Here is a 72,089-nt window from a genome sequence, read left to right as displayed (position 1 = left end):
TATTGTCATTGGGATGTCAGTGGCAGTTAGTCAGTTCCCACCCAGTGTCAGAATACCCGCCGCAATCCCGATATAAGTCGCTGGTTGCCGCCATTACTAAAATAATCACCATTATTAAAGTCATAAAAAGTATAAAAAAAATGAAAATTCCACTATATATACCTTCATTTGTAGACACTATAACTTTCTTGTAAACCAATTAATTTACATGTATTGGGATTTTTTTTAGCAAAGACATGTAGCAGAATACATTTTGGCCTAAATTTACGACAAAATTAGATTTTTTTACTGGATGTTTATAGAAAAAAGTCAGAAATATTTTTTTTTTTTATATTATCAGTCTTCTTTTTTGTTTATAGCGCAAAAAATAAAAAATACACAGATGATCAAATACCACCGAAAGAAAGCTCGATTTGTGGGGGAAAAAAAAGGAAACAAATTTAATTTATGTACAGTGTTGCATAACTGCACAATTGTCAGTTAAAGTAACGCAGCGCTGTTTCGCAAAAAATGGCCTGGTCAGGAAGGGGGGGGGGGGGTGTAAATCCTCTGGAGGGCAAGTGGTTAACAAGGAACATACATTTCACATTAATAATTATGCTACCAAAATGAGTATGTGCTGTAAATTGCCTCCAGCATTGTTCCGGTTTCTTCTTGCTGGAGGTTGCCATTTTGTTGAAGCCCAGAGCCCCTGAACAGCAGTAAATCCTTGGGCTGTCAACAAATTGGCTTCTACATTTTCAGCGCAGAACCTAAAAATAGAGAGCAAATGAGCATGTGCAGAGCAGGGTAAGACAGTGTATTACTGAGCATGGGCACTTATTTTTAATAATTTACATACCAGCAAAAGGAGCCAGCCTGAAGTGATCCATTTTGTGATTAAAGTTCCACTTTAATGAATTTGATGTGCTTACCACATAAGGCTAATGCTGTCCTATTACTTTTATGCTAAAGGTAAGTTATGAAAGTGAAGGAAAGTTATTTTGCTTTGGTTGCACACTGGTGCCCTACTAAAAAATCCCAGTCTTAGTAATAGCACATGTGGAGCACTGGGTGCCTGAGGTGGCCTAACACCAGGCCCCGGTCCTGGCAGCGATCAGGGTGGTGGACGGAACATGGTGCGGTGATTGTGGGCATCAGCGGTAGCCTACAGCACAGAGGTGGTGGAGGTTGTACACCCACCCAGGAAATGCATACCAAAACAGTGATTCAGGGCATTCTCTGAAAAAACAAAAGCATACTTGTTGCGATTTTGCATTTTCAAATAATCAGTGTGAATAGGCCCTCAGAACAACCTATCTCCTGTGTCTGCTTTAAAACGTGTGTCCTTCTCTTTTTACTATAGGAATCTTAAGTATTTGGATATATCAGACCTCCCCAAAGTTTCCCACAAGGGTTTAATCAAGATCCTTTTGGAGGAGGTGCTGCCGGCTTGTGAGATTGTAGGGGCGGACTTGTCGGAAGACTTGCAAGGAGGGGAGACTGCTACTCCATCTGAGGTCTAGTAATGCACAGGTGAGAAGGGAGCCTTCATGTCCAAAAAGTTTAAGTGGTTATACTGAGAGTGTTGTGGTGTCATTGCCTCCTAATATAGAAGCTGTGATATCACTAGAAAGCCTGAACCTTTGGTTGTGTTCACTTCATGTTTATTTTTGTGACTGATCTGTAACACCACATTTACTTGTGCATTTTGCAGTCAGATCAATGTGTGGATGTGAAAGTGTTTGTATGCTATGGCAAGTCTTGGACCTCTTGGCAGTATTTTTCTGTTGGAAGCAGCAGACAATGATAGAAGGGGCAGGAGGTGGAGGCATCTTCAGTTGTGGAGTTTCAACTGTTGGCGATACATTTAAGTTTCAACACCAGGAGCTTCACAATGAAAGTTGTGGAGCTTCCATTGTTGAGTGCTATGTCCTACTTTAAGCACCCTGTAAACCTTAACAGAATGTTAATCCTTACTGTAATCCCAACACTTATTTGCCTTGTAATCAAAACACTATCCTTCCCTATAATCCTAACACGACTAGAAGAGTCCAGTGTCTCTAACTACTTTGAAACAGATGGCGTATGATGGAGCCAGGAGACACACTTCCAGTGCACAGCCAGGAACGAATGTGGCTTAGTACACTATGGGTCTCCCTGAACAGACAGCAATATGAGTACATCCTGGTGCCAGCATCCACAGGTGCCAGGGACTGAGTGGAAGCAAGAGGGGGATGGAGCAGTACATGGACCTGGCCCTGGACACAGAGCGCCTGCATCCAGGGCCGATCACTCACAGGTGATCGCTGCATAGCTATCACATGCGAGCGCCCGTGATTTAGCAATGGTAGCTGTCAGGCTCTTATTTCTTTCATTGCGACTGCCTTCTGCAGCTAATTGCTTGGGTTCTTGCACGTACAGTGGGTATAGCAAAGAATCACATTTTGTTGCTTTGCAGCCTGAAATGAAGACTGAAGTTTTTATTTTAAAGGGGGGGGGGGGGGGTGATACTTTTCTATAAGCACTGTAAATGCTGTTGGGCCCAATCACGTGTGAATGTGACCTTAACTGACAGGCTCCTTGGTGAAACCTGTATGCAGGTACTGCATAGACAAATGTGTTTAGTGAATGCTTGCTAATGCATGCAGGTGTTGGACTTGCACTGGTTAAACCCTCCAGGCTAATAGGTCTTCTTTTGGTGTCGGCAGCTTTAACCAGTTCCCGACCACCCTATAGCAGAAATACTGCTACAGGGCGGCACGGGTGCACAAAATCAAGTATATATGTGATTTTGCATTTCCATGTAGGGGGCGTGTATGAGTCCTACCCACGCCGCCATTCGCGGCTGTCAATCACCAGGTCCTGGCCGGTGATTACCTGCTGATGCCCGGTGTTTACTGACAATCACCGATGCGGAGGAGGGCTGATTTGTTTACCAACAGTCCTCCCTGTGCACAGCCATCCAGAGCAGTGTGCTTACAGTGAAGCATCCCCGCCCCCTAGTAAAACACTCCCAGCACACGGTTAACTCTTTGATCGCCCCTCATGTTAACCCCTTCCTGCCCAGTGCCATTAGTACAGTGTCAGTGGGTTTTTTTTTCAGCACTGATCACTGTATTGGTGTCACTGGGAATGTCCGTGACACTAAGTCAGTTCCCCCCAGTGTTAGAATGCCTGCCGCAGTCCTGCTATAAGTCGCTAATCGCTGCCATTAGTACTAAGAAAAGAAAAAAAAATTCCAGTATCTATACCGCCATTTGTAAACGCTATAACTTTCACATAAACCAATTAATTTACACGTATTGGGATTTGGCATGGGTGCGCAAAATCACGTATATATACGTGATTCACGCTCCCGTGGTTTTTGCGCCCCTCCCAGATAGCGTCAGATTGCCCAAAAGCGCAGCGTTAGCTGGATCAGCCCCGACACCTGCCAGCACCTGCGTTTAGCCCCTGCGCTTACCCCCCCCCCTTCTCCTCCAGCAAGTGCAGTGTCAGTAGGTCACCGTTACTTGATACATTGCACACAAAACCGCAGTGTTCGCATAATCAGGCTTGGTCTCTGCTAGCACTTGCCGGTAAATTTTGATGACTCTCATATGCAGCAGAGTGCCAGTACTAGTGCCGCTCTACCTTTTGGTGAACTGCGAGCACCAACGGCCTAGTACATTCTGGTCTTTCACATACCAACACTGCGGTATCACTTGGTGACGTGGCAAGTCCCATAAGTGCAGTACAAGCTGGTGCGGTGGCGAGCACAAGTAGTGTCCCTCAGCCACCACGAACTTTCTCACACAGGCCCGTAGAGCCCCTAGTATCCTTCCGGATATGCTTGTAAATCCAGATTTGTAGCCCACGAATTCTGCAGCACCCGTACTTCCCCCATCCACTGCCCAACCCGGAATTCAGGTGGAAACAGCAAATTTAAATACTCACCTTGACTTTTTGGAGCGGTTTTTCACAGAAGATCTGTATGCATTGATTGTGGATCAAAGCAATTTATATGCACAACAGTTTAATACTGCCAACCCAAATTCAAACCTTGCCAGACCATTCGCATGGAAACCCAAGTTTAAAGTTTTTTGGGCCTAACCCTCAACATGGGTATTACTAAAAAAAATGAATTGCAGTTGTATTGGTCCACAAACCTGATTCATCATATGCCCGTGTTCTCTGCTGCCATGGCCCGGCATAGATATGAGAGTATAATGTGTTTTTTACAGTTAAACTACAAAACATTCTGTCATCCTCAGGGTGACCCTGAATTTTACCGCCTCCACAAAATTCTGCCCCTCGTAAATCACCTTAACCAAAAATTTGCAGATGTCTATACTCTCCAGCAAAAAATCTGCATTGATGAGTCCCTCATTAACTTTTCTGGCCGCCTTGCATTCAAACAATTTCTCCCCAGCAAGCGTGCCAGAGATGAGGTCAAGAAGTATAAGACATGTGAGAAGGCATTAGGCTATACATATAAGTTTCAGATTTACGAGGGAAAAGATAGTCACGTGGAGCCCCCTGGATGCCCAGTCTACATGGGGCGCAGTGGCAAGATAGTTTTGGACTTGGTGTCATTCTTTTTCCATATGAGGTACCACTTCTACTGTATGTGGACAATTTTTATTCAAGCATGCCACTTTTTAGACATTTGTACAATCTTGGAATTGGCTTATGTGGCACCATGCGACCTAATCGCCGGGGCTTCCCCCAACGGCTTGTAAATACCCGTCTTAGAAAGGAGGAAAAAGACTGCTTGAGAAATGAGGATGTCATTCAGCTGCAGCACCGACTTGCTTTTTCTGCCAGCAACAGGGTCTTGCTCTCAGAATATACATAAGTAGGTGTGTGCAGTGCTGTTGGATGAGATTTTTCATCCGCAGTTAAAAAAAAAAAAAAGAGCATATATGCCAAAGCATGGGTGCCTGGGGTGGCCAGTGGGTGGATGGCCCCTATTCTTTGGCAAATATATTTTATAATATTATTTGGCACATTTCATTTGTTCCCACCATTAGAAGTGGATGGATGCAGGGCGGTATATTCTAATGGTGGTCATGCCACACACTTTTTCTGGCAGATATTTCTTCTCTTTTATTCATTCAGCCCACAGGCTGCATACAAAAAAAGAACATAGCATATACACCCAACAAGGATCAGCGTCGTACTGGTACATCACTGGACTTTGAGAGGTATCATCTTGTTATTGTTTTTTTCAGCCGGCGATTGGCTTTCATGTAAAAGCAATCCTAGTGGCAGATTAGCTGCAGGATTGCTTTTACAAGCAGTGGGAGAAGATGTCCCCTCCCCCGCTGCCTTCCACGGCCTTTTTGGGCAGTCCCGTGCCATCGGGAGAACCAGAGAATGCAGCCGGTGTTTCTGCCAGCTGACCATAGAGCTGATTGGAGAGTGGAATGGTGCCAATCATCTCTATAGTCTAAGAAATCGGAAGCTACTAGCATTCCATCACTGTAGTTTCACAGGATATAAACAGCGCCTTTTGTAAATTGGGAAAGCATCTGATCACTCCGATCTTGGTGAGATTAGATAATGTAAGGGCAGAGGAGATATCTAGAGTCTGATAGACCCCAGATTTCTCAAAAAAGAATATATGACAATGCCCATTGAAGTTATAGGGGATATTTGCATTCCCTGTGATTGCATTAAAAGTGATAAAAAAAAACATAAAAGGGACAGTGTAAAAATAATTTAAAAAAATTCAAATAACTTTAAAAAAACACCCTCACCCCAACAGGCATTGACCCTGTGCCAGTATGTAAACAGCGGTTGAACCATGCATGTGAGGTATCGCCGCAAACAGATCAAGGGCAGTAATTCTAGCACTAGAACTCTTCTGTAAAACTAAAATGGTAGCTTGTAAAGGCTTTTAAAGCATTGCCTATGGATATTAAAAAAGTATGCAGTTTGTCGCCATAGCATGGGGCATGCGCAATTTTAAAGACTCATGTTTGGCATCTATTTACTCGGCATACCATCATCTTTTATATTTTACCAAATAATTGGCCAATATATTGTGTTTTGTGTTTGAAAAATTGCTGCGCATGTACTGTGTGACATAAAAAATTGCAGCACCCACCATTTTATTCACTAGGGTGTCTGCTTTAAAAAAATATATAATGTTTGGGGGTTCAAAGTAATTTCCTAGCAAAAAATACAGATTTTTTTTTTTATGTGAACAAAAGTGTCAGAAAAGGCTTGGTCTTCAGGTGGTTAGAAGACTGAGTGATGTGTGGCATAAACTTCTATTTCTGGGCATAAAATGCCCCCACCCCCCAAAAAGACCCCGTTTTGGAAAGTAGACACCCCAAATTATTTGCTGAGAGGCATATAGAGTCAATAGAAAAATTTATTTTTTTTACCAGAAGTTTTTGGAAAATGACAAAAAAAATTTGTTTTTACACAAAATTGCCTCTTAAATTATGTATTGCTCACACATGCCATGGGTATATGTGGAATCACTTCCCAAAATACATTATGCTGCTTTTCCCGGGTATGGGGATGCCACATGTGAGAATCTTTTTGGCAGTCTAGCCAAGTACAGGACCACAAATTCCAATAACCACCTTCAGACTTTTAAAAGCTTTATTTCCTCATTACACTTCCTGACTATCTATCACAGGTTTGGGGGCCCTGAAATGCCAGGATAGCACCAACCCCCCCATGACCCCTTTTTGGAAAGTAGACTCCCCAAGGAATTCGATAAGAAGCATGGTGAGTATTTTGCAGATCTCATTTGTTTCCACAAGTTTTAGGAAATTGAAGAAAGAAAACACAAAAAACATTTTTCTTTTTCTTTTTTTATATTTTAAAACCCTGTGAGAAGAAAATGAGATCTGCAAAATACTCAAAATGCCTTTTTAAATTCCTTGGGGTATCTACTTTCTAAAAAGGGGTCATTTGAGAGGGGGTTTGGTGCTATCCTGGCATTTCAGGGCCTCCAAAACTGTGATAGGTAGTGAGGAAGTGAAATGAGGCTTTCAAAGTGCTCATTGGGTTTCAGGTTCCTGTATGTGTCTAGGCTCCCAAAAAGTTTCACACGTGGTATCTCCATACTCGATAGAAGTAGCATAATGTATTTTGGGGTGTAATTCCACATGTACCCATGGCTTGTGTGACCAATATATCATTTAAGTGACAACTTTGTGTAAAAAAAACATGTTTTTGTCATTTTCCAAAAACTTGTGGAAAAAAAATAAATCTTCCATGGACTCAATATGCCTCTCAGCAGATAGCTTAGGGTGTCTACATTCCGAAAAGGGGTCATCTGAGGGGGTATTTGTACTATCCTGGTATTTTAGCACCTCAAGAAATGTGATGGGCAGTCAGAAAGTAAAAGCTATGTAAATTCCATTATCTATACCATAGTTTGTAGACGCTATAACTTTTACATAAAGCAATCAATATACACTTATTGGGATTTTTTACCAAAAACATGTAACAGAATACATTTTGGCCTAAATTTATGATGAAATTTGAGGGTTTTTTGGATATTTTTTACGACAGAAATTAGAAAATATTGTTTTTTGGTTTTTTTTCAAAATGTTTGATCTTTTTTTGTTTATAGCGCAAAAAATAGAAAGTGCACAGGTGATCAAATACCACCAAAAGAAAGCTCTATTTGTGTGAAAAAAAGGACATAAATTTAATTTATGTACTGTATTACATGACCGCGCAATCGTCCGGTAAACAGCACTGTATAGGCCTGGTCAGGAAGGGGGGTAAATCCTCAGGAGGGCAAGTGGTTAACCGCTTAAGGACTGCTCTATAGCAGATATACTGCTGCAGGGCGGCACCTATGCGCAGAATCATGTGTGTATATATATATATATATATATGTGATTTTGCATTTCCGGGTAGGATTGGGATTTTTTTTACCAAAGACGTAGCAGAGTACATTTTGGCCTAAATTTATGACTAACTTTGAGTTTACTATATATTTTTATAGTCGAAAGTAAAAAATATAGTTTTGCTTCAAAATGTTCAGTCTTTTTTTGTTTATAGCGCAAAAAATAAAAAGCAGACCGCGCAATTACCAGTTGAAATAGTGCAGTGCCTTATAGCAAAAAGAGGCCTGGTCAGGAAGGGGGGTAAATCAACAGGAGGGCAAGTGGTTAACCGCTTAGGGACCGCCCTACAGCAGATATACTACCAATGTAAACATCCCTTGTGACAGCAATAGGCAGTGACAGGTATTCTTTATGGAGAGATCTGGGGTCAGTAAGACCCAGATCCCTCTTCTGCCCTTAAAAGCATTTGATCACACCACGATCGGTGTGATCAAAAGCTTTCCATTTTTAAAATTGGCGCCGTGAAAACTGGAAGTGACGTATTGTCATCACTTTCTGTTTCCTGTCATAGAGGTGGACAAAGTGGTTGCTGTCTTTGTCTGCCTCTCAGAGGTGTAGCTAGAACCTTCAGTGCCCCATTGCAAAAAACCAAGAAGGACCCCTGAGACCCTTTCCACTGATCCCAATGCCCTTTATTATGGTCACACTGCAGGCCCCTTTCTTGTCATGTTGGGGCCCTCCTATGGTGGCGAAATGCCAGGGCTTGGTCGCAAGTGTGACCTTTGAGACCCTGGTAGTTCCACCACTTGGTTAATCATGTACGGTCACCAGGGATCTTCTGGCAATGAAAGTTTAATTGCTAGAAGATTCCTGGTGACTAGACGTGGTTAACCCTTTTATTGATGACAGATATGTGTTGGAAGCATATGATTAACTGTTTCAATGCTAAACCCTGGCTCTAAACCCTGCTGTTTGCCCACAGCAGGGCTAAATGTAAAAAATAACTTCTTGCCTGGCGCCCGGAACTGCATGTCCCAGGCGTCAGCTGATAGGAATTCAACAGCCCTGCTAAGGGACCATTCATATGTGATATTTATAATAGTGTTCCTCCAGAAATGAGCCTTGTTGCAGAGATTTCTGCATGATGTTTTTTTCCTGTAGAATACACCTCAACACTGGCTTTGTGTATTATTCATTGTGTAGCAGTGACGTACCGGTATGTTGCTGGACTTTCAATGGTTATACCAGGATGATGCCTGCAGTTGCAGACTTCATCCCAGTATTGTTTTTTAGAGCCAACAGTCAGCTTTCTTATAAAAGCAATCCAAGAGGCTAATTAGCTGCTGTATTGTTTTACAAGCAGCGGGTGGGGGCATGTCTCTAACTTTAGAGGGATGTTAAAACAAAATCTACTTTCTTAGTAAAGCTTGTACCTAAAGAAGTAATGTACAAGTTGTCCCTATCATATGTTATTGTATTTAGTTCTTGCTACAGTGGAGGACTCTTTCATGTTGTAGCACAATACATGAAGCCATATTGAATACAACACTAGGCCCTTTACACAAGGTTGTGTACTCCGTTATACTCTCCTGTAGTGTGTCTGTTCTATACAACAGTATACATTGCTTGCATGACTTCTCATCTAAATGTGATAACAGTTCAGGTTACTGCAGAGCATGGATGAGCTCAGGCATGTTTGGACACAAGTCAGAACCTGCCTGAGCTATGCACTTGGGATGCTGTCAAAGTGGAAAGCCAATCATAGGTGGGGAAGGCGTTCCCTCCCCTGCAGCCACACAAATACACACCCCTTGCACATGTGTGGGTGCAGAGCAGGGAATGCCTCTTATGATTGACTGTCTGCTTTGACAGCTTCCTAGCGGGTTAGAATAGACAGGTTTGAACTCCTGTCTAGACACATCTGAGCTCATCCCTACTGCAAAGAGGGCAGGACCTTCATGTGTTACTGCACATGTTCATGTATGGGGTTAAGGGCACTGTTACCATTATATGTGACTTTGTATGTTACAGTATTGTCTTTGAAAAAGTGAGTACCTGCTTTTTATATGCCCTGACAGAATATTACGCAGCAATTCTGTGTTTATTCTCATACTGCTTACAGGTACAGTCTCCAAAAGTACGTAGTGATCTAGAAAATTTAACTTGCATCAGTATCACAATACACCCTGTGGTGCTGGAGTGGAGTTGGATTTCTAACATCTGGCTGTGCACATGACATTTGTAAAATAGGCATGATCATTATTTACCCATCTTCTTTCTGCTTAGTAGTGCATTTCACTGCAGGTGTATGGGGAGCTTGGGTATACAGAGTACTTGCTTAGCTGCCATATCAGCATTCATATGTGGGGAAAACCATAGGCATGGGTATGTACAGTATGACACTGGGGGCAGAGATCGTCTACATAAATGCTGTGTGATTGTCTATAGTTATTGCTGTTATGCAGAATATTATGTAGGATGTGGGTTATCATTGTATCTGCTTGGGGACAGAGATGTTATATGCAAACAAACGAGTATACTATCTGATTGTCCCTACATATTACTCTAATGCAGTTTGGTATCATTAAAGTGATTGTAAACCTAAGATATATATATTTTTTTTAAAATAACAAACATGTTAGATTGTAAGCTCGAAAGAGCAGGGCCCTTGACCCCCTCGTGTTTTGTTTTGTTACTGTATTGTCTCATGTTCTGTCCCCCACTATAATGTACAGCGCTGAGCAAACCCTTTGGCGCTATATAAACTCGATGTAATGATAAATAATATTAATAATGTTATTCTTCCTGCTCTGTGTAATGGTTTTTCACAGAGCAGCCCCGATCCTCCCCTTCTCAGGTCTCCTTCTGGCACTCCTGGCTCCTCCCTCTGCTGAGTGCCCCCAGTGGCTTTCGCTTCTGTCTCTGAGCCAATGAGGAGGGAGAGAGCTGATGCGCTTGTGCACATTGCTAGATTGAGATTGAGTTTAGGTAAGTATGGTGGGGGCTGGGGGAGAGCCGATCAAAGAAGGTTTGTTACCGTAATACACTCTAGCTTTACAACCACTTTAACTATGTATTGTTAGATCTGAGCTGCAAATTATTGCTCTGTATGTCAATATATCCCAGTCAATTATCTGCTACACCAGGTGCTAATATCACAACCCCAAGTACTACCACACGGCTTAGTGAATGACAATCTAGCAATTTCCAAGATAACATTTATTTATAGCGATCATAGAGGTCATCTCTTCACCCTTTTGTGGACTGTTGGACAAAGCCATTAGCTGGGTACACATAATCTGAATATTGGCCGGTTCTCCGGGAACCGTCCGACATTCATACCAAGTGTACACTTGTTCTTCTGACAGAGGCTGGTATAAGGATCATCTTTTGTTGAAGGGACATGCTGGAAAACCAGCACCCAATCAGCACAGACTAGTATGTTCTGGTGGTGGGGGAGTCCTCCTGTGAGAACTCAAAGGCACGGCAGGAGAGATACACGGCAGGATGATCACTGTTATTGGTGTCACTGGGGATGTCAGTGACACCAAGTCAGTTCCCCCCAGTGTCAGAATGCCCACCGCAGTCCTGCTATAAGTCGCTGATCGCCGCCATTACTAGTAAAAAAAATAAAAAATTCCATTATAAAGCACCATTTGTAAATGCTATTACTTTCACGTAAACCAATTAATTTACACGTATTGGGATTTTTTTTTAGCAAACACGTAGCAGAATACATTTTGGCCTAAATTTATGACGAAATTTGATTTTTAAACTTTTTTTACTGGACATGTTTAATAGCAAAAAGTCAACAATATTGTTTTTTTTCTCAAAATCGTTGGTCTTTTTTTTTTTATAGCGCAAAAAATAAAAAACTGCACAGGCGATCAGATACCACCAATAAAAAGCTCAATTTGTGGGGAAAAAAAGACGTACATTTCACTTGCGTGCAGCGTTGCATGACCACGCAATTGCCAGTTAATGTACACTATCTTCCTTACATGATGCAGCCCTTGTGAGGGGATACTGTGGAGTCTGTATCCCGCTCTCCAAGCAAGCCTTGATGACACATCACTCCCAGTGACATACTGTTGAGAATTGTCCGCACTCTCTGTCTTGTGAAATGCAGCCAGGTACATGGGGTTCTCTGCTCCTCACAAGACCTCCTACTCTCTAGCTGCCTGGTCTCCTCCTCCCATGCTCGTCTCCAGGACTTCTCCAGGGCTTCCCCCATCCTCTGGAACTCCCTACTCCAATCCATCAGACTATCACCAACCCTCCTCACCTTTAGACGCACTCTGAAAACTTATCTCTTCAAGGAGGCCTACCCCGCCCTCAGCTAATTACTGAACTCCTCCACTCTTCCTACCACTCCATCCCCAGCTATTTCCTCCTGTACCACTATCCCCTCCCTCCTAGATTGTAAGCTCCAAGGAGCAGGGCCCTCGAACCCCTCGTGTATTGAATCGTATTGTTACTGTACTGTCTCGTGTACTCTTTACCCCCATAATGTAAAGTGCTGAGCAAACTGTTGGCGCTATATAAATCCTGTATAATAATAATAATGGGGACTCCGTGGCGTGGGTCTGGTCCCTGGTGCAGAGGGGCACCAGCCGCTTGGGAGGGGATCACATGCTGCACCCCCTCACTTTCCAGAGAGTACCATCATCCTTGCAAGTCAAATTGTACACTCTGGTGGGCAGTTTAAGCATCAACTACTGCTTACTCGTGGTAATAGCACTTGGATCTCCACATGCAGTGCTTCCCACTTGTGGACCTTAGTAGCACACATCCCCTATTGTAAGCCTGTGTTCGTTTGATATGCCATGCCATACATGCACCCGTTTGAGAGACTTCAGGCCGAGCACTTTGCAACTTAACAACTTTTACTGAAGGTTCTGGCACATACACAGTCAATAAGTCAGTCTTGCACAGTTCATTGCAGACACAGTTCAGTTCTCACTAGCTAACTAAGCTGATTTATGCTGCCCATGTCATACCTTCAGACAAGGAAAAGTCCTCTTATCAGAGTCCATATGTTGGCTTCAGCACCCCGAATCGGTACCAGAAGGTGGTTCCGTGCTCCTGAGAAGGGTTACATCCTGTAGCCGTCCTCCTGCTAGCTTCCATGAGTAAATCCCACAGAAGGTCCCCTCCCCGTGTATTTATGGTCAGAAAACAGGACCATGAACACCTTGGGGTAACAGCCTTAACCCCTTCCTACCTCCCTAGGCAGCCTGCTGTCTAATTCTAACACCAGCTATACACAATGCACTGTAATACAAAGACATGACATGCTGTGCACCTCAACAGTAGGCACCTGCCTACAAGGGAACGTTATTACAGACTTTTCCCCCCACCAAGCATCCCTCCTTTCCTGTAAGTCCCTTCAAAGTACCCTCTTCCCATCTATGAGTTTTACAAAGCAGACAGTCCTGATTTCAAACTTCAGCTGGTATGCACAACGTAGTATAGAGAGATCTTAGGGAAATTGGCTAGCTAAATGAAATAAGTATTTTAGGACAAAAAAATATATATAATTAAGGGCTGGGTTTTTTTATCGATGAGCCTAGAGTTCTGCTTTAGTTGCATGAATGTCATAAGCGCTTTGCGGTCCTAGAGAGGGATGGACCCTCTTCCTATCTATGGGTTTTACAAAGCAGACACTCCTGATTTCAAACTTCAGCTGGTATGCACAACGTAGTATAGAGAGATCTTAGGGAAATTGGCTAGCTAAATGAAATAAGTATTTTAGGACAAAAAAATATATATAATTAAGGGCTGGGGTTTTTTTATCGATGAGCCTAGAGTTCTTCTTTAGATGCATGAATGTCATAAGCGCTTTGCGGTCCTGGAGAGGGATGGACGCTCTTCCTATCTATGAGTTTTACAAAGCAGACACTCCTGATTTCAAACTTCAGCTGGTATGCACAACGTAGTATAGAGAGATCTTAGGGAAATTGGCTAGCTAAATGAAATAAGTATTTTAGGACAAAAAAATATATATAATTAAGGGCTGGGTTTTTTTTATCGATGAGCCTAGAGTTCTTCTTTAGATGCATTAATGTCATAAGCGCTTTGCGGTCCTGGAGAGGGATGAACCTGTTAACCCATTAGTGTTTTTGGAACACTTGTGGCCCTCAGATGCTTTCTGCATCGGAGGATGTCATATTCTAGAAGATACCGCTTTATAACCACGGTGCTGAATAATTTAGTGCTGCTGAGACTCCTGGGTTATTTCAGATGATAAAGTTATTCTGGAGAGGAGGGAGGAGAAGAGATGACGGGAGGGGAGTGAGACCGCTGCATCTGATTCTGTAATCATGTAAACAGGAGGAGGTAGCCGGCAGGGAGTGGCAAAGGAGCCCAGTCACTGACTTGATGTTGGAATTATATCTAGACTGTCCCTGTAAGGTAAGCCGTGCGTGTGAATGACAAAGAGAAAGCATAGTAACGCAGTTTGTGTATCCTCGGTGCTCGCCGCCTGTCGCCCACAGCAGCCGATATGTTCAGCTTCTTATCCAAATGGAATTAACTGCCTCAATGGCCACATTAGTGCTAATGAACTAGTAAGGGCTGTAAGGCGTGCAGTCCTTTTTTTTTTTTTTTTGTTACTGCATATAAATTTGTCATACTGCAGTCCGTTTATTGGTGCATCTGCCATGGAGATTGCCGGTTACTTGCTTTTCCCAGGAGATGTGCCTGGATGCTGTGATGAACGAGGTGGCTAATTGCCACAGGACAGCATTTAAACCGTTCTTTTGTTGTCACCGTGAATTGTTTTGTATGACAAGAAACATTGATTGTAGTACAGATGACTTGCAGTTGCCTGAAACAGGGAGACAGATGTCATTGCATCATTTTTTTTTTTTACCTCTGTCAAACTTTTCTATAGATTTAAAAGGCTGGAATTTGTCAATTGAGGGCCGATCTTCTTAAAAATGCTCAGGGGCGCTGTTCATGCAGCTGACTCATGGGGGTCCCCAATTTGGAAGATCCATAACAATGGGCATCCAGGTGGGTATCTGGACAAGTTTTATGGCTTGTGTTTGAAAGTAGAAAAATATCTTTGGATTCTTTTATCACTCAGAAATATGGGGTTGATTTACTAAAGGCAAATGGACTGTGCAGTTGCTCTAGTGGTTTAGTAAATGAGCAGAAGCTCTGCTGACTTCCATCATCCAATCATGTGCAAGCAAAAATACTGTTTTTTTGATTTTCCTTGCATGTGATTGGGTATTCTTGGCAAAGGGAAGCTTTACCTCATTTAATAAGCTCTGGAGCAACTGCACTTGTAGAGTGCAGTCTATTTGCCTTTAATAAATCAACCCTTATGACTTCAGTTTTTGTAAGAGGCAGGTAAGTCCATTCATTCGATCAACCAAACTGTTCACTACGCTAACTCTGAACCTTCGCTAATGCTTAGAATCACTCTAAGCAAGCTCATTTTAGCCTGCCTAATGTAAAGAGACCCTGTCACCAGACCATTCATTTCAACAACAATTTTCTTATAGGATTATTGCTGCATGTAATTTATTTTATATATGTATGTATGTACACTGCTCAAAAAATGAAAGGAACGCTTTGAAAACAGATCAGGTCTCAATGGGGAAAAATATCACGCTGGATATTTATACTGATATGGACTGGGTAATGTGTTAGGAACGTAAGGATGCCCCATCATTTGATTTTCAGGGTGTCTTTGAATTTAGTCCTGTGTAGGTTGATCATTGTCATTTCCATCAAAGTGAAATAATTATGCAGCAGGCTAGTCAGTCTTGCTGAAGTTTCATTGCAGCAACTCAAAACGGTACTCTGTAGTTTGTATGGCCCCCACGTGCTTGTATGCATGCCTGACAATGTGAGACGACGGTTGGTGTCCTGGGGTATTTCCTCCCAGATCTGGACCAGGGCATCACTGAGCTCCTGGATGGTCTGAGGTGCAACCTGGCGGCGTCGGTTGGACTGAAGCATGATATCCCAGAGGTGTTCTGTTGGATTTAGGTGAGGGAAGCGTGAGGGTCATTCAATGGTATCAATTCCTTCATCCTCCAGGAACTGCCTGCATACTCTCATCACATGAGGGTGGGCATTGTTGTGCACCAGGAGGAACCCAGGACCCACTGCACCAGCATAGGGTCTGACAATAAGTCCAAGTATTTCATCCCGATATCTAAGTCAGCATGCCATTGTCTAGCCCAGGGGTGGGCAAATTTTTTGACTTGAGGGCCGCAATGGGTTCATATATTGGACCCGTGGGCCGGACCAAGAGTAGATGAATGATGTGTATGTGTCATCCATAGTAAGTATAGTAATATTCCCCCATAGTAAGCATAGTAATTAATCCCCCATATAGTAATTCATCCCCCATATAGTAATTCATCCCCCATATAGTAATTCATTCCCCATATAGTAATTCATCCCCCATATAGTAATTCATCCCCCATATAGTAATTCATTCCCCATATAGTAATTCATTCCCCATATTAATTCATCCCTCATATAGTATTTCATCCCCCACAGTACTATTCCCCCCCAAGTAGTAAGCCAAGTCCCTCCTGTGTCAATTCACTTACCTTTGCTCCGCGCGTTCCTCTCGCCGTGTTCCCGCGCCGTTCCGGTCTTCAGGGCGGACTGTGAAAGGAGCCTAGCTCCCCTCACGTTCATCACGCTGCCCCGCCTACACACATATTGACAGCCAATGTATCATGCTCCGCGGGCCAGATTAAAAGGTCCGCCGGGCCGTATACGGCCCGCGGGCCGTAGTTTGCCCATTGCTGGTCTAGCCTGTAGAGGTCTGTGCATCCCTCCATGGATATGCCTCCCCAGACCATCACTGACCCACCACCAAAACGGTCATGCTCATTAAATCGGCCAGCAACAACTGAACAACATAAAAAAAAAAAACCCAACAGCTTTCTCCATATAGTCTTCCTTTTTTCGTTCAAACATTGGGGTTTAGTAAAAAAAAAAAAAAACTATTCCCTCATCCAAACATTTGAGGCGGATTGGGGGAATCCTTCTGTATATTGTATTCTGACAGCAGGGAGACTTCCATAGACTACCATAGCCGGCGGCACTGATTGATCAGGAATAACCCAATGGGCTAGTTGTACAGAATTTGATCTGTAGATCGACTTCTGCACAACCAGCCTGCCCATACATGGATTGAAATTAGGCCGGTCCCTGCTGAACTGGCCAAATTTCAAGCCATGTATGGCCACCTTAAGTGAGGTGGATGAAGAAATTTCCCTCTCTGGGACATTTGTATTCTGACAGTGGGGACTTTAATGGGATATAGGATACCCGCCAGAAGGCTGTAGGACCAGTTGAGTGACAAGCGATATCTCATGCATGCACAGTAATAAGACCGCTGTGAATCATCAGGAAGTGACAGCCGGATCCCAAAACCAAAATGGCTGCACATGAGAACACTGAGAAGCATCGACTGTGTAGAAGACAACAATGCAGGGATTGGCAAGTATTTGTTTCTTAGAAGCTACACTATTGGTAGCTGCTGACGTTTAATTTATTGATCCCCTGGCGAAGTTCCTCTTTAAAGGTACTTTTACACTGCATTAGTAATGTGCATTTTTGACAATGTTCCCTAGTTTTTTTTTGTTTTTTTTCTTGCATGTACCTATTAGTGCTTGTAATATGCACTTGTTTTTCTTTATTCATTATATAAAGTGTGGAAGAAAGATTCAGAGTAAGGATTTTCCAAAGCGCATATGAGTTAAAACACAAAACAATGTGGCAATTAAGTGCATTTGCATTGAGTAAAATGTATATATTTTATTGCAGGAAAACTGACAAGGGCAAATGGTCCCTAATATTTTGTTTTTGCATTACAGTAATGCTGCCTAACCCTGCTCAGTTAAGCAGAACACATAGAAGAGTGGTGCAAACCATAATACTATTGTAAACCCAAAATACTGCCCACTCAGTAATATTTTGGTTGTAGGTGGCCCCTGGTTTCTTAAGCTAGCCATAGATGGCTCGAATGTCAGCCAGGTCAGTCGGGACTGGACGAGATTCAAATCATGTGTGGGAAGAGTGAATGTACCCAAGTTGATCGACCAACCAACTTGGGTACAACCAGCCTGACGGGTTTTACATGAGAATATTGCTAGTGGCTATTATAGCCACTAGCAGTAATCACTGTGTTCTCCCAGCGGGGAGGAATTCCCCCATTAACACTGACTGTGTTAATGGGGGAATCAAATCTCTCTGTCTATGGCAGGCTCTATTTGTTTTAGATACTAAAACAGCGCCAGTTTTGGGTGTTTCTGCCCTTCGGTTGCATTTTCTAAAATATGAAATTAATTTAAAAAAAAAACTGGGCGAATGAGAAACACCTCCTTATAGCCACAGCAGATATGGAGAGCCAGGATGTCAGTTGTAGAGCCACTGAGAGATGCATTCTAAGGAACTTTCAAGTGGCCCAACTCCAGGTCCCAGCATTTTTTTTAATAATTCATACCTTTTTCTAGCTGTCTTCCCTTCAGTCCAGTGACAGGTGGGCGGCTCTTCTTCTCTTTGATTCTTATCCCGTCACTAAGCGGCCATGATGTAATCAGCAAGGTTACGCATTGATCAGTACAATAGTAAAAAGCTGTGAGTCTTTGGGGAGCAACACTAGAGAAGAGGTAAGTATTGCAGCAAAAGCTCCTTTTTCCTATTTTAACCATTGCTGGGCAATTTAATATTTTACAGTCAAATCATCAGCTGACTTCTTTTAGCTCTTTATTGAAATGATAAAAAGATCTCTGCTCTTAAGTTATTAGGTTTAACTACCTGCCATGGATAAAACAAGAAAGGCTTAAGCTGGCCATAGATGGATGGAATCTCGGTTGTTTTAGCAGGAACCAGCTCATATTCAGTCCATCTGTGGGCAGGCTGATTGTATCGAAGTCATTCCATCGATCGACTTGGGCACAACCAGCCTGTTGGATTTTTAGCATTCGATTACTGCCCGTGGCTATAGCCGCTAGCAGTAATCCTTGTGTTCTTCTGGTTGAGAAGGTTCCCCCCTTCCTGCTGGCAGAACACAATAGCACTGCGGGGAGGCATTCCCCCATCAACACTGACTGTGTTGGTGAGGGAATTGAGCTATTTTCTTTCCTTCAACCTGTGGTTTAATTCATCCATGGCTTGCCTTATTCTCACGATCGGATTTTTTAAATTATTATGGAGGATTTTTTTAAAGTAGTGATACCCTATGGCAGGAAGGGCTGAAATAGGAACTCTTGATGGGAATGAGCATGGTTCGCTATTTATTTATTTATATAGGAGCAGAATATACAGTCATGGCCGAAATTGTTGGCACCCTTGATATTTCTCCAGGAAATCATGTATTTCTCACGAAACGTATTGCATTAACACATGTTTTGCTATACACATGTTTATTCCCTTTGTGTGTATTGGGACAAAACAAAAAAAGGGAGGAAAGAAAGCAAATTCGACATAATGTCACACAAACCTCCAAAAATGGGCTGGACAAAAGTATTGGCACCCTTTCACAACTGCGGATAAATAAGAATGTTACAAGCATGTGATGCTCCTGTAAACTCACCTGGGGCAAGTAACAGGTGTGGGCAATATAGAAATCACACCTGAAAGCAGATAAAAAGGAGAGACGTTCACTTAACCTTTGCATTGTGTGTCTGTCTGTGCCACACTAAGCATGGACAACAGAAAGAGGAGACGAGAACTGTCTGAGGACCTGAGAACCAAAATTGTGGCAAAATATCAACAATCTCAAGGTTACAAGTCCATCTCCAGAGAACTAGATTTGCCTTTGTCCACAGTGCGCAACATTATCAAGAAGTTTGCAACCCATGGCACTGTAGCTAATCTCCCTGGTCGTGGACGGATGAGGAAAATTGATGAAAGATTGCAACGCAGAATAGTCCGGATGGTGGATAAGCAGCCCCAAACATGTTCCAAAGACATTCAAGCTGTCCTGCAGGCTCAGGGAGCATCAGTGTCAGCGCGAACTATCCGTCGACATTTAAATGAAATGAAACGCTATGGCAGGAGACCCAGGAGGACCCCACTGCTGACACAGAGACATAAAAAAGCAAGACTACAGTTTGCCAAAATGTACGTGAGTAAGCCAAAAGCCTTCTGGGAAAACGTCTTGTGGACAGATGAGACCAAGATAGAGCTTTTCGGTAAAGCACATCATTCTACTGTTTACCGAAAACGGAATGAGGCCTACAAAGAACAAAACACAGTACCTACGGTAAAATATGGTGGAGGTTCAATGATGTTTTGGGGTTGTTTTGCTGCCTCTGGCACTGGGTGCCTTGACTGTGTGCAAGGCATCATGAAATCTGAGGATTACCAAAGGATTTTGGGTCGCACTGTAGGGCCCAGTGTCAGAAAGCTGGGTTTGCGTCCAAGATCCTGGGTCTTCCAGCAGGACAATGACCCCAAACATACGTCAAAAAGCACTCAGAAATGGATGGCAAAGAAGCGCTGGAGAGTTCTGAAGTGGCCAGCAATGAGCCCAGATCTAAATCCCATTGAACACCTGTGGAGAGATCTTAAAATTGCTGTTGGGAAAAGGTGTCCTTCCAATAAGAGAGACCTGGAGCTGTTTGCAAAGGAAGAGTGGTCCAAAATTCCGGGTGAGAGGTGTCAGAAGCTTATTGATGGTTATAGGAAGCGACTGATTTCAGTTATGTTTTCCAAAGGGTGTGCAACCAAATATTAAGTTAAGGGTGCCAATACTTTTGTCCAGCCCATTTTTGGGGTTTTGTGTGACATTATGTCATATTTGCTTTTCTGCCTCTGTTTTATATTTGTTCCAATACATACAAAGGGAATAAACATGTGTATAGCAAAACATGTGTTAATGCAATACCTTTTTTGTGTGAAATACTTGATTTTCAGGAAAAATATCAAGGGTGCCAACAATTTCGGCCATGACTGTATGTCCATTACATGTATAAAATATGCTTCCCAAAGCCAAAATGATGGTAAAGAGAAAGCCCTTCCTTGTAATCTTGCTTAGGTAACTTTGGCAACTAACATCAAGTAGCTACATGTAAATATGTCAGTGTCCCTGGGCCTCTGACTTATAGGTCTCTGTTTTAGGCACACCCGAGCCCATTGTAAATAAGTCCCAGCTACAAAGATACTGTAAAAAAAAACGTGTTGGAAAAGAGTAGGGATGGTGTTGCCTATGACAACCAACTGGTTACATTTATTTACCAACCACCATAAACTTAATATGCAGAATTTCAGTCATTGCTGTTGGAAACACCTCACTTTTCCTTTTTCTGTATTTTTCAAGATGACACTGTGAAGGTAGAATTGCCATTTGATTTATTCTAAACATGTATATTTGTTCTTTCCATTTCATCCAGCCACCAACTATGGTGAGATGCCGGAAGTTCAGCATCTCACTCATCGCTTTTTTCATGTTGGTTGCCCTCAAGATCTGCATAGACTTGACTTATACTCCTCCTCATCTCCCTCAGACACCGTCTATTTCTACAGAACCCTACAGAAGTCCAGTGGTTCAGCTGGGCCCTTTACAAGGTGATGAAGAGCTGTCCATGGCGACCCTTCATAACCTAGCACAGAAACTGCGGAAAGCTGTAATACGATCAGAAGCTTTTTGGAATACTGAGCAATTGCAGCTGCTGGACTTAAAGGCACCAATGGCATGGACATGCAGCAACTCTACAAGTGTATCACAAGTGAAAGTGACGGATCCCTATCCAGATCTCCTACAGAGCTTTCTAGCTCACAGTCGATGCCGAAACCACAGAATGATTATTAATCAGCCAAAAAAATGTTCACTCAACACTACTTTTCTTCTTTTGGCCATCAAGTCTTCTCCACAGAATTTTGCTCAACGGCAGGCAGTAAGGAACAGCTGGGGAGGAGAGAGAGATTATGGGGGAAAGAATGTCAAATTAGTGTTTCTCTTGGGTACAGTACAGGTGCCTGACCTCTCTCCTCTACTGGTGTATGAAAATAGTCGTTCCCATGACCTTCTCCAGTGGGATTTTGTGGACACTTTTTTCAACCTGACTTTGAAAGACCAGCTCTTCTTAGGATGGGCAAATAAACATTGTGCTAAAGCTAATTATATCCTTAAGGGGGATGATGATGTGTTTGCTCGAATTCCTAATATTGTGCAAATCCTGTCACTATTGGATAACCAGCGGCATCACTCTCTATATATGGGACATGTTGTCAAGGCAGCCAGACCTTACAGAGACACTCATAGCAAGTACTACATCCCTCCATCTTTCTATGCTGGATTTTACCCACCCTATGCTGGAGGAGGAGGATATGTTTTTTCTGGTAGATTAATTCCATGGCTTTACCTGGTGTCACGTTTTGTTTCTCCTTTCCCAATCGATGACGTCTACACTGGAATGTGTTTCATGGCACTGGGGGTGCATCCTGTTGGGCATCCTGGATTTAAGACATTCAACATACCAAAGGAGGAGAAGACCAGCTGCTCTGAAAAGCCGCTCCTCCTTGTACATCGAAAGAGCCCCCAAGAGATGCTAAAGATGTGGGGTCAACAATATGAAAAGATGCAGCAGTGTTAATGATAATATTTAAATGTATTGTGAACATAAATTATCTTTATTTCTAGACCTTTTCTTTGGCAACCTCTGATGACAAAGCAATCTGCTCAGTGGCTCCCTTTATAAAAAAAAACCTTTACAAAGAGATATGTAGCTTCCATTGATGTTCTGGTTCTTAAAATGCTGTTAACCTTTGGCTTGAATTCTTTAAGTCACTGACCTGCAACAGTGAAGCAAGACTGGTCACATTAAGGTTGGATATGTATTTGTTCCAGGTCAGTGGCTTGGAATGGATTAAATCCTATGGATCAGCATGATGGTCAGGAGCATTTTCAGAATTCAGCAATGATAGCCTACCTACTTCTCTCAGCAAAGGGTTTTTTTTTAACCCCTTGGCGCTGGCGCCTCCCGGCCCTTTAAGGGTTTCAGAAGCCAGGAGGTGGGGTTTTAGGGTCATGTGACCACCGTGATTCGCTGTCACGGCGGTCACATGATAGGGAAAGGTCTGATCGAAAGAGGAGATAGGGACCTTTCCGTGAGTACCGGACATGTGTGCTGGGAGCGGGCAGGGCACGCACTCTCTGCACATATGTTTTTCTTAATTGCACGCAAATGTACAGCCGCTTGGTGTCAAGGCCCAGACACCGGGAAGCTGCACTTTTGCGTGCGGCTGGCGCCAAGTTGTTAAAGGATAAGGATAAGTTCACCTTTTATAATAATAATAATAAATGTTTATCTTTTTGCAGGTAAAAAAATATTTTTTTTACACTGGAGCCTGTAAAGCATTGCACCCATGATCAGCAAATCACGGGTGCAATGGCAGGATCTTGCAGACTCTTAGTACCCCATACGGGCAGGTAGTTACTGAATTGCAGGAAGAATCAATGAACTACAAGAGAACTCACCAGTTCCCATGCAGTTCATTGAGAACTGCAAACAGTCGACCACAGCGGTTGACGGTACTTGCAGTTCTTTCTTTCAGAGAATTCTGTGAATAAATGACATGGTTCCCTGGGTAGAGCCCCTCAGGGCCGTGCTTTTTTTTAAAAAATTGTGATAGTAGGTGCAGGCAGAAGATCCCCTGTCCATTGTCCCAGAGAGGAGGGGACCAGAGGGAGAAAAGGCAGGAGCTGAAACATGTTACATGTTTTACCCTGAATATGGGTGGAACATGTAACATGTTCCAAAGTTGAACTTCTCCTTTAACACATGGGCTTATTTTATTAAAAATATGCCATGTCTATACAAATTAAGGAAGAGGTTTTTTTGTCCATGGTGATCAACAAATTTGCTTTTGGCCAAATGCAAATTTCCTTCAGCCACATGGAAATAAAGCTAGACAAAGATATTTGATGTTACTTGGCTGACTGCTAAGCAACCCTTTTTACCTCTATACATCCTATGAACATTCATACTTCTATCACACAGTTGTGTGCTAATTTTCACGGAGGAGACTGGAGAGTAGAGTTCTGACACCCCCATCATCAGCCCTTTCTCGGGGAAGAGTAGTGATAGTCTTCAGACACCTTAACCAAGCCAGTCATTTGTTCCCTTTAAAAGCCATCCATGGGAGGACCTTGCTGAAACTAAAAGACTAATGGGTGTGTATCAACTCAGACTCCCACATTTTCTAATTGGATTCAATCAGAAAAATGTGTGAATCCTGGATGAAAGTTGTGTGAATCTTACATGAAAACAAATGGACCCCTAAATATATCTCTGGTAAAACCAGTCTTCTAGTTATAGTGTAAAAGGGCTAGAAACCCAGTTTGGTTTTATTCACCTGCTTTATCTGTCCTGGTGACTATTTTCACTAAGCAGAAAGTAATGGGAAAAGCTAAATTTTACAGTTGTCACCAGAAAAGGAGGTAAGACGAAATCTTCCAATGGAGACGTGTTCTGATGACATCTGACTATGGGCTTATTCACATGGGCTGCCAGGGGGCCATAAAAGCAGCTGGTTGAGCTGCGGTTTTACCAACCCCTGGCCTCTCACCCAAAGAAGGGCTTGCAGCTGCTAAAGCTGTACACATGCTGCAGCAGAAATTAAAAATGGTGCAATATTTACTGGGTTCAAACAGGCAGTGAGGAGACGACATATTGCCTCCTCATTTCCTGTCAAATGCCTCTGAAAACTGATCCACCACGAATCTCTCTGCAGAGGGGCAGCAAAGGTTGCTGCACATATGAACAAGCCCTTAGAGGTGGTTTTCCTTACTTTGAAGATATTTTAACTCGCTTCCTGTTGTCTATCCAGAACAGCAAGTGAAGTGAAATCAAAGACATTACAAAAAACTTGACAGGGCTTCTTACTATTTCCTACTTTTTATAAACTGCGAATAAAACTTTTGGCTAGAGACACCTTACAGAGAATTAGCTTAGAACCATCTCATGTCTATGACTGCCTTTCCGTTGCTGTTGACTGTAGCACATGCGGCGGACTTGCTGCCAGTCGATTGTCACTTGTCAGATAACGTTTTCTTGCGGACTCCAAGCATCGTGACCGCAGCATGTAAACACCCCCACCCACTGCCTATTGCAGCTTAAGAGGAGGGAGTTAGCGGCAGCAAAAACACAGCCCAGCTGTTTATTTTTGACACCCCCTCCCCCATCCATATGTCTAAATGAAGCCTTAGGAATACTGAAGTGCACTTGTCACTAAGTGACGCACACTTAAACTGGCCAATACATGGATTGAATTTCAGCCGGTTAAGCGGAGATCCATGTATGGGCACCCTGGTTGTACACAAGTCGATCTGTTGTTCGACTTGTGTACAACCAGCCTGTTGCGTTTTTTTCCAAACAATTAGTGCCACCGGCTATAGCCTTCAGCAATAATCACTGTGTTCTGCTGGCAGGATTGACTGTGTCGATGGGGGAATGGAGAAATTTTCTTACCTTTGACTCATGGTGGAAGGACAGAAAATTGCATAATCTATGGCCTGCCTTACAAATACATTGATATAATTAAAGGATAATTGTTTTGTGAAACAGGCCGTTCATATACTGACACATTTAAATGGGTATCTTTTTTTGCAGTAGAAACATTTCTTCCTCTTGCACAGCCTGGACCATGCTGGTACAGTATTGGTACCCTACAGTACGTCTGACTCGAATCACAATGAATGGACTATGTACGTCAAGCAGATGAATGGAGTTTGTATGAATGGCTAGTATTCACTACAGGCTAGGATTGAACAGATGCTGCCCCCTCTTTTGTACACTACGGGGGAGATTTACTAAACCTGGAAAGTGCAAAATCTGGTGCAGCTGTGCATGGTAGCCAATCAGCTTCTAACTTCAACTTGTACAATAAAACCTGGAAGTTGATTGGTTTCTATGCAGAGCTGCACCAGATTTTGCACTCATTAGTTTTAGTAATTCAACCCCACTGCCTGTCCCTTTTTAGGATGTAGCCACGCTTTTACATTTGTGCTGTGTTGCATTTTTATCTGCTTTGTCCTGCACGATCATACATTGCCATAGATTTCTAGGGGCTTTTTGATGCACCCAGCCATGAAAAACATGAAGTATTTTTGACAACGTGCTGCAGCGCTCTTAGTTCTTGCATCATTGAAATGTCATCATTTACAGCTATGGGGATCCACATACGTTGTATCACGTTATGATGCAGATGCTAAAACACAAAGGTGTGAATGGGTCTTATAGGATGGCTTCACATCTCTGCGTTGAGGAAACGTGCGTGAGTGCACCTCATAGGGGTGGATTTACTAAAGACAAATAGACTATGCACTTTGCAAGTGCCTTTGCACTCGTTTTCCCCAGAGCTTATTAACCACTTGCCTACTGGGCACTTATACCCCTTTCCTGCCCAGCTTTCAGTGCTGTCAAACTTTGACTGACAATTGCGCAGTCATGCAGCACTGTACCCAGATAAAAAAATTTTCGTTTTTTTCACACAAATAGAGCTTTCTTTTGGTGGTATTTAATCACCGCTGGGTGTTTTATTTTTTGCGCTATAAACAAAAAAAAACAGGTAATTTTTCTCCTTCACTGATGTGCATTGATGAGGCAACTATGATAGGCAGCACTGACTGACGCACTGCTGCGCACTGATGGGCAGCACTGATGCGGAGCATTGCTGGGTACAGGTGGGTGGCAATGCAGGGCACTGATGGGCAGCACTGATGGGGAGCACTGCTGGGCAAAGGTGGGTGACACTGCTGGGTACAGGTGGGTGGCACTGATGGGCACAGATGGGTGGCAATGAAGAGCATTGATGAACACAAGTGGGCGGTACTGAGTACGGTTGGGCGGCACTGCTGGGCACTGATCATCAGTGCTGATCTGTTTGCTGACAATTGCTGGTTCTTGGCAGTACTTTCCTCACGCTGTGACAGCATGAGGAAAGTGCAGCCGATAACCGGCAACTGTATTTAGCTGATGTCATTGGACAAAGCTGATCACGTGCTAAAAGGCTGTTGTGATTGGCCTTTGACGCCCTCCCAGAACTGGACAACCGCGCTGTAGCCATCATTCGGCTATAGCGCGGTTGGCATGTGGTTAAAGTGGTTGTAAAGGCTCAAGGTTTTTTATCTTTGTGCATTCTATGCATAAAGGTAAAAAACCTTTTGTGTGATGCAGCCCCCCGAATACTCACCTGAACCCCATCGCAATCCAGCGACGTGCACGAGAGTCTCAGCTCTCTGGGAACTCTCCCTCCTCGGCTGAGACAACAGCAGGAGCCATTTTCACCTGCTGCTGTCAATCGCAGTCAGTGAGCTGTCATCCAGTCATGTTCAAGCAAAAGTACACAGTCCTTTTTCCTTTATTAAATCAACCCCATAGTTACGCACTTTTGGCAGTGCTATTCCTTTTGAATGGCATTGAAGTGGGTCCCATTTATACATTTATTGTCAGCAAATCAGCTGTGTGTTGCAGTCCCAAGTTTTTTTTTTTTTTTTTATAAACAAAACTGTAGTAATTCTTTATTGTAACAAGTATAAATTTGTATTTCAAAATTTGTCTAAAAGATGAGGTTACATTTTAAGAAGTTATGCTTTGTAACCAATTTGTATGCTCTTTTCCAGTATCAGGACTTCTATTGTAAAACCAAAAAAGTGGTGCTGTTTCTTATAGTGACCAAATATCAGCTGTTATATTTCATGTTAGAACAATTAGAGCAAGAACCTTGCTTTGGGTGATTCCATTAGTTGTCCTCTGCTGTATATTTTACACATGACATGCAGGGTTTTTACATAAAGAGATTTATCATTCCAGTGGTCTCAAGACACCAAATATACCATTAGCTCCATTAACCCATGTGAGGAGTTGGGATTCCTGTAAAATTGCATCCTAATGGCTCTGTGAAATAATACAACAAGATTGCAACTAATTATGCACAAATTGCAGGTCAATTTTCAGAAAAGTGGCTCTTGAATTGCCGGACTCAAACAATACTTGAAGAACAATAGAATTATGTACTAGAAGACGGTTTTGTCGACCCTTCTATGCCATTAAGTGGATACTAGGTAAAAAAAAAAAAAAGGATCTGTGTAGTTTTTATCTTCCAACAGCTCCATGCTGCTAGGGAGGGTGATCGGGAAGGGCAGGCATTCAGTGAAGCACAGAGCCACTGTAATGAGACTCCAAGCCCATGTGGGGAGCAAGCTGTGTTTTCAAGTAAGCCATCAGAGGAGCTGAGGTACCTGAAACCCACTGATTTACACTGTACATGTGTGATGGATACATAAGTTTAGTTGCCAAACGGTACCCTATGCCGCATGTTCTGTTTTACCGCCAGTACCTTGTTATCAAGTAACCTTGCACTATATTTCCAGATGTCTTCTAGCTGAACGACTCTGTAAGCTTGTGGCTTCTGAGAAGCCATATATTCACCTTGTGGGTCAGGTTCCCTATTGTATGGTTTCCTGCTGCAACCATTAAATTGCTGTTGACTTGCCACAATGTGTGTACAGTTTCTTTATGGACATTCCCAGTGCAAAACACAGTCAAAAGGAGACATTGTGCTACAACCCACGTAGCAACCCTACCAGCTAAAGCAGCTCATACTTTATGCAATTTTCTTTCCTTCCACTAGGGGTGGAAGGAAAGAAAATTGCTTGATTCCCCCATCAACACAGTCAGTGCTGATGGGGGTATCCCTCCCGCAGCGCTATTCTGTTCAGACAGCAGGGAACCTTTCCTGCTGGCAGAACACAATGATCACTGCTGGTGGCTATTGATGGATTGACTTCAGTGCAACCAAACCTGACTATAGATAGATTGGGGGGGGGGGGGGGGGGCAAAGTAATGCTGTCGTCGAGCATTGCTTTGTGTCAGACTGTAGCACTGTCAACACTGACTGAAGTGACTCATGTAGATAGCAAAGAAGAGAGCAGACAGGTATCACACTAAATGCTATAGATTGAAGTAAGTATACACTACAGAACAGGCATCAAATGATGGACTGCAGTCCAGATACAGACCGAGTCACTGTCCCCTTTGGACCATGGTGGTTGCCACTTAGGTGATGGTTATTTCTCCCACCCTCCACTGCTGTCATATTCACATCAGAGCAGTGGGCAGGAGGCACAGAAGCACTAGACAGGGAACGGACGTGGGAGCTTCCCAAGTGAACCTCAGAATAAACAAAAAAGCTATGCTAGAATTTGTGATGTCACAGCTGTTCAGATCTTAGAATATTACTTGTTAGCAATTTTGTCATAAAGGAAACTGTGACGGAGGGTAGGCAGGACAGAACACACAAGGCGGATAGCAAACAGAAATCCTAATTAAAAGGTATGCGCTAATAACAAAACTTATACAAAGGTGTATATCATCATCCAAAAAACATTAGTGTTTTAAATAAATAATTATAGTGTCCAAACATAAATTAGTGTCCAAAAAATATATATATATATCTTCAGTGACTTGAACCAATTGTGAAAAATCCACCACCAAAGGAGATTAAATGAACTCACCAGAGCTAATGGCTGCTCAGATTATAAACCAGCAACAGCGCTTGTGCTCTGGGAGCAATGAACCCGATGTCCAAATAGATATGGTGATGTTTCAGATACTTCCAGATAATAATAATCACAGACAAACAACTTTGCAGCCCAAGCTCTTATGATGAACTTCTCCACTCTTTCTCATACCCCCATGAGAGCATACAGTACACTCAGGGACAAAAAAGAGAACATAATGGTGCAATACGTTTTTTTCATTTATCTCTTTAATAAAAAAGGTATAAGGAAACTCACAAACAAGGTGTCCAACAGACACCAGCTTCAATCGCAAAAAAGGGTTGAGATACAGTTAACGCTCACCGCGGATCTCTCCCATACAGCACAGAACACCAAGGCTTTCTAACGTCCACATCAGAGGTGCTAAGACACTTGTAGTGCAGCCCCAAGGGCCACTTTAAAGTCTCTGCAGCAGTTGTAATCCCACAGGAAGGTAGAGGAGCAATTCAGCGACAGTTCAGGCAAAACGGGAAGTAGGTACTCACGGATCCAACAGGGTGCCCAGTCTCCCAAGGGACAAGATAGTGTGACACAGGTACCTGCTGGAATCTGGGGTAGGCGTGGGGTCTCCCCCTTGAACTGGGATCTCCGGCAGGACTGGCGTGTGCGATCTCCCCCTCCGGCTGGAGGTCTCAGGCTGGCGTGTGCGATCTCCCCCTTTGGGCTTGGGGTCTCAGGCTGGCGTGTGCGATCTCCCCCTTTGGGCTGGGGGTCTCAGGCTGGCGTGTGCGATCTCCCCCTTTGGGCTGGGGGTCTCAGGCTGGCGTGTGCGATCTCCCCCTTTGGGCTGGGGGTCTCAGGCTGGCGTATGCTATCTCCCCCTCTGACTGGGGTCTCTGGCAGAGTCTGGTCACGGAGTCCCGCCGCAGCTGGGCTCCCTCCGTGACTGCACAGTGGAATGGACGATCGGGGAGCCTGGCATCAACCTTCTTAAGCTGATGCAGGATGCTTTCTGGTTGTCCTGACAGGACCGGGTGGCGTCAGTCTGAGAGGTGTGAATCTCGCTATCTCTGGTGGCAGGGGCGACAAGAGTGGAGACACTAAACTGCATTTTGGGGACATAAAGCAGGATGCCAAGAAAGGAAACACATTTAATTGAATTTGGGCTATAAAGCAGGATGACAGTGGGGGGAACACGTTTAATTGAATTTGGGAACATTTGGCAGGATGAGGGAGGAGGGGATGCATTGATTAAAGCTGGGAGCATTTGGCACAAGAGAGTGGGACATTAATTGAGGATGTGCTTCCTCTGGGTACAAGGTATTACTGAGGGAATTAATAATTGCACCTATATTGTGACATAAACCTTTCAGCCATTTAAATTAAATGCCTGCCCACAAGGTGGCCTCTGTTACCTTTAATAGCCAGAAAGGCTATTTTTTTTTTTTTGGACAAGCCTTGCATTCTGGTTTCACTTAACTTTGTGGGTAAGTTCTAATCCTGCAGTTTAGCCTGTCCACGTACCCATGTTCCTGGAATAGACAAGAGCTTTAGTCTTAGCAGGTGTCTCCCTTCCCCATTAGCAAAGGGCCTTCTGTCTGTCCTTCAGGCCCTGTTGCTGGAGTCCTGGTAGGTGCCTCCTAACTTCCTTTTCACAGGTCTTGGCAGTTTTCTTCAGCCCCCTTGCTAAAGGACCTCCCAGCTGTCTTTCAGGTCCCATTGCTCAGGTCTTAGCAGGTGCCTTCCTCTTGCATTAATTCTGTTGCTCAGATCATGGCATGTGCATGCCACCTACCTTAACAAAAAGCCTCTCAGGTTTAACCTGGATCCCATTGCTCATGTCTTGGTAAGTGCCTCCTGATTCCTTTAGCAAGAGGACTGCCAAGTGTCCTCTATATCCAGTTGTTTGGGTTGTAGCAGTTTCCTCCCAAAGCAATGCACCTCCCCAGTGTCTTCCAGTTCCTGTTGCTAAGTTCTTGACAGGTGCCTTCCATCTCCTCTAGCAAAGGGCTTTGATAATGTCTTCCTGATCCAGTTGCTGTAGTCTTTGCAGTGCCTTCTGTCTCCCTCCTATGCCTTGCTGGTCCAGTTGCTCAGGTCTTAGTAGGTTGCTCCCAACCCCTTACTATAGAGCCTGCTAGGGGTCATCCAGGTCCCATTGTTTGGTCTTGGAAACCGCTTTCCTCCTTCCTTAGTATTTAGCCTTCCAGGTTTCTTTCAGGTTCCTTTTCTTGGGTCTTGGCAAATGCCCCCCTCCTGCCTTAATAGCCTCCTAGATATTTTTCAAGTCCTGTTGCTTAGGCCTTGTCATATTCCTCCCTCCTATTTTTTCAAAAGATCTCCCAGGTTTATTCTGGATCTGGTTTCTCAGTTCTTGGCAGGTGCCTTTCACCTCCTGTAGTCAAGGGCCTCCCAGGTTTGTTCTGGGTTCCGTTGCTTGGGTCTTGCTAGCTGCCTCCTGTACCCTTAACAAAGAGTTTTGCCAGTTTCTTCATGGTCCTGTTGATCAGGATTTGAAAGTGCTCCCTACCTTCTTTAGCAAATTGCCTCTTAGGTGTCTTTCAGGTACCATTGCTCAGAAGTTGGCAGATGCCTTCTGCCTGCCTTAGCCATGGATCTTGCAGGTGTCTTCTGGGCCCTGATGTTTAGGTGTTGGAGGTGTATTCCTTGGCCCCTAGCCAAGGGTTGTACTAGTGTCTTCCAGGTCCTGTTGCGCAGATCTTTGAAGTGCCTTCTGGTTTCCTTAGCAAAGGGCTTTTCTAGTGTCTTCCTGGTCCAGTTGCTCATGTCTTGGCAGTATTTCCTGCCTTCCTTAGCTATGGCCATCCAGGTGTCTTTCAAATCCTGTTGCTCAGGTCTTGGCAGGTTCTTCCTGCCTTCCTTAGCAATGGGCTTTCCTGGTGTCTTCTGGGTTCAATTGTTTTGGTCCTGGTAGGTGCCTCCCACCTCCCTTAGCAAAAGACTTCCTAGGTGTATTTTGGGGCCCACTGCTTTGTTCTTGGAAACGCCTCCAAGGTGCCTTCTGGGTCTAGATGCTTGGGTCTCTGCAGGTGCCTTCCACCTTTTTTTTTTTTTAAGCACAGGACCTTACATCTATTCCTAAGTCCTTATGCTAGGGTCTTGGCAGGTGCCTTCTGCTCCCTTAGCAAAGTGCTTTGCCAGTATCTTCCTCGGCCCTTGCTTGCATCTTGGCAGATGCCTTCTGCTCCCTTAGCAAAGGGGCTCCTAGTTTTTTCAAGTCAAGGTGGTCATGTCTTGGTAGGTGCCTTCCACCTCTTTTTAGCAAAGAGCTTTTCCAGTGTCTTCCTGGTTACTTTTCTTATGTTTTGGAAGTGTCTCCTGCTTTGCTTAGCAAAGAGCCTCCCAGGTGTCTTCTGGGTCCCATTACTTGGTTCTTGGAAGTGCCATTGTAGCACAGGGCCTTCCAGGTGTCTTTTGGGTCCAATTACATGGGTGTTTGCAAGTGCCTCCCATCTCTCAGCAAGGGGCCTCCCAGCAGCTTCTTGGTCCCTTTGCTGGAGTCTTGGTTCTCTTAATGAAGGGATTGCAAGTGTCTTTGCCTCCAAAAAAGTGATCCTGCAAGAAGCCTGACAATTGTTAACCCTTACATGCTGTTTACAAACATGCTTTTTCACATGCCAAGTGAAAGTGACTTGTTTGGGCAAATGCTGTCAGAAACAATAAAAATGAAGGGCACGTTCATACAGTACTGTGGCACATGTACTGGTGTGTTGGGGCATCCCCTTTATTTGAATGGACTGCATAACATACCATAAAAGGTTCAAGTAGCACCTTAAAAATAGTCTGTACATGAGAATATTTTTTTCTGAACATGTTAAAACTCTCAATAACAATATCGACTAATACATGTGACATTTGAGATCCGTGTGCAGATACTTCTCACATAGTTATACTTTAAGGGCAGTTTCATGCTAGGATTCGCACAGGAACATGCTGCAATTCACATGCGGTTCAATGTGGTGTGATTTCAACCAATCATTCTAAAGAGACTGAAGTCACACTGCACCAAAAGTAGCACTGCTTTAAAAAAAAAAAAAAACCTCACTGCAACTGGATTGCATGTTTAGGTGCTATTGAAAATGAAGGGCACCTGAACACGTGGTGCGTTTTGAGATCGAAGGCAGAACTGAAGCAATTCCGTATGAGATCCTGAACTGTTAGATGTGAATGGAGCCTGACACCTACAGAAGATTTCAACTACAGTGCGTTTTGAACGTGGTATGTGAAATGCACACGGAACACATTTTTCCCCGCACCGCATTCACTGTGAATGCCGTTGCTGTTACTAAATGATAAATATACTAAAGACCACAAAATGTATTATACTGCAACTTACCAGTCCTTAGATGTGGTGGCTGCATTCAGTTTCATTTTTCAGGCTAGGAGCAATTTCAGCATAAGTACATAAAATACCCATTGATCCTGCCAGAAATGCAGTGTCCTCTGTTCCTCTGCGCTGTACTGGAAGCATAAGACAAAAAAAAGTTATCTTCTGCAAGCTACTTGTCGTCCCATCCCCCATGTACTGGAGATGAACAAAGGCAGATATGTCCAGCCTGTGTGATAAGTATGGCTTTCACTAGTGGAGTGAGTGTTGTCACATTGGGATGGCAAAATGTTGCTTATCAAACAGGTGGACAACTAACAGTAATGACTAACAAACCTGAGAAAAAGCAACAGAAAAGTGGGGACTGTCTGCTCAAAGAACTGCATTAAGGACCCAATACCTGAAGTTGGCATCAGATGAATCCTGAATATACACCTGGTAGGACTTATAAAACAAAAGACTGGGTGGTATCCTTGCAAACTGGGAAAGCTTGCATGATTCCAAAAGACCAAGAAGGACTCAGATTTAGTAGCATGTGCCATGATAGAAAGGGGGAACCTGATCTTTGAAACCCTAAAGGGGGCCATATAGCACAGAGGCTAAATGGTTAGCACATGGTTGTTGGTTCAAATCCCAGCCACAGCACCACCTGCCTGCAGTTTGCATGTTCTCTCTGTGCCTGTGTGGGTTTCCTCCGTTTACTCTGCTTTCCTCCCACACTTCAAAGACATGCTGGTAGGTTTATTGGATCCTGTCTAAATTGGTCCTAGTATGTGTATGTATGATTGTGAGCTAGAGGTTAGGAACTGATGTGAATGTGCAATATACACTCACTGGCCATATTATTAGGCTTGGTAACAGAAATCGCTAACCAGCACATGGCAGCAACTCAATGCATTTAGGCATGAAAATGTAGTGATGACGACTTGCTGAAATTCAAACTGAGCATCAGAAAGGGGATTTAAGTGACTTTGAACGTAGCATGGTTGTTGGTGTCAACTGGGCTGGTCTGCATATTTCAAAAACTGCTCTGCTGAGATTTTCACACACAACCATCTCTAAGTTTACCAAGAATGGTCCAGAGAAGAGAAAATATGTGAGCGGCAGTTGTGTGGATGAAAATGCCTTGTTGATTTCAGAGGTCAGAGGAGAATGGGTAGAAAAAGCAACAGTAACTCAAATATCTACTCGTTACAACCACAGTATGCAGAATACCATCTCTAAACACACAACACATCGAATCTTGAAGCAGATGGGCTACAGCAGCAGAAGACCACACGGGGTGCCACTCCTGTCAGCTAAGAACAGGAAACGGAGGCTACAATTTGCACAGGATCACCAAAATTGGACAATAGAAGATTGGAAAAATGTTGCCTGATCTGATGAGTCTTGATTTCAGCTGCGACATTCAGATGGTAGGGCCAGAATGTGGTGTAGGCAACATGAAAGCATGGATCCATCCTGCCTTGTATCAACGGTTCAGGGTGGTGGTGTAATGGTGTGGGGGATATTTTCTTGGCACTAGCAAGGTGTACCTAATAAAGTGGCCGGTGAGTGTATAAATGTAAAGCGCTGCGTAAATTGACGGTGCTATATAAGTACCTGTAATAAAAAATAATAAATACAATATGCAATTTTCTTGTACAATTCTCCTTTAGATTTACCAAAACCATATATGAGGTCAAACCTAAACACTTTCAATTTGTATGCAGTCAGGTAGGCCCTTGCACTACCTAATTGAAGGTAAAAGCACAGTGGATAAATGGCTAGTACTGCCTGGCAGTGCTAGGGTTGTTGGTTTGAATCCCAGCCATAGCACCTCTTGCCTAGAGTTTGCATGTTCTGCCTTTGTGGGTTTCCTCCAGGTACTCCAGTTTCCTCCCACACTCCAAAGACATGCTGGTAGGTTAACTGGCCCTAGTATGTGTATGTATGAATGTAAGTTAGGGACCTTAGATTGTACGCTCCTTGAGGGTTAGGGACTGATGTGAATGTACAATATCTATGTAAAGCACTGCGTAAATTGATGGTGTTATATAAGTACCTGTAAGTAAAATGAAGGAAATTGAAAAAAAAATTGTATAATGTAATGCCAGCTTTAGCTTGAATGATAGACCTGCTGGAGCCCCCTAAAGCCCCCTAAAGATTGTAAAACGAGAAGCTGATGTACTCTTATAGGGACCACTGGAGATGACAAAAAGGAATTCCATCTTCTGAAGAAGCAGTAGCAGACTGACTCAAAAGCTGGCCATACATTATACAATTTTCTTCCTCAATTTCCTTTAGATTTATTATTATATTATATATTATATGGTTTTGGTAAATCTAAAGCTGGCCATAGAGGGAGCTATTTTCTTTCCTGCAACCACAGGTCACACCGTCTGAGCCGCGTGGAGGCCGGCGGCCATATTTGTTTCTGCCATATCCCCTACATGTGAGTGTACATCTGCTATTTATATATCAATAAAGGATCTCAAAATCCTACACTATCAAAGTTTCTGTTTGGGCTCGCTGCACTACGAGCCCCTCCTTTCAAGGTGGATTCCTAGTCCGATGCTCTATGCCTTATTTGGTGGGTTCCTTACTGGATATCTGAGTATTCACTACACATGGATGATGACCCCCTGCTGAATGGATGAAGTACCACAGTTGGTATAGATGAGATGCTGATCACCTGCCGAGCTGTTGGTTTGCCAGATTATCTCCAGATTCTTTCCCTTCCAGTTCCAGAGTACCAGGAGTGGTCTGATAACTCAAACGCGCAATTGTGTGCGCTATCTGGTTAGTGCATAATATATATACCCACCTCAGAGCACGTGAATCATTGTTACTTCACCTTGTATTGGGATGTCTACCATCACGTTGCGGGATGTGATAGAATACTTAATTAGTCACTATATGCACTTTATAGTGTCACTGATATAGACTCTATTACTGTCATTTTATTATTGATCAATACACCTTATATTTATTTATGTTTATTAGTTCAATACCCTATACTTACCGCTGCATTTTTTATATTATATACCAACATCCCACCTGCAACCACAGGTTGCAGGAAAGAAAATCACTTGTTTCCCCATCAACATAATGGGGGAATACCTCCCAAGGAGCCAGTGGGTTCTCACAGCAGGGGATGGGGGAGCCATCCCCACTGGGAGAATGCAGTGATTACTGCTAGTGGCTACAATAGCCACTAGCAATATTCCCATGTGAAATCCGACAGACTAGTTGTACCCAGGTTGATCAATTTGGGTACATTCAGCCTGCCCATAGATGGTTCAAATCTCGGCCAGTCTATGCTGAACCGGCCAAGATTCAAACTGTCTTTGGCTGGCTGAAAGGGAAATTGTAGGAGAAAATTGTATAGTGTTTGGCCAGCCTTAAAGTGGGAATACACGATTAGAAAATCGAAATCATGGACCACATTAACCAATCTAAAAAAATCGTTCGTCGGGGAATACGTAGTGTTGATGTGGAAGTGATGCGGTGTGCGTGTGACCTTCTAGCCACGCTCTTCTGGCCAGAACGAGCGATATACACAACAAATACCAGCAATGAGTATAACATAGTTTATTACATGACCTATATACATAAATAGTGATACATAAAATATAATCTGCAGAATTCTGGTTTCATTATCTCATTAGGCCAATCTACTTTTAACATTTGGATTTTTCATTCGTATTTATGAAGATTTCTTGGACATAAACATCCGAGTCATCTTCTGTTTCCGCTCATGCATGATAGCGCTTGATAGATTTTTTTCGTATGACCGTCATACCACCGCATAGAAAATCGGTAGTTCGAATGCGAAACGACAACATTTTTCACTGTTGTTCAACCAGATTTTTTTGTTCAAAATATCGTTATCAGTTAAAACATCCTGCTCATCAACGAAGAGAAAATCGTTCGATCAGTAGTTCCGCAAAATTTTTTGCACAATTTTCTTATCATATGTACGGGGCATTAGGCTGTATTCACACTAGGGTCGGTTTAAATAAACCATGCCCGAGTTCGATTCTCTCCACTCCCCTGCTTGTTTGCACTTTGTATGCTCTACCATCAGTTGTTACTCTCCATGAGCTGGAACTTGCGGTTGTATTGTGATAAGCTTGGACACGTCTGTTGGTTTGTATGATACTACATTTTTATCAATAAAGTGAAGCCTTGAGGATAATGCACTAGGCTGGTGTGCCCTCTTCTTTTCTCTATTTTTCTAGTAAATAATGTACAGAATGCAGGGTCAGGAGTACAGTTGCAAGAAAAATTATGTGAACCCCTTGGGATTACGTGGAGTTTTGCATGAATTGGGCATAAAATGTGCTCTGAACGTCATCTAAGTCACAGCAATAGAAGAACACAGTCTGCTGAACATAATACTACACAAACATTAGATGTTGCCATGGTTTAATTGCACATAACATGTAAACATTCACAGTGCAGGGAGGAAAAAGTATGTGAGGCCCTAGCTTAATGACTTCTCCCAGAGCTAATTGGAGCCAGGAGTGAGCCAACCTTGACTCCAATCAGTGTGATGATATTGGATGTGTTGTTGACAGCTGTCCTGCCCTTAAAAAACACACACCTCTTTTGCGTTTACTGGTTTCAAGAAGCACTGTCTGATGTGAACCATGCCTCGCAGAAAAGAGCTCTCAGAAGACCTACGATCAAGAATTGTTGACTTGCATGAAGCTGGAAAGGGTTACAAAAGTATCTTCAAAAGCCTTGATGTTCATGTGTCCACGGTAAGACAGACTGTCTACAAATGGAGAAAGTTTAGCACTGTTGCTACTCTCCCTAAACGTGGTCATCCTGTAAATATGACTGCAAGAGCACAGCATAGAATGCTGCATGAGGTAAAGAAGAATCCCAGAGTGTCAGCTAAAGACCTACAGAAATCTCTGGCACATGCTAACATTTTTGTTGACACATCCACAATAAGGAAAACATTAAACAAGAATGGAGTACATGGGAGGACACCACGGAGGAAGCCATTGCTGTCCAAAAAGAATATTGCAGCACGTTTGAAGTTTGCAAAAGAGCACCTGGATGTTCCACAGCACTACTGGCAAAATATACTGTGGACAGATGAAACCAAGACTGAGTTGTTTGGGAAAAACACACAACACTATGTGTGGAGAAAAAAAGGCACAGCACACCAACATCAAAACCTCATCCCCACTGTAAAACATGGCAGAGGGTGCATCATGGTTTGGGGCTGCTTTGCTGCCTCAGGGCCTGGACGGATTGTTGTCATTGATGGGAAAATGAATTCCAGCGTTTATCAAGACATTTTGCAGGAAAACGTACGACCATCTGTCCGCCAACTGAAGCTCCACAGAGGATGGGTGATGCAACAGGACAATGACCCAAAGCATACAAGTAATTCAACAAAACAATGGCTGCAACAACACAGAATACGCCTTCTGGAGTGGCCCAGTCAGAGTCCTGACCTCAACCCGATTGAAATGCTGTGGCATGACCTTAAGAGAGCGATTCACACCAGACACCCCAAGAATATTGCTACACTGAAACAGTTTTGTGAAGACGAGTGGTCCAAAATTACTCCAGATCGTTGTGCAGGTCTGTTCTGCAACTACAGGAAACGTTTGGTTGAGGTTATTGCTGCCAAAAGAGGGTCAACCAGTTATTAAGTCCAAAGGTTCACATACTTTTTCCTCCCTGCACTGTGAATGTTTACATGTTATGTGCAATTAAACCATGGCAACATCTAATGTTTGTGTAGTATTATGTTCAGCAGACTGTGTTCTTCTATTGTTGTGACTTAGATGACGTTCAGAGCACATTTTATGCCCAATTCATGCAAAACTCCACGTAATCCCAAGGGGTTCAAATACTTTTTCTTGCAACTGTATGTAATGTATAGTGTGCAGGTCAGAGTATGTAATATACGAAGTGAAGAGGTCAGCATTATGTAACATAAAAAGTGCAGGAGTCATGAATATGCAGTGGTGGTTATTTACTAAAACTGGAAAATGCAAAATCGGATGCAAATCGGTACAAAAATCCAGCCTCCAGGCTTTTTATGCCAAAGCTTAAAATAGAACTATATGCATTTTTTTGTGTCATTTTGGATAGAGTAAGGGAGGGTTATAACCCCTGTCATATTTTTTTTGCCATCTGTGCCCTATTGTGGAGATTTCCCTTCATTTCCTGTCCAATAGCGAAACAGGAAGTGACAGGAAATCCCTGCAAATTCGGGAAATTTCTTGGGGACCCCCAGGCCATCAGAACTAATGTCCCCATTGGAAAATTTTCCCTCTGTTACTTTTCTGGGGGCAACTTTTTTGGGGTTTTCTTTTTCTTTCACTTTCAATGATAATGGTAAACCAAACAAATAGAGAGGGGGAATCTCCCTTACGGGTGCACAGACAGCAATAAAAACTGATCAGTGTTCTAATCCTTCTCTGCGCTTTCCAAAATTGAACAAGCTGAAGTTAGAAGCTGATTGCCTACCAAACAAAGCCACACTAGTGCATCAGATTTAGTAAATCTACTCCAATGCCTAGAGTAAAGCAGTAAGTAGTATGTAACATGTAGGGGTCAGGAGTATGTGACATACAGGGCAGGGTACACAAAAGATAGACTAATATGGAACTTTCTGAGGTACTTATACAATACGCTACATAAATAAATAGTGTAGCGCTCATAATAAATACTAAAAAATGTGACCAATTCATATAATACAACTCTAAAAATGATCAAAATTCATACAAACACTTTATAGCAATAGTGAAAAAATAAATGGTGTCAAACTTATAATCAATAGCTGTGTTCCGTAATGTTCACACTCTAAATAAATATACCAGGTGTCTAAAAATTAAATACCGCGCTCACACACCTACTGTTTAAAATAATGACTTATAGTTAAGTTATAATAAAATCTTTATAACGATAAAGTGCTATAGTGCCAAAACAGTGCAAAAAAGTGTCCACTCTTTAAAAATCAATCAAAGCAAGCAATGTCCTTTTGGTGATAGACATAATCATGCAATGTGTAGTGGTAATTGACCAATTCGTGATTGTGCCAAAATCTTCTATTGGCGGCTAGATTGCCTCCTCACCTCCTCCCAGTGACCCCTAGGGGCCAACAGGCTTGCAGGATCACCCTGGATCCTTAACTCATATAGGCCAGCAGCTTCCTTCCTTCAGTAGATCTCCTTCTGGGGCTCCTATTTCTACTGATCAGCCAAGGTATCTCTGAAGGACAATGGCTCACCAATCCAGTGAGCCAAGAAAGAAAGACCCTCTAAGTGTAGTACTTCAAAAACGACTCCTTTATTAAAAGATTGAGGAATAACACTCACATTCCTAGCAGTCCTCCCTCCTCACTGATGTGTGGGTACACTGCATGTGTATGGGACTTCCTAGGTGTAGCAAGATGGCGTCACACGCCGGAAGTGCGTCACCACGCACCGGAAACTGCGGACTCGTGAACCTACGCGTTACGTCACCATCTGCTCGTGACTTCCTTGGGGTCCAGCTCGGAACACAGCTATTGATTATAAGTTTGACACCATTTATTTTTTCACTATTGCTATAAAGTGTTTGTATGAATTTTGATCATTTTTAGAGTTGTATTATATGAATTGGTCACATTTTTTAGTATTTATTATGAGCGCTACACTATTTATTTATGTAATTTACACTGTTTTAGGTATCAGTTGGTGAGTGTTGGCAGCTTAAGGCTAGGTTTTACTTCCATTTATAGCACAGGAGGACCTTTGATTATTAATACAATACGCTATTATACCATGTATTATATATCCTTAAAAGGTTTTCCTTTAAAATCTTATAAGGCTGGCATATGTATGAACATCACATAACATGACAATTGTGCCCCCTCTACATATCACCCCCTCCTGCAGTGTACGTTGAGTTTTTAAACACATGAAAAGTGCAGGGGTCAGGAGTATGAAACATACAGACACAACCTGCTGTTTAATGATTAAAATTTAACTAAAATAAATGATCATCCTATATTGTTCTAAGTGATCGGGTGCTCACAGCGAGGAAGTAACACCCAGCTTCCCCTGCACTGTGTCATGTCACCTAAAGTGGAACTTTACCCCATAGCAATTTGATAAAAAAATAATATTCTCTAGCAAGGAACATACATTCCACATGAATAATTATGCTACCAAAACTAGTGTGTGCTGTAAATTGCCTCAAACATTGATCCTATTTCATCTTGCTGGAGGCCATTTTGCTAGAAGCCCAGAGCACCTGAGCAGCAGTAAATCTTTAGAGGGTCAGCAGATCGGCTTTTTTCATTTTTTGCACAGTGCTGAAAAATATAGAGCAACTGAGCATGTGTAAAACGTGTAAATTGCCTCCAGCATTGATCCTATTTCTTCTTGCCGGAGGCTGCCATTTTGTTGAAGCCCAGAGCAGCTGAGCAGCAGTAAATCTTTAGACGGTCAGCAGATCGGCCTCTTGATTTTCAGCACAGTGCTGAAACATATAGAGCAACTGCGCATGTGTAAAACAGGGTAAAACAGTGTATTACTGGATTTTAAACAGTATAGGCACTTATTGTTAATGTTTTACATAGCTATACCTGAAAAAGAGCCCAACCTGAAGTGATCTAGCAGGACTTAATTTTCTGACTAAAGTTCCACTTTAACTGCCTAAGGACCGCCTACCATGGCAGATTGGTCCAGCTGCGTCAGATCACATACATGTACGTGATCAAGCAAATCCAAGTAGGGGACGCGTGAGCTTGTTCCTGCCGCCCTTCTGTACTGTCATCACTACAGCACAAGGCGATCAGCAGGTCCCGGTCAATGATTTATGGCTGGGACCTGCTGATCGGCTTAGAGAATGACACAGAGAGACATGATTGTCTGACATGATTGAGCAGAGACATGATTGTGTTTTTCTCCCTGCAAAGCAGGGAGATAAAACGGTCACATCAAGTAGTAAAAGCAGCATATATTCAACACATTACACACTGTTAGGCACACAGTTAACCCTTTGATTGCCCCTAGATGTTAACCCCTTCCCAGCCAGTGTCATTAGTAAATTGAATACAGTGTATAGTATAAGCACTGATCACTGTGTTAGTGTCAATGGAGATGTCAGTGTCGTTTAGTCAATTCCCACCAGTGTTAGTGTCAGATTGCCCTCTGCACTATCGGTCCGACTTATAAGTCGCTGATCACCGCCATTACTAGTATAAAAAAAAAAAAAATTTCAGTATATATACCAACATTTGTAAATGTTGTAAATTTTGCACAGACCAATTAATATACACCTATTGGGATTTTATTTTACCACAGACATGTAACAGAATACATTTTGGCCTAAATTTATGAAATTAGATTTTTTTTCATTTTTTTATTGGATATACAGTGTGGCAAAAAGGTATTTAGTTAGCCACCAATTGTGCAAGTTCTCCCACTTAAAAAGATGAGAGAGGCCTGTAATTGGCATCATAGGTAGACCTCAACTATGAGAGACAAAATGAGAAAAAAAATCCAGACAATCACATTGGCTGATTTGGAAAGAATTTATTTACAAATTATGGTGGAAAATAAGTATTTGGTCAATATCAAAAGTTCATCTCAATACTTTGTTATATATCCTTTGTTGGCAATGACAGAGGTCAAACGTTTCCTGTAAGTCTTCACAAGGTTGGCACACACTGTTGCTGGTATGTTGGCCCATCCTCCATGCAGATCTCCTCTAGAGCAGTGATGTTTTGGGGCTGTCGCTGGGCAACACGGACTTTCAACTCCCTCCAAAGGTTTTCTATGGGGTTGAGATCTGGAGACTGGCTAGGCCACTCCAGGACCTTGAAATGCTTCTTATGAAGCCACTCCTTCATTACCCGGGTGGTATGTATGGGATCATTGTCATGTTGGAAGACCCAGCCACGTTTCATCTTCAATGCCCTTGCTGATGGAAGGAGGTTTGCACTGAAAATCTCACAATACATGGCCCCATTCATTCTGTCCTGTACATGGATCAGTCGTCCTGGTCCCTTTGCAGAGAAACAGCCCCAAAGCATGATGTTGCCACCCCCATGCTTCACAGTAGGTATGGTGTTCTTTGGATTCAACTCAGCATTCTCTCTCCTCCAAACACGACGAGTTGTGTTTCCACCAAACAGTTCTATTTTGGTTTCATCTGACCATATGACATTCTCCCAATCCTCTTCTGGATCATCCAAATGCTCTCTAGCAAACTTCAGACGGGCCCGGACATGTACTGGCTTAAGCAGGGGGACACGTCTGGCACTGCAGGATCTGAGTCCCTGGCGGCGTAGTGTGTTACTGATGGTAGTCTTTGTTACGTTGGTCCCAGCTCTCTGCAGGTCATTCACTAGGTCCCCCCGTGTGGTCCTGGGATTTTTGCTCACCGTTCTTGTGATCATTTTGACCCCACAGGGTGAGATCTTGCGTGGAGCCCCAGATCGAGGGAGATTATCAGTGGTCTTGTATGTCTTCCATTTTCTAATTATTGCTCCCACAGTTGATTGCTTGCCTATTGCAGATTCAGTCTTCCCAGCCTGGTGCAGGTCTACAATTTTGTTTCTGGTGTCCTTCGACAGCTCTTTGGTCTTCACCACAGTGGAGTTTGGAGTGTGACTGTTTGAGGTTGTGGACAGGTGTCTTTTATACTGATAACAAGTTCAAACAGGTGCCATTGATACAGGTAATGAGTGCAGGACAGAGGAGCCTCTTAAAGAAGAAGGTACAGGTCTGTGAGAGCCAGAAATCTTGCTTGTTTGTAGGTGACCAAATACTTATTTTCCACCATAATTTGCAAATAAATTCTTTTCAAATCAGCCAATGTGATTGTCTGGATTTTGTTTCTCATTTTGTCTCTCATAGTTGAGGTCTACCTATGATGCCAATTACAGGCCTCTCTCATCTTTTTAAGTGGGAGAACTTGCACAATTGGTGGCTGACTAAATACTTTTTTGCCCCACTGTAAAACAGAAAATAATGGGTGTTTTTCTAAAATTTCAGTATTTTTTGTTTATATAATAAAAAAATAAAACCCAGTGGTGATCAAATACCACCAAAAGAAACCTCTGTGTGAAAAAAAATATGATATAAATTTTATGTGGGTACAGTGTTGCATGACCACACAATAGCCAGTTAAAGTAACGCAGTGCTGAATAGCAAAAAATGCCATGGTCACAGCGGGGGTAAAATCTTCTGGAGCTAAATTGGTTAACCTCTTCGCGCCGGCCGCACACAAATGTGCCGTCTCCCGGTGTCTGGGCCTTGACGCCGAGCGGCCGTACATTTGCATGCAATTAAGAAAAACGTGCTGAGAGAGCGCGCCCTGCGCGCTCCCAGCACACATGTCCGGTACTGACGGAAAAGTCCCAATCTCCTCTTTCGATTGGGACCTTTCCCGATCATTTGACCGTTGTGACAGCGAATCATGGTGGTCACATGACTCTAAAACCCTGCCCCGCCTCCCGGCTTCTGAAACCCTTAAAGGGCCGGGAGGCGCCAGCGCCAAGGGGTTAAAGTGGTAGTAAACTTGAAAAGACAAAAAAAAATTTTCTGCTGCAAGGCAATGTTATAATGTGCTAATATGCTCCACACGTATGAAACTTACCCTCCAGCAGCACGTTGTCACTGCTGACAGGGCTTCCATCTTCACCCAGTCTTTCTTCCGGGTTTGCAGGCTGTGGCAATTTGAATGGCCGAGCCATGATGACATCACTCCTGCAGCACACAGCTCTGAAAGAATGGCACGGGTATGCTGTTCTTTCACAGCGCAAGCGCCGGTGACGTCATCAGCTAATACACAAGTAAATATCTTGTTTAGGAGATACAGTACCTACAGGTAAGCCCTATTATAGGCTCATCTGTAGGTAAAAGATAAAGAATACTTTACCGACACTTTAAGGCAAGGCTTGAAATTTCCACTTGCCTGCTCGCCAATGGCGAGTGGAAATTATGGTGGGGGCGAGTGTGTCCCCCAGGGCCGTCTTGCTGAGCAGGCTCGGAGCTCAGGCTGGATCTGTCATTGGCACTGGGAGCCGTCAGACTGCTCAATAGCTGAGCGCAAAGCAAGGAGTGTGTGCTGTGCTCTCTGCCTCCCCCTAGAGTGCAGTACCCGGATCTGTGAGTGAACAACAAAGTACTGCAACTTTTTATGGGGGTGTGTGTGTGTGTCTGTGTGTGTGTATGTGTACATGTGTGTGTGTTTGTGTCTGTGTATGTGTATGCATGTACAATTGTACATGTGTCTGTGTGTATGTACATATGTGTATCTGTACATGTGTCTGCGTGTATGTACGTCTGTGTGTGTGTGTCTGTGTATGTATGTACATTATTATTATATTATTATTATTATACAGGATTTATATAGCGCCAACAGTTTGCTCAGCGCTTTACATGTGTCTGTGTGTATGTGCGTGTGTATTTCTGTGTATGTACATGTATCTGTGTGTACGTACATGTGTCTGTGCGTGTGTATTTCTGTGTATGTACATGTATCTGTGTGTATGCGTGTCTGTACGTGCCTGTGTGTGTATACATGTGTCTGTATGTGTGTGTGTGTGTGTATATGTGTCTCTGTGCGTGTGTGTACATGTGTATGTGTGTGTTTATATGTGTCTCTGTGCGTGTGTATACATGTGTCTGTGTGTATACATGTGTCTCTGTGCGTGTGTGTACATGTTTCTGTGTGTATGTGTGTGTGTACATGTTTCTGTGTGTATGTACATGTGTGTGTGTGTACAGGTGTCTCTGTGTGTGTTTGTTGGTGGCGAGTAACTCTAAGGCTTGGCTAGTAGCTCAGGACTTGAAATTTTAAGCCCTGCTTTAAGGTCAACTTTTTTCACTTGATGCTGAATGCAGGGAAAGCTGAATCCCACTTCCTGACGGTGAAGTCTCCTGTTATAGAAGCAGGTCTGCAACTACCGTTTGTAATTAATGATAGCAATTGTCCCTGTGCATGACACATAGGCTTGCTGCAGATATTTTTTGGTCAGGTACGTAAAATGAGACTTGGGGCACGTTCACACTTGACTGTTTTACCAACGCTTGCCAAACACCCCTATAGCGTTTGCAGAGCGTTTTTTTAACGCTCGGCAAACGCTCCGCAAACGCCGTATGCGCGGTTTAGCGGAAGTTGCTAGGCATTTGCCAAGCGTTAAAAACACCCAACAAACGCCTAGAATGAAGTTTGAATGGTGTTACCGCTCCGAAAACGCTCCGCAACTGCGTCGCAACTGGCCGGGCATTTGCGGAGCGGCACCATAGACTAGAATAGGAGGCTTCAACGCCTCCTGACTCGACCAGAGGTGTTCATTTTGCCACGACACTAACGCTCCTGTTAGAACAGCACCATGTGCTGCAATGTGCAGAATTGTCCGAGGCGTTTGGGAAGCGGTAAAAATGCTTCCCAAACGCCTTTCTGACGCCTGCACACAACGCTAGTGTGAATGTAGCCTTATTGCCAAAGTAAGTAACAGGAAACACACTCTCAGATTGGTATAAGCTGGTATTTTTCCTAGGAAAAGGGGCAGTCTTAAATGCAGAGCATAGTGGTGCTCATTAAAAACCTATACTACCAACTACACTGCTCAAAAAAATTAAAGGAACACTTTGAAAACACATCAGATCTCACTGGGGAAAAATCTCATGCTGGATATCTATACCGACATGGACTGGGTAATGTGTTAGGAACATAAGGATGACCCATTCTTTGATGGAAATTAAAATTATCAACCTACAGAGGACTGAATTCAAAGACACCCCAAAAATCAAAGTGAAAAAATTATGCAGCAGGCTAGTCCATTTTGCTGAAATGTCATTGCAGCAACTTAGAATGGTCCTCAGTAGTTTGTATGGCCTCCATGTGCTTATATGCATGCCTGACAACATCGGGGTATGCTCCTAATGAGACGACGGATGGTGTCCTGTGGTATTTCCTCCCAGATCTGGACCAGGGCATATCTGAGCTCCTGGACAGTCTGAGGTGCAACCTGGCATCGTCGGATGGACCGAAACATGATATGCCAGAGATGTTCTATTGGACTTAGCTCAGGTGAGCGTGGAGGTCATTCAATGGTATCAATTCCTTCATCCTCCAGGAACTGCCTGCATACTCTCGCCACATGAGGCGGGGTATTGTCGTGCACCAGGAGGAACCCAGGACCCACTGCACCAGTGTAGGGTCTGACAATGGGTTCAAGGATTGCATCCCAATTCCTAATGGCAGTCAGGGTACTATTGTCTAGCCCAGGGGTGGGCAAACTTTTTGACTTGAGAGCCGCAATGGGTTCATATATTGGACCCGGGGGCCGGACCAAGAGTAGATGAATGATGTGTATGTGTCATCCATAGTAAGCATAGTAATTAATCCCCCATATAGTAATTCATCCCCCATATAGTAATTCATCCCCCATAGTAATTCATCCCCCATATAGTAATTCATCCCCCATATAGTAATTCATCCACCATAGTAATTCATCCCCCATAGTAATTCATCCCCCATATAGTAATTCATCCCCCATAGTAACTCATCCCCCATAGTAATTCATCCCCCATAGTAATTCATCCCCCATATAGTAATTCATCCCCCCTATAGTAATTTATCCCCCATATTAATTCATCCCCCATATTAATTCATCCCTCATATAGTATTTCATCCCCCACAGTACTATTCCCCCCCAAGTAGTAAGCCAAGTCCCCCCTGTGTCAATCCACTTACCTTTGCTCCGCGCGTTCCTCTCGCCGTGTTCCCGCGCCGTTCCGGTCTTCAGGGCGGACTGTGAGAGGAGCCTAGCTCCCTTCACGTTCGTCACGCTGCCCCGCCTACACACATCCTGACAGCCAATGTATCACACTCCGCGGGCCAGATTAAAAGGTCCGCCGGGCCGTAGTTTGCCCATTGCTGGTCTAGCCTGTAGAGGTCTGTGCGTCCCTCCATGGATATGCCTCCCCAGACCATCACTGACCCACCACCAAAATGGTCATGCTGAACGATGTTATATGTGCTCAGGGTGAACCTACTTTCATTTGTGAAAAGCACAGGGCGCCATTTGAGCTCTATGGTGCTGGGCAGTGAGCACATGGCCCACTAAAGAATGTCAGGCCACCCTCATGAAGTCTGTTTCTGATTGGTCAGAGATATTCACACCAGTGTCCTGCTGGAGGTCATTTTGTAGGGCTCTGGCAGTGCTCATCCTGTTCCTTCTTGCACAAAGGAGCAGATACTGGTCCTGCTGATGGGTTAAGGACCTTCTACAGCCCTGTCCAACTCTCCTAGGGTAACTGCCTGTCTTCTGGAATCTCCTCCATGGTCTTGAGACTGTTCTGGGAGACACAGCAAACCTTCTGGCAATGGCACATATTGATGTGCCATCCTGGAGGAGTTGGACTGCCTGTGCAACCTCTGTAGGGTCCAGGTATCGCCTCATGCTACCTGTAGTGACACTGACCCTAGCCAAATGCTAAACTAGTGAAAAACAGTCAGAAAAGATGAGTAGGGAAAAGGAATGTCAGTGGCCTCCATCTGTAAAACCATTCCTGTTTTGAGGGTTGTCTCATTGTTGCCAATCTAGTGCACCTGTTGTTAATTTCATTAACACCAAAGCAGCTGAAACTGATTAACAACCCTCTCTGCTACTTAACTGACCAGATCAATCTCCCAGGAGATTAACTAACTTGATGCTATACTCTGATTAAAAAGTGTTCCTTTAATTTTTTTGAGCAGTGTATGTGCACTAGAACTATAGATTATAACTGGCAGTGGGCTGTAATATATGGATGCTCTAGGTGAGGGGCAATCCACATATATATGACAAATATCTATATATTGTGTGTGTATATACAGCGTATATATATATATATATATATATATATACAGTATCTCCCAGAAGTGAGTACACCCGTCACATTTGTGTACATATTTGATTCTATCTTTTCATGTGACAACACTGAAGAAATGACACTTTGCTACAATGTGACGTAGTGAGCACATGCAAAGTGTCATTTCTTCAGTGTTGTCACATGAAAAGATAGAATAAAATAATTACACAAATGTGCGGGGTGTACTCACTTCTGGGAGATACTATATATATTATATATACATACATACACACAGACCGTATATGTAAATAGAACGACAGAGAGTATATTGTATATATACCGTAGAAGGAAGAAATGTATATAGCTGCTTTGGGTGATGGGGTGTGCAACCTTCAAGTGGCAGATCAAGGGCCAAGTTTTCAGAGGTTTTCTTTTAGTGAATCAAAAGCAGTTGACTAAGCATAAGAATGAATATGCCTTTTGCAGGTTTTGTAGATTTTGCAAGTGTGAGTGCTGGCACTAGGTGGCGCTATATGTCTTGTTTGGAAAACTACATGGAGTATATCAGCTGTAGGGCTCAGGCATACTGCTGCTCCTAAACACATTTTTGCGTTTTTTTTGCCTGTCCCTGAACACAACTCAATAAAAGCCTATGTGTCCATGTGCATATGAAGGCTTTTACCAGAGTTTAGGAGCAGCAATTAGAGGCAGTAAAATTCTCCTCTCCTGAACACAAAATGTTTGTCAGGATAGGAGAGTTTTGGCAGAAAAATGTGTGTAAACCCGTCTAAACGCACGTTAATGCTAGGCTCATTTAATGCTTGAGCGTTTAGTCATTTCAGTGGCCAAAATAAATGATTATTCTGGCCAATTAAATGAATAATCACCCAAGCGCCTCACTCAACTAAACGCAGCCTAGCGTGGTACACACGTCGTTACATTTTTACTTTTCCTAGGCTATGTAGTTTTAGTCATTTTTTTTACATTGAGTTCCTGTTAAAGCAGTCAGTATTGATTATTTTTAATCCTTACTAGCATTAGTAAATAGGAAAGTTTATCATACTTCATTGTTTTCATTTTTTTTTACATTTCTTCAGTTACATCCTAGGCAGATGATGTCATACATCCCAGGAGTCTTCAGAAGGGGAGGAGGGGATTTCTTAGCTAAGCACACCCTCCTGTATTCATGCCTGAGCAAAGGGCAGATGGATTCCAGGAAGTAAATGCTACATAATTAATCTGCCCTTAACCACTTCCCGTCCGGCCGCTACATATAAACGGCCAGGCGGTGGAAGTGCAGGGGCGGTTTGCCGTTCATAAACGGCGCCCGCCATTTTGGACTGTGCGCGCTCCCTGGGACATTTGGGACTGTGCGCTGTACAGGACCGCTGTGTGAGGTCCCAATCGTGATCGCTGATTGGCCAGTCATCACATGAATAGATGGAAGCAAGATGTCACTTGTGACATCATTGCTTACTACGTGTGAAATCTGTGAATGATCACAGAGATCACATGGTACAAGGCTATTCAAAACAGCCTTGTACCATGTGACAAGCTGTGACCAATCACAGCTCACACAGTATTTCTCAATGGCTGCAAGAATGCAGCCAGAGAGAAGGAGAAATGATTGCTTTTACAGCCATTATGGGTGTTAAAACAATCAGTGTAAAAAAAAAAATAAAAATCTTCATCACCCCCAAGTAGTACAGTGTCACTATGGTGACACTGTACTGCTAGGGTGACAGTATGTTAAAAAAATAAACATAAATAATAATATAAAAAAATAAAAATGTAGAAAAATGTTTTGAAAAATTATAATTTTTGGGTATAAACTAATTTGGGTTATTTTTTTTTGCTAAAAAGATAACTGAATAAATTTTGGCCAAGATTTATGAAGAAGGATTATTTATTTGCAAAATTGTATAAGAAAAACACTTTTTAAAAATTTTTTTTGGACTTTTTCATTTATATAGCAAAATGCTAAAAAATTCACATGGGCACAGTGTTGCATGACCGCGCAATTGTCATTCAAAGTGTGATAGTGCTGAAAGCTGAAAATTGGCCTGGACAGGAAGGGGGTGAAAGAGTCCGGACATGAAGTGGTTAATCAAGAAATTCTAGGGGGTGTTTTTCAAAGTGATTTCTAAGCAAATTAAAGCATGGGGGCATGGATGAATGGGGGAGTCTGCTTTGAATATTAAGTAAATTAAATGGCGTTATTGGTTTGTGGTGCTCAGATACAGCGAAGTTTCACTTCAGGTTTAATTTTATTGGGGAGATATCTCTTCACGTCCTGTCTCATAGGAAAAACATTAAGGGAAAGGAAATCCTTCTAAAGTGAGGGGAATCACCAGAACTACTGTCCCCTTTGTAAAGTTACCTATCTTCCTGTTCTAGTGACAACCCAAACTTCCTGAATTTCCATCACTTTTGGTGATGACAGTGAACAAGACAAATGGAGAGGATGAATCTCCCCAACGGGGACACATAGACAGCAATAAAAACCTGACAGATGTTCTAATCCTTCCCCACTCCATCCAAATAAAAAAAAGTCTTGGTTCACACTACTGCGACCTGAAAGTTGTGCAACTTACAGTGCGACTTTGCCAGGCGACTTGAGTACTACTTTGAAGTGTCTTTGAAGGAACATCTGAAGCAACTGTCAGGGAATGCCTGGGTAATCTTCCAATAATGTCGGATCCAAATCACATCAATATAGATGAGGATATGACTTAGAGGTGACTTCCATTAAAGTTTATGGGCACAAGTCGGATAGAAGTTGCCTTGAAGTAGCACAGGAACCTTTTCTAAGGTCGGAGCGACTTCAGTAGTGCTAATTATGACAGCTCTCATTGACTAACATGGGATTTCACATGTCATGCAACTTGGGGTCTCACAAGTCGGATCCCAAAACGTGAACTGAGCTTTAGATACACTTTCAAGTGATACTTTAGGATAAAATGTTTTTAAAGCAGAGTTCCACCTGGAACAAAAAAAAAAGGTAGCAGCTACAAAAACTGTAGCTGCTGACTTTTAAAATATAGACACTTACCTGTCCCTCGGTCCCATGGTGTGTCACCACCGCTGGTTTCACCGGCTGTCTTCTCTCCCTGGTGCCAGCATGTTCAGTGTGGGCACCTGGCTGTGACAGCTTGTGGCTTCACAGCCGGGTGCCCACTGCGCATGTGCAATAAGTGCTGCGCATCCTGAATGGCCCCGTTGTCTTCTGGGACCTGTCATGTGTCCCAGAAGACTACGGGGAGGGAGGACAACTTCCGCTTCCAATCGCCTAGGCAAACACAGCGGAAGTGGGAGCGGGTACCTATCAAATTTGGGTACCTACTCCCCCCCCACACCCCAAAGGTGCCAATCCTTAATGGGGAGCGGGGGACAAAGGCTTAAAGCAGAACTTCCCCTTCTGGGTGGAACTCCGCTTTAAGTTAAAATAATATATATTAATATATATAATATATAAAACGATTTTGCACAGATCAGACCCCTGCCAGCACTGTCCGATCCTCCCTGCTCCTGTGCCTCCATAGGGAGCAAAGTACTATCGAGGCACCTGTGAGCATGCATCCCTGAGCTGGGCTGTGTGCATCCATACACACACAGTATCAGTAAGCCACGCCCCTAATCCATCCTCACAGGAGTTTGGACAGACAGCAAATTTCACAGCAAATTTTCACAGCGAATGTGAAAACACACTTTAACCACTTGTCTGCCAGAAGATTCCCCTCCCCCCCTCCTTATCAGGCCATTTTCTGCGATACGACGCTGCTTTTTATTTTTTGTGCTACAAACAAAAACAGACCGTCAATATTTTTTACTTTTTGCTGTAAAACATATCCAGTAAAAATTTTTTAAAAACTCAGATTTTGTCATAATTATAGGCCAAAATGTATTCTGCATGTCTTTGCTAAAAAAAAAAAACCTCCCAATACGTGTAAATTAATTGGTTTACGTGAAGGTTATAGCGTTTACAAGTGGCGGTATATACAGTATACTGAATTTTTATTTATTTATACTAGTAATAGCGGCAATCAGCGACTTATATCGGAACTGCAGCAGGCATTCTGACACTGGAGGGGGGGACAGACTTCCACCGACTTCCCCAGTGACACTAATACAGTGAACAGTGCTAATAAAAAGCACTGACACTGTACCAATGACACTGGGCAGGAAGGGGTTAACATAGGGGTGATCAAAGGGTTAACTGTGTGCTGGGAAAGTTTCACATTATGTGCTGTGTGTGTTTTACTGCGTAAGCAGCTGCCTTGAATTGCTGTGCTATGCAGAGCAATACAAAGCAGTGTGCTGGAGCTGAAAGGGGAGAGATCTGTATTGTTTACATACAGACCTCTCCCCTGTCAGTGTTCCTCAGCGATCGCCAGGTGCCAGTGGGGACCCGGTGATCGATAGCTGTAGCCGCCCCCTACCTGGAAATACAAAATCAGGTATATATACGTGATTTTACGCAGTCCTGCCACCCTGTAGCAGTAGTTCTACTATAGAGTGGTCGGGAAGTTGTTAAAGTGTAACTATGAGCAAAACTTTTTTTTTCATTTATTTGTGGATAGAGTGGAGAGGGATTAGAACATGTCAGTTTTTATTGCTGCCTGTGCCCCTGTTAGGGAGATTCTCTCTATTGAATTACCCTGACTACCAATGCCATTGGAACTTAAAGTGAGACAAATTCCAAAATGTTTAGTTGCCATCAGAATGGGAATAGAAGGGAAATCTATCAATGGGGACACTAGTTTCTATGACAAGTGGAAAGATATCATCTCATGTCCTGTTGAATCTACAGCATTTATTTTGGCTCAGGATTTATGGTTAATGTTAGTAATCAGGTTCCTATTTAAAGTGGTTCTAAAGGCTGATTTTTTTTTATCCTAATATATTCTATACATTAGTGGTTATAAAGTCTCAAGGGTTTATTTTAACTTCACGCATTCTATGCATGAAGGTAAAAAACCATCTATGTGCAGCAGTACCCCTGGAACTTACCTGAGCCAGTGATGTGCACAGGAGCCTCGACTTTCTATGGACTATTGCTCCTCATTGGCTGATACAGAAGTGGTAACCATTGGCTTCCGCTACTGTCAATCACAGCAAATGAGGAGAGAGTGGGGGGCGGGGGGGGGATCCAAGCCACGCTCCATATGTGAATGGACATACAGAGCAGCAGCTCGGGAGCGAGCCTGCTTAGGGGCCCCCCATAGCAAGCTGCCTACTATGGGGGCACTAGGCAGGAGGGTGTGACCAGGAGCACCAGCAGGGGACTCGAGAAGAGGATCTGGGCTGCTCTGTGCAAAACCACTGTACACAGCAGGTAAGTATAACATGTTTGTTATTTTTAAACCAAAAAAAATTGCCCTTAACCACATCAATACTTTGGCACTTTTACCCCCTTCCTGCCCAGGCCAATTTTCAGTTTTCAGCACTCTTACAGTTTAAATGACAATTGCGCGATCATGCAACACTGTCCCCAGACTAAATTTTTATACTTTTGTTCACACAACTAGAGCTTTCTTTTGGAGGTATTTAATCACCACTGGGGTTTTTATTTTTTGCTAAATTAACAAAAAAAGACTGGAAATTTAAAAAAAAACCAAATTTTTCTTTGTTTCTATTATAACATTTTGCAAATAAATAATTGTTCTTCAGAAATGTGGCCAATATATATTCTGCTACGTTTCTTTGGTGAAAATAACCCAAATCCACATTTATTATTTAGTCTGCAGGAAAGTTATAGAATTCACAAACTATGGGATATACTGTATCTGAAAATTGACCAATCATGAAGTACTGACGGCCAATCTAATTTCTTGAGGCCCAAAAATGTCAGAAGAGTACAGGTATCCCCCAAATGGCCTCTTTTTGCAAAACAGAAAGTCCATGGCATTTAATAAGAGGCATGATGAGTTTTTTTTAAATTGTAACTTTTTTGTGATACGTTTTTGGGAATTGAAGAACTTAAACAAAAAATTATTTCTAAAACTTTTTTTTTTTACATAATGTCACCAGTGCAGTACAGTGTCATCATATAACTGGTGCAGCGGTGATCAGGGACACTGACTGATGACAGTCCAATAAAAATAAATAAATAAACTATATATATATATTTTACATTTTCTTTCATTTTTTAAAATATTGTTTTCCATATTACACTATGACTGGAGAAGTATAATGTTAACAAAGTAACATTGTACTACTTTAGGGAAGTGACCAGTATTTTTTTTTTTTTACACATTAAGGATTTCTTTACTATAAGCAAGCATTTAACTGAATGAAATCGATTAATTTGTGACTGGCCACGGCTAATCACATGACACAGATGGGCTGTCATTGGCTCAGGCTGTGCATGTGATCACTGTGACCAATCATAGCTAGTGACACAATTGTCTACAATGGATGGCATGAAAGGAAACCATCCATTGTTTACAATTGTCATGTGACCTACTGTGATTGGTCACAGCAGGTCACATTGTACTGGTAACTGGCCAGTACACAGATCTGTCATTGGCTGTGTCCGAGGTACACAGCTGGTGACAGATCTCGCCACAGTGCAGCATTATCCGAGAAGGGCGCCATATGACACCCACCCGGATCGACGAGAGTCACGCTTAGCTGTCATTCTGCTATTGGCCGGGTGTGAACAGGTTAATATTACTTTAAGGTAAAAAACCTTCTGTATGCAGTCCCCACCAAACCCCCATAGGAACTTGCTATGAGGGCAGTCGAGGAAGAGAAAGGGGAAGGAGCCCAGAGCACCTGCGGGGGACCCCAGAAGAGGAGGATCGGGGTTGCTCTGTTTGCACAGAGCAGGTAAGTATAACATGTTTATTTTGAAAAAAAAAAAGTTGAATCACTTTAACCACTGGTCGAATTCTAACATTTCTCACATACATGTAAAAATCTGCATTTTTTTGCTTGAAACATGCCTAGAATCCCCAAACAATATATATATACATAGTATCTCACAGAAGTGAGTACACCCCTCACATTTTTGTAAATATTTTATTATATCTTTTCATGTGACAACACTGAAGAAATTACACTTGCTATGTAAATGTAAAGTAGTGAGTGTACAGCTTGTATAACAGTGTAAATTTAATGTCCCCTAGAAATAACTCAACACACAGCCATTAATGTCTAAACCGCTGGCAACAAAAGTGAGTCCACCCCTAAGTGAAAATGTCCAAATTGGGCCCAATTAGCCATTTTCCCTCCCCAGTGTCATGTGTGGTGTTATCGCTCTCACTCTCATACTGGTCACTGGAAGTTCAACATGGCACTTCATGGCAAAGAACTCTCTGAGGATATGAAAAAAATAATTGTTGCTCTACATAAAGACGGCCTAAGCTATAAGAAGATTGCCAAGACCCTGTAACTGAGCTGCAGCACGGTGGCCAAGACCATACAGCAGTTTAACAGGACAGGTTCCACTCAGAACAGGCACGTCATGGTCAACCAAAGAAGTTGAGTGCATGTGCTCAGCGTCATATCCAGAGGTTGTCTTTGGGAAATAGACGTATGAGTGCTGCCAGCATTTCTGCAGAGGTTGAAGGGGTGGGGGGGTCAGCCTGTCAGTGCTCAGACCATACACCGCACACTACATCACATTGGTTTGCATGGCTGTCATCCCAGAAGGAAGCCTCTTCTAAAGATGATGTACAAGAAAGCCTGCAAACAGTTTGCTGAAGACAATCAGAGTAAGGACATGGATTACTGGACCCATGTCCTGTGGTCTGCTGAGACCAAGATAAACTAATTTGGTTCAGATGGTGTCAAGCAAGTGTGGCGGCAACCAGGTTAAAAGTACAAAGACAAGTGTGTTTTGCCTACAGTCAAGTATGGTGGTGGGAGTGTCATGGTCTGGGGCTGCATGAGTGCTGCCGGCACTGGGGAGCTACAGTTCATTGAGGGAACCATGAATGCCAACATGTACTGTGACATACTGAATCAGAGCATGATCCCCTCCCTTCAGGAGACTGGGTTGCAGGGCAGTATTCCAACATAGCAACCCCAAACACACCTCCAAGACGACCACTGCCTTGCTAAAGAAGCTGAGGGTAAAGGTGATGGACTGGCCAAGCATGTCTTCAGACCTAAACCCTATTCAGCATCTGTGGGGCATCCTCAAATGGAAGGTGGAGGAGCGCAAGGTCTCTAACATCCACCAGCTCTGTGATGTTATCATGGAGGAGTGGAAGAGGACTCCAGTGGCAACCTGTGAAGCTCTGGTGAACTCCATGCCCAAGAGGGTTAAGGCAGTGCTGAAAAATAATGGTGGCCACACACAATATTGACACTTTGGGCCTAATTTGGACATTTTCACTTAGGGGTGTACTCACTTTTGTTGCCAGCGGTTTAGACATTAATGGCTGTGTGTTGAGTTATTTTGAGGGGACAGCACATTTACACTGTTATACAAGCTGTACACTCACTATATCACATTGTAGAAAAGTGTCATTTCTTCAGTGTTGTCACATGAAAAGATAGAATCAAATATTTACAAAAATGTGCGGGGTGTACTCACTTCTGTGATATACTGTATTTTCTAAAAGCAAGGTCTACAATACAAACGTATTATATAATACCCAACTTTTTGATAAAAGTTAAAAGGTGATGTTACACTGAGTAAATAGATACCTAACATGTCATGCTTTAAAATTGTGCATGCTCATGGAATGGCAACAAATTACAAAACATTTTTTCATAGACAAAGTTTAAAAAGCTTTTACAGGTTACCATTTTAGAGCTACATAGGAGGACTGGTGCTAGAAGTATTGCTCTCACTCTGATGTTTGTGGTGATATCTTACATGTGTGGTTTGATCACTGCTTACATATGCATGCACAATCTACATGCACATTTGCATAGAGGCACATTCAAAAAATTTTTTTTTTTAAATTTACTTTTATGCTATCACAAGGGATGAACATCCCTTGTGATAGCATGGGCCAAGACAGACCTCTTTATGGAGGGACCTGGGGTTTATTAGATCCCAGATCTCACCTCTGCCCTCCATTGTAGCTGATCAAACTGAGATCAGTTTGATCAGCTGCTTTACAAGCCCGTAATGGCTAACCAACAAACCGAAACCTGAAGTGACCAAATTCTTGTCGTGTCCAGTTTCTGACATCACAGAAAGGGAGGAACAGCAGAAGGTCCTCCCACTCTTCCTAGTGCATCTCATGTGACAGGTCCCGGGCTTCTTGGAGACCCCATTCCACCGCCTGTAAAAGTGATCAGGCAGCTTTTGAGCTACTCAGATCACTTTTACATAAAAGCCCATCACCTGCAGCTGCAGCCATTATCCTGGTATATATACACACAACAGATGGGAAGTGGTTAATGGCTAAGTTCACCTTTTCATGAAAAATGAAAAGGTGAACTAACTCCAAATACCCTGGCCATCGCACTGGATCCTGCTGCACATGGTGGCCATGATGTCTGTCCTGCACTACCGGTGTAGTGGTTCGTACACAGCAATACACAGACCCAGAGTGAGTATCCATCATAATGCCTACAAAAGCAAGCACTTATTGGTCAGCGCAATCATGACCACCCCAGTCAATAACGATGGATATTAGAAGTGCATTTACCCTTTGCTGACATACAGTGGCCCTTTAAGAGGGTCTTATAGTGGCATTGAAGCCAATTTTATATAAACAGCTGACAGGCAGGGTTTTTATAACAGAAGGGACCCCTGTGGTCTCTTCTGTCATAAATGCCTCACTCGGCATGCGCAGCTCAGATCACATTTGTGGTACCCTCACTGTGCCATGGTGATATAACTTCTGTGGTCATTGCGGCCCTGCCAATCAAGTAGCCAAATAGACGGAACCCAGAAGGAAGACTCTGCATACTAGCACATTTGGCATAACGCTGCTGGGGGCCCAGTTTTAAGATTTGGTGAAGTTTAATACCGCTTTAATGGCAAGCAATGGGAACAGGCTTTCTGACCCATGTGATTGGCTGTAACAGTGATCACGTGATCAGGAGCACCCAATTATAAACAATGACCGAGAGCTGTCCATGAAAGCTTGGTTACTGTGCTGGGAGCGCGTTCTCAACACAGAATGATGGTTTTCCATGCATATGTGCGGCAGCAGACTGTTTATGCCCATCCATTGGGTGGTGTTCCATATACCTCCTGCCTATGAGGAAGTCAATTTGATGATGAAACGCGTCAGTAGAAGTGACATCAGACGTAACCGGAAGTTTTGCAGTGGCCATTTTGGTACAGATTGTTGGTATTTTTCTTCCTTGTAAGCACAATTTTAATAATAAGTTTGTCATTTTACACTACTGCTACACTATGGGCTTTATATTTAACCATTTCCATTCCGGACACTTTTACCCCCTTCCTGTCCAGGCCAATTTTTAGCTTTCACCGCTGTCACACTTTGAATGACAATTGCGTGGTCATGCAACACTGTACCCATATGAATTTAACATTTTTTTTGAGACAGATAAAACTTTATTTTGGTGGTATTTTTCACCACTGGGATTTTTATTTTTTTGCTATGTAAATGAAAAAGTCCAAACATTTTGAAAAAAGTGTTTTTCTTATAAAATTTTGCAAATAAATAATATTTAATCATAAATCTTGGCCAAAATGTATTCCTTTATCTTTTTAGTAAAAAAAAATAATCCAAATTAATTTATAACCAAAAATTATAATTTTTAAACCTGTGTTTTACATTTTTATTTTATTTTTTTATATTATTATTTATGTTTTTTACATACTGTCACCCTAGCAGTACAGTGTCACCATGGTGAAACTGTACTACTTGTGGGTGGTGATGATTTTTTTTTTTTTACACTGATTGCTTTTACACCCATAAAGGCTGTAAAAGCAATCAATTCTCCTTCTCTCTGGCTGCATTCTTGCAGCCATTGAGAACTACTGTGTGAGCTGTGATTGGTCACAGCTTGTCACATGGTACAAGGCTGTTGTGAATAGCCTTGTACCATGTGACCTCTGTGATCAGTCAGAGATTTCACACGTAGTAAGCAATGATGTCACAAGTGACATCTTGCTTACTAATCTGCATGTGATCACTAATTGGCCAATCAGTGATCACATGATCGTGACCTCGCACAGAGGTTCTGTCTGACAATTAGTGTTCCACTGTGTCCGGAAGACACAGCAGGCACCGGAACGCGGTGCTGCACGCTCCCAGGGAGCACACACAAGCAGGGGGAGGGTAGGCCGTTTATAAACAGCCACCCGACCCTGCACTGCCACCGTCCGTCCGTTTATATACATGGGCTGGATGGGAAGTGGTTAATTCCATATGGTGATCGAGAGTATACGAAGAATCGTTGAGGAGAGGAGTAGAGTAGAGTGAAGTATTGAAGGCACATATCAATGTATGCATGGTAAGGTGCATGCCTAAAAGGAGAAGGGAAGAGCACATGGATTTGTTTGAACACTGGAGGTGGATGGTTGGGGCGCGGTTATACTTCAATAAAGAAGCTGAAGATATATTGATGGGGGGTGATATCCTGATTATATGCACATATTCACCCTGTGAACTAGTGTGGATATTATTCACGGAATGTTTTTTTCAGTTTTACACGATTGTGGTTGTGTATAGTTGGCACACGGGTGTATCACGAATTATAGTGTATTTGAATCTACTACACTGTATTAACTTATTCTGTTTTTTGGAGATTGGGATCAGTGGAGTAGATGATAAAGAAGAGGAGACAGAGAAGATTGTATGATGTACAACACATGCTGAATGGGAAGAATCTGGTGAGAATATATGAACATCTGTGATTCTATTGAAGGATAGTTGTACGATGACCTCCATATAATGCAGGCCATACATGGGTCGAATTCCGAACGATTTTTCATCCAAAAATCGAAAACATTGTTCGCTCTGTAATTCGATGGTGCCATCAATGCTTTCGAAAATCGGCCAACTAAGTCATAAAGTCCACCCCATATAACAGGCGAAACTTCTGTTCCTTCCAGGTCACGGCTCATGGCACAGCATATTCTTTTCGGAAAAACGATCGTATGATTTGACCATCATTGAGTCCAAAAAAAGTTTTTAACGAATTTTCCAACATGCCTGATCACCGAAAAGGGGAGGAACCACGAAAACTGTCTGGTGCCATTGACCCACTAACAGAGCGAAAATCGGCCAAATTATTCTTAGGTCCGATTTTCGGATGAAAAATAGGTCGAATTTCGACCCATGTATGGCCGACATAAGGATGTTGCATATTCACTCGCCGGCTTTATTAGGTACACCTGTTTAATTTCTTGGTAACACAAATTGCTACTCAGCCAGTCACATGGCAGCAACTCACTGTATTTAGGCATCTAGACGTGGTGAAGAGAACTTGCTGAAGTTCAAACCGAGCATCAGAATGGGGAAGAAAGGGGATTTAAGTGATTTTGACATTGTTGGTACCAGATGGGGTGGTCTGAATATTTCAAAAACTGCTGATCCACTGGGATTTTCACGGACAACCATCTCTAGGGTTTACGAAGAAAGGTCCGAAAAAGAGGAAATATCCAGTGAGAGGCAGTTGTGTGGACGAAAATGTCTTGTTGATGTCAGAGGTCAGAAGCGAATGGGCAGACTGGTTCGACATGATAGAAAGGCAACAGTGACTCAAATAACCACTTGTTACAACCAAGGTATGCAGAATACAATCTCTGAACGCACAACACGTCGAACCTTGAAGCAGATGAGCTACAGCAGCAGAAGACCACACCGGGTGTCACTCTTGCCAGCTAAGAACAGGAAATGAAGGCTATATGGACCAAATGTCAATATGGACCAAAATCTGTGAGGAATGTTTCCAACATCTTGTTGAATCTATGCCACGAAGAAATGAGGCAGTTCTGAAGGCAAAAGGGGGTCCAACCCGGTTCTAGCAAGGTGTACCTAATAAAGTGGCCGGTGAGTGTATGCATATAGCTGGTGGGAACAGGCTAAGGGCTCATTGACGCCAGCTGGGTTGGTCAGCATTACAATTTTCCTTGTGTCCTATAGTTTTGCTTCGCACTAATGTGCTGTGTTGGTGTGTTCTGAGATAACGTAGGTGGTACAATCCCAACGCATGCGCTCCTGCATTATAAATTACTGTGTATATAAGTGGGTGCTGCAGCGACCGTCGGCTGGAACCGAACAGAATCAGCAAGGGAGAATGTCATCAGCACACCGAGGATCACCAATATGGGTCCAAAGGTTTTAATGAACGATCACATAGTTACAGCATCTCAAAGTTTTGTAATCTCGCAGGAACCCTTCATTTAGGCATGTATCACCAGCAGGGGTGGACTGACCATTCGAGCACTCGGGCACTGCCCGTGGGCCCGGGGTCAGTAGGGGGCCCCATGAAATGCCCTTGGTACCTTTTTATAGGCTTTTTTGAGTGTGGGCAAGGACACAGGGGCTCCATGATCCCCTATTGCCCCATGAGTTGTCAGTCCGCCCCTGGTCACCAGCACACCGAGGATCACCAATACGGGTCCAAAAGTTTTAATGAACGATCACATAGTTACAGCAAGTCAAAGTTTCGGAGTCTCGCAGGACCCCTTCATCAGGCATGTGACAAAAAAAAAATGATGAAGGGGGTCCTGCGAGACTCCGAAACATTGCCTTGCTGTAACTATGTGATCGTACATTAAAACCTGTGGACCCATATTGGTGATCCTTAGTGTGCTGGTGACACATGCCTGATGAAGGGTACCTGCGAGACTCCGAAACGTTGCCTTGCTGTAACTATGTGATCGTACATTAAAACCTGTGGACCCATATTGGTGATCCTTAGTGTGCTGGTGACACATGCCTGATGAAGGGTACCTGCGAGACTCCGAAACATTGCCTTGCTGTAACTATGTGATCGTTCATTAAAACGTTTGGACCCATATTGGGGATCCTCGGTGTGCGGGTGACACATGCCTGATGAAGGGGTCCTGCGAGACTCCGAAATGTTGCCTTGCTGTAACTATGTGGTCGTTCATTAAAACGTTTGGACCCATATTGGGGATCCTCGGTGTGCTGGTGACATTCTCCCTTGCTGAGATAATGTAGGACATTTTGCATGTCTGCACAGGCATGTTCCAATGATCTGTAATGCATCACAATGCACTGCGGCACATAAGAATTACATCACGTTACCAATAGACTGCAATACATAGCAACACGCGTGTATCATGCACACATGAGCATACACTGTGTAGTGTGAATGAGCCTCTATGTGCAGCATAATTTAGAAACTAATCATTAATAATCAGATTGTGTTCCTCTTTGAGCTGAAGTGTTGAAAAGTCTCAGCCGGCTACTTTTCCATTCCACAAGGCTGCCAGTGAGCACTGCTCTCGAGCTTCCTTCACTATTCCAGTATAAAGCAGGCTTAGCCCTCTGCCCTGGCACCCCTCCCTGTGGATTATAAAGCCAGCGTCTTGCTACACCTCCTCAAGGTTTCCCTGTTCATGGCTCCATCTGTCCCCGGGGATAATAAAAGATTACATATCCCAATCTGTCCGCCTGCCCTGCACCAGTTTTAAACTTGCTGACAGGTTCGAAGATTAGCGCTGCCTCCCCCCCCCCTTGCCCGCTGCTGGCTTCTTCCACTCTGCCTTCGCTTCCCTATCAGGCTGAACCGCCAACCTGCCCAACTGCAGACCCACTTTTACTGATTGGTGGCCGTTGGCCATTTTAACCCCTTAAGAACCATTCACAGTGAGAGCTGTGAAAATGTGGAATAGACTCCCTCAAGAGTTGGTTCTGGCCAGCTCAGTGGATTGCTTTAAAAAAGTCCTGGATTCTTTCCTAGATACACAGAATATAACTGGATATAACATTTATAGGTAAAGTTGATCCAGGGAATATCCGATTGCCTCTCGGGGGATCAGGAAGATATTTTTTCCCAGCAGGAGCAAATTGGATCATGCTTTGCTGGGTTTTTTGCCTTCCTCTGGATCAACTGTGGGCAGGGCTGTGGATAAGGGGGTACCAGCAGTCCTCCTGTAGAGGGCCCAAGCCAGCAGGGGGGCCCAGGGTGAATCAGGGATGCAGGGAGATTGGTCAGAGCAGCAGAGGGGCGATTATTGGAACCGATCCCCTGTACGGCTGTCTCTGCAGCAGCTGAAAGCTGACTTCTTCTCCTCTCCCTCCCATCGGCTTTCAGCTGCTGCAGAGAGAACCATACAGGAGATTGCCCCACATCACCCTCCTTGTGCACCATATATTTCCCCTTGTGTGCCCCCACCCAGGGGCGTATTTACCAAGGCATACAAGGCATTTGCCTAGGGAGGCATTTTTCAGGGGGGCAGCACCGCCCTACTGGAAGAAGGGACACATGTGACTTGGGGGCCAGATAGGATCTGAGAGAGGCTGTGGGCTGCTTGACTCTCGTTCCTGAGGAAGTCCAGAACTGTGAAGGTGAGTGTCTTTCTCTCTCTCGCTGGGAGGGGAGTGGCCAGTGTATGGGGGCAATGGTGGTGGAAGGCAGGGGTGTTTTGTTGGTCAATGAGGCTCTCTCCGGGGGGGGGGGGAGAATTTTGTATTGTCTAGGACAGCACAAATCCTAAATACACCACTGCCCCCACCCCCACAGTGCTGCCAGCTTCCCTCCTTTATATTCCACCGGCAGCCGCAGGTACTAGGACAATATGATCCTTCAGAATGGAGAGTGGGGGAAGGTTCCAGTAAATATGTGCCATTTACCAGCCCTTTCCTGAATGAACACAATGAGCGATCAGTACCGATCACTCGCTGCATTCATTCATAACTGAAGTATAGAAAACTGTGGGGTTTGTTTGCGTGGGGGGCCCTGCCAGGTTGGCTGTATGGGGCTCTGTGGTTTCTAACAGCAGCCCTGACTGTGGGTGTAGGATTATAGCTTTTTTTTATGGTTAACCTGGATGGACTTTTGTGTTTTTCCAGCCAGGCTAACTATGTAACACTTGACCACATAAGTCGTGTTTACCTGCCACTAAACGTGCATGGAGATTCCATCATTTGTCTCTTTAGTGGCACAATCTTCCCCAATGTCATGTGTACAAGATGTGCTTCGGAAATCCTGTTTTCAGCAGTTTATCTGCAGCACCAGCCTGTCCATAGGGATGACTAATAAATCAGTACAGTTTACAAGTTGAACACAGGAAGCTGCATGTTAAAGGTGGTTTCCTCCGAATTTATCACAAATATTTAGATAGCACCAATTATCTACACAGTGCTTTACACAGTGTACAGTCACATTAGTCCCTGCCCTTCTGGAGCTTACAATCTAAGGTCCCTATCTAACATGCAAACATCTATGCAAACACATGCCAGGACCAAATTAGACAGGAGTCAATTCATCTACCAGCATGTCCTTAGAAAGTGAGAAAAAAACTTGAGTACTTGGAGGAAAACCAGGCGCGCATAGGTAGAACATGCAAACTCCATGCAGATAGTGTCCCAGCTGGCATTCATACCCCAATGCTGCAAAGCAGAAGTGCTAACCATGAAGAAATGAGATGAAAAACACACTTAATGAGCCGATAATGCAACATACTTAAAGGACAAGTTCACCTTTAGCCAATTTAGGACCACCTCGCTGCCTGTTTCCTGGGTTCAGGGCCTGTGCACGTGTCCCCCCCCCCGCTGACGACTCTCACTGTGATTTGACACAGCAGGATGTTGTCAGCAGGTCCCTGATTTTGATTTTAGCTGTGTCCAATAATAGCCCGGAGCCCTCTGTTGATAAACAATACAGGGCTCTGTACAGAGGGAGTGATCTGTTTCTTCTCCCTGCGTTGCAGGGAGAAGAAACAAACAGATTTTTAGTAAAAAGCAGCACATATTAGGCACATTAACACTTGTTAGGCACACACTTGATTACCTCGAGATGGTAACCTCTTCCCAGCCAGTGTCATTAGTACAGACAGAGTATAGTATTATCACTGATAACTGTATTAATGTCACTGGTGATGTCAATGTCAGTTAGTCAGCTCCCACTCAGTGTCAGATTGCCTGCCGCAGTATCGCAATTCCATTATAAGTCGCTGATCACCGCCATTACTAGTATAAAATAAATAAATAATTGAATAAAAATTCCGGTATCTATACCATAGTTTGTAGATGCTATAAGTTTCACAGAAACCAATTAATATACACTTATTGGGATTTTATTTTACCAAAGACATGTAGCAGAATACATTCTATAAATCTATGAAGAAATTTATTTTTGTTTAATGTTTTAATGGATATGTATATATTTTTTTCAAATTTTTTTTTTGCTTATACAATAAAAAAATTAAAGTCAGTGGTGATCAAATACCACCAAAAGAAATCTCTATTTGTGTGACAAAATGATGTAAATTTAATTTGCGTACAGCGTTGCATGACCGCACAATTACCAGTTAAAGAAGCACAGTGCTGAATAGCAAAAAAATTACCTGGTCATGAAGGGGGCAAAACCTTCCGGAGTGGTTAATTAAAAAAAAAAAAACAGAAAGTGAGTTCACTGCTCAAAATTTTTTTCTTGCTCTGCCTTTGTAGAAACTTCCTATAGACTTGAATAGAGCTGTACTCCTTATATATCTAATATAGGAATACAGGGTCACATTAAAGTTGATAATAGATATACAATACACAAATTATTACACCCCTGTATTCATGAATACATCATTAAAGTGATATTAAAGCATTTCTAAAGGTTATATTTTTTAATTAAAATATTTATCTATTTATTTCAGGTACCTATATAGCGCCATCAATTTACGCAGTGCTTTATATATAAATATATATTGCACATGCACATCAGTCCCTAACCCTCACGGAGCTTACAATCTAAGGTCGCTAACTCATACATACACATACTAGGGCCAATTTATACAGGATCCAATGAACCTACCAGCATGTCTTTGGAGTGTGGGAGGAAACCGGAGCACCTGGAGGAAACCCACGCAGGCACAGGGAGAAAATGCAAACTCCAGGCAGGTGGTGCCATCGTTGGGATTCAAGCTGCCAGCGGAAGTGCTAACCATTTAGCCGCTGTGCTGCCCCACAACAAACATATTATACTTATCTGTGCTGAGCAATGGTTTTGCACAGAGTGGCCTTGAACCTCCTCTTCTGGGGTCCCGCACCTGCACTTTCTGCCCCTCCTCTTCTTTGTGTGCACACCTGCGGGCTGGATTCTGAGCCAGGCTGTGTATGTCTATTGAAACACACAGTACAGCTCAGCCCCACTCTCTGCTCACAGGATTTGATTGACTGCAACAGGAGCCAATGGCTCCAACTGCTGTCTCTGTGAGCAGAAAGGAGAGAGCCGCTGCAGACGGGCACAGCACCGGATTGAGATCAGGCTCAGGTAAGTATAAGGGGGGTGAGAGAGCAATACAAACACTGGGATGCTTTTTTTCCTGAGTGCATTAAGGCAGGGGTGGGCAACTGTGGCCCTCCAGCTGTTGGTGAACTACAAGTCCCATCATGCCTCTGCCTTTGGGAGTCATGCTTGTAACTGTCAGTTTTGCAATGCCTCATGGGACTTGTAGTTCTACAACAGCTGGAGGGCCACAGTTGCATTAAGGTACAAATGTCCTTTAAACCACTATAACCCTTTGTTTTTAAGCACTTTCAGCAGCTAATATATTCACTTAAGCAGCCCATAGATTATGAACATTTCCCTGGTAGAGAGCCGCCCCTGCTGGCAGAAAACAATGATCACCGCTGGCATCTATATGTGTTTTAGGTAAAAAAATAAATAAATTCCCACTATTGTTTCTGGGCTGTACTACGGGTACAAACAACAAACAACATACACATATATGGTATTGCTGCGATCGTCAAGAGCTGGAAAATTTATTTTGGGTTGTTCTTTGGTGGTAGGTTATGGTAGTAACAAGAAACACACAGCTGAAGTTAAAAAAAATATGTATTTTTTTTTACTTTTTTGGGCTAGTTTTCCTTTGAAAATCAGGAGATATCCATTACCATTTACCACCAAATGAAAGCCCAATTTGTCCTGAAAAAAACGCGGTATAATTCACCTGGATGTACAAAGAAGTTGTGATGATATGTACGGTTTTACTAACACAGGTCAAAGTTGTAACATTTTACTTAGGCTTTAAGATTTGTTTTACCCTTAGGCGTGAAGGGGTTAATAAAGTGCTAAAGATAATGCACTAGGCATTTGTGACCTCTTTGGTTTTATTTTCAGAATTTTGGTTGCTTGAGAAAAGTTTTCCATCCTTCTTCCTGGAACTTTTTCATCAATACGGATGAAAATGATTGTCTATTTGACCCCACTAACCATTATAAAAATCAACCGAACAATCAAAGTATTTTATTCTACTGAATTTCTGCAAATGTGCAGCCAGCCTTACTCCAGGTTCACACCTAAGCGTTTTCTGCCGTGTTTTGCAGAAACGCAGTACAGTCCATTTAACATGATTTCCTATGGGACAGGTTCACATCTCTGCGTTTTCATCCAGTGTGTTTTTTGGAAAGAGCCAGGGACTTTTGTGAATGCAAAACATTGCGTTTTTGGTTCTATAGACTTTAATGGGAATGCTGCAGAAAGCATGTATTGCATTTTTGCTGCGTGTTTTGCTTTTAAATCTGCCTAGCAACAAGAAACAATTTAAAAAAAAAACCGCAACAAAAACACGGCAAAAACGCAAGTACAAAAACACAAAACAGAAACGCCTCAAACGCAACCTGCATAAGTGTGAACCTAGACTAAGTACTGGAAATCCTTTCAGCCATAGTCATGCAAGGAAGCAATCAGTTGTTGGCTGAATACCCATATGGAAGAAAAATATATTTGAAATATATTTCAAAAAATATTTTTCCCAAATATATTGCCATATATTTGAAATGCTACAATTGTGGCCATATTCAACACACACACACACACACACACACACACACACACACATATACACACATATATATATATACACACATATATATATATATATATATATATATATATATATATATATATATATACACACACATATATATATATACACACACACATATATATATATATATATATATACACACACACATATATATATATATATATATATATACACACACACACATATATATATATATATATATATACACACATATATATATATATATATATATATATACACACACATATATATATATATATATATATATATATATATATATATACATATACATACACACACACTGCATGTTGAAATGCATTTTTATTACAAAATATATGAAAAATATTTTTAAAAATACATTTCAAATATACTGTATGTCTTTAAAAATGCAAATCTACATTTTTGGAATGCATTTACAAATATATGTAAAAATATATCTTTAAATTACTTTTTTATATGTTAAAAAAATCTGAAGAATATATTTAAAAAAATATATATATATTTTAAAAATATATATTTTTGAAATATACTCTTCAGATTTTTTTTTAACATATAAAAAAGTCATGTTAACATATATTTTTACATATATTTAAAAATACAAATCTACATTTTTGGAATGCATTTACAAAGACATACAGTATATTTGAAATGTATTTTTAAAAATATATTTTGTAATCAAAACGCATTTCAACATGATATATATATATATATATATATATATATATATATATATATATATATATTTATGGAAATATATTTGGAAAAATATTGAATACGGCCAAAGTTGTAGCATTTCAAGTATATGGCAATATATTTAGGAAGAATGTTTTTAAAATATATTTCAAATATATTTTTCTTCCATGTGGGTATTTCCAACTCCTACCGACAATCTTCTGCGGATGGTGGCAGCAACACTATTATCTGTACGGATAGACCAGTTACGGGACTAATGACTTCTGTCTTTGTACAACAGAGGTTTGCTTCACTTTGATCCCAGTGAGGTCAGAACATTTGACTATATCCTCCTCCAGGAGAGGAGATCACACAGCTCCGTCAACTTCAAATTCCTGTAAAATCCTGTGACATAACTACTGTAACATCCCAGTCCCTAGAATACCCTGCAGGAGATTTGTCAGGCAAGTTATACGCTAGAACTGGACACGTATCCAGTACAGGTCAGCTTTCCATTCTGCAAAGGATTTCCAACAGTGTTTTCTGACTTTGCTACCCCTGCGCCTGCAATCCTAGACAGCCAGCTGTGACAGTTTGCAAAGATCTGCCATTGATTGTATGCTACTTAACCACTTCCAGTCCGGACACTTTTACCCCCTTCCTGTCCAGGCCAATTTTCAGCTTTCATCGCTATCGCACTTTGAATGACAATTGCGCGGTCATATGAATTTGTTTAGCATTTTTTTTGAGACAGAAAAAACTTTATTTTGGTGGTATTTATTTACCACTGGGATTTTTATTTTTATTGCTATATAAATGAAAAGTCCAAAAATTTTGAAAAAAGTGTTTTTCTTATACAATTTGTCAAATAAATAATATTTCTTCATAAATCTTGGCGAAAATGTATTCAGTTATCTTTTTAGTAAAAAAAATAACCCAAATTAGTTTATAACCAAAAGTATTTAATTATTTTTTACATTTTTATTTTATTTTTTTATATTATTATTTGTTTTATTTTATAACATACTGTCACCCTAGCAGTACAGTGACACTGTACTAATTGTGGGGGGTGATGAAGATTTTTTTTTTTACACTGATTGCTTTTACACCCATAAAGGCTGTAAAAGCAATCGTTTCTCCTTCTCTCTGGCTGCATTCTTGCAGCCATCGAGAAATACTGTGTGAGCTATGATTGGTCACAGCTTGTCATATGGTACAAGGCTGTTGTGAATAGCCTTGTACCATGTGACCTCTGTGATCATTCACAGATTTCACACGTAGTAAACAATGATGTCAGAAGTGACATCTTGTTTACTACTATTCATGTGATCACTGATTGGCAAATCAGTGATCACATGATCGGGACCTCGTACAGAGGTCCCATACAGCGATTGGTGCCGCACGCTCCCAGGGAGCACGCACAGGCTGTAAAACTGCTCCAGTACGGCTGTTTATGTACATGGGCTGGACGGGAAGTGGTTAAAGTGTTAAACATTACCCAAGAACATAAATATATATTGCAGCTCAGATGTGATGGCTGCATTAGTTTTCTTTCTTCAGGCTAAAACCATTTTCTTCAAGTGCAGAAAATACCTGGTGATCCCAACAGAAATTCAGTGTTCTTGTCACTTTCCTGTACACTGAACTAAAACTTCAAACAATTATATTAGTCTTTCTATTTTTTGTAAGTTACAACTCCCACCCCTTATGAAGTGAGATGAGGTGTGTGTGTGTGTGTGTGTGTGTGTGTGTGTGTGTGTGTGTGTGTGTGTGTGTGTGTGTGTGTGTGTGTGTGTGTGTGTGTGTGTGTGTGTGTGTGTGTGTGTGTGTGTGTGTGTGTGTGTGTGTGTGTGTGTGTGTGTGTGTGTGTGTGTGTGTGTGTGCATGGGGGGGGGAGGGGTGTTTGTAGTTCAAATCAAGAGAGCAGCCTAGGGTGACAATGCTGCTCCTGCAAAGATACAGTGGAGGAGTGAGTGTTGTCACCCTAGTACAGGATTTGTTTTACTGGCAGGATAACCAGGTGAAGGTAAAAGGGTTATAAAGTGAAGCTAATGCAGCCACAGACTGATAAGCTGCAATATGC

General features: G+C 42.7%; 2 protein-coding genes across 3 annotated transcripts in view; both read left to right on the top strand.

Annotated features, from left to right (window-relative positions):
• DMAC2 (distal membrane arm assembly component 2) overlaps nucleotides 1-1,505 on the top strand; it is a 38,373-nt gene extending 36,868 nt beyond the window's left edge. The window contains exon 6 of the mRNA XM_089684275.1: nucleotides 1,346-1,505. Coding sequence (XP_089540401.1) covers nucleotides 1,346-1,505 — 160 coding nt within the window. The remainder of the gene's footprint in view (nucleotides 1-1,345) is intronic.
• A 12,538-nt stretch (nucleotides 1,506-14,043) lies between these two features.
• LOC149456988 (N-acetyllactosaminide beta-1,3-N-acetylglucosaminyltransferase 2-like) lies at nucleotides 14,044-22,479 on the top strand. 2 transcript variants are annotated; one of them, XM_089684274.1, is made up of 2 exons: nucleotides 14,044-14,198; nucleotides 21,161-22,479. In XM_089684274.1, exons 1-2 carry the CDS (start codon nucleotides 14,166-14,168, stop codon nucleotides 22,361-22,363), a joined length of 1,236 nt encoding a protein of 411 aa, XP_089540400.1. In that variant the 5' UTR covers nucleotides 14,044-14,165; the 3' UTR covers nucleotides 22,364-22,479. The 2 variants fall into 2 exon arrangements, with proteins under 2 accessions (XP_089540400.1, XP_089540399.1); XM_089684273.1 differs by lacking the exon at nucleotides 14,044-14,198 and adding an exon at nucleotides 14,697-14,801.
• Nucleotides 22,480-72,089: the final 49,610 nt, after the last annotated feature.

Source organism: Staurois parvus, unplaced genomic scaffold (assembly GCF_062004578.1).
Source record: "Staurois parvus isolate SC_StPar_1 unplaced genomic scaffold, SC_StPar_1.0 ptg000340l, whole genome shotgun sequence".
In the NCBI taxonomy this organism is placed as follows: Eukaryota; Metazoa; Chordata; class Amphibia; order Anura; family Ranidae; genus Staurois; species Staurois parvus.
This window is presented reverse-complemented; position numbering and strand designations above follow the sequence as displayed.

Coding starts and splice junctions, on each gene's coding strand:
- LOC149456988 (XM_089684273.1), top strand. CDS start 14,745: ATGCAGCTGACTCATGGGGGTCCCCAATTTGGAAGATCCATAACAATG. Junction 14,802..21,160: donor CCATAACAATGGGCATCCAG/GTGGGTATCTGG, acceptor CATTTCATCCAG/CCACCAACTATGGTGAGATG.